This window comes from Sapajus apella, unplaced genomic scaffold, assembly GCF_009761245.1.
Source record: "Sapajus apella isolate SASKATOON/1434 unplaced genomic scaffold, GSC_monkey_1.0 scaffold19, whole genome shotgun sequence".
NCBI classification, from domain to species: domain Eukaryota; kingdom Metazoa; phylum Chordata; class Mammalia; order Primates; family Cebidae; genus Sapajus; species Sapajus apella.
The window spans coordinates 24,895,918-24,968,006 of NW_022436959.1; the positions used below are offsets into that span (position 1 = coordinate 24,895,918).

Genomic DNA, 72,089 nt, shown 5'->3' on the forward strand with positions numbered 1-72,089 from the left:
GGCCTCAGTGGGAATAAAGTACATGATGATTGGTTCATGGGCAGCCATGGGCAGGCCCCCAAAATGTGCCATAAGTTCTCACTCAGGTCTGTGGAACCAGCAGCCTGGCCCCCAGTCTTCAAGTGTTCCCCAGGTTGAAGGTGGTGCTTCATTGGTGCCCACCCCTTTCTGCCCAGAAGGTTGTCTGCCTCCTGCTGCTGTTCATGGCACCCAGGTGGTTCATGTGGAGAGGCACCTGCAGGCCAGTGGCAAGCTGCCATCAGTCCCTGCTCAGCCTCCCCGCTATGCTTGTTGGTGCCAGGTGGCAGGGGCCTGGCATGTCAGCCCTGCCTTGAGTGTATACACACCTGGCTGGGTTACAACAGCACCCAGGCTTGGCCTCAACTTTGCTCTGTGATCAGAGTGGGTGCTGACAGCTGGGAGAAGCCAGACAGTGGGAGTAGGCACTTCTGAGCCTGTGAGAAGAGAGGGAAATCTTACCAGGCCAAGAGTGCAGAGGTGCTTAGGTCTGCAGTTATGGCCTGAGCTGCTGCAACTGTGCCTAGGAGGCAGGCTTCCTGCTTGCTTCTGGCTCCCAAAAGCACAGGGGTACCCAAGTTGCAGCCCCAGCTTACACAGTTGCAATTGTTCCTGGGGAACTTCTCCCCTGCCAACTTGAAAGAGGCAAGGCTCCTGCTTGTCCCCAACTCCCACTGGCTTCATGGAGCATGCAGCTCTGGCCATGCCTCCTGTCTGCATTTTCCCTACAGTCGTGGTAGGTGAGGTGCAGGTGGTGTGGTTGCCCCAGCCAACCCCACACAAATAAACCCAGTGCTCCTGAGGCCAGCCCTGTAAGTCCTGGCTGCACCTTTGGCCAGGTGCTTGTGGGCTCCCAGGACGCAGTGGGGAGTACGATTGGGGCTGTAGGGGAGGCCCTGGGCCTGTAGCAAGTCCTGCCTGGCTGTGCAAGTGTGGGGGTGGTACAGTTGGCTGCCTTGGGACGTGGGACATAGGGGTCCCACTGCCGCTCCTTCAGCAACTCCTGCAACCACTGCCCATTCTTCCCCGCTGCAGCCAGCCTGATGGCAGCTCCATATGGCCCACCACTGCCATCACACACACAGTGGGAGAAACAAAGGGATAAAAAGGGCCTAGCTAGTTTCCTCAAGCCTTTTTCTTTTCTTTTTTTTTTTTTTTTTTTGAGATGGAGTTTCATTCTTGTTACTCAGGCTGGAGTGCAATGGCGCGATCTCGGCTCACCGCAACCTCCAGCTCCTGGGTTCAAGCAATTCTCCTGCCTCAGCCTCCCGAGTAGCTGGGATTACAGGCACGCGCCACCATGCCCAGCTAATTTTTTGTATTTTTAGTAGAGATGGGGTTTCACCATGATGACCAGGATGGTCTCGATCTCTTGACCTTGTGATCTGCCTGCCTCAGCCTCCCAAAGTGCTGGGATTACAGGCGTGAGCCACCGCGCCTGGCTGCCTCAAACCTTTTTCTAAGGGTACTAATCCATTCATCAGAGCTGAGACCACATGACTTAATTCTCAAAGAGAAACAAACATTCAAACCAGAGCAAAGACAAAATTTGAAACACAGGTAATGCATTCTATAACAGTAGGTTCAGCCTCTTGGGTAGGCCAAAGTAGGATTGACCTATATGAATTGACAGTGACTTTCCAGACATGTCTCTTTGCTAATCTGTCTTAAATTCCAATTAAAAATTCAATCACACAACATATAGTTATTGATGATCTACTCTGTGTCACACATTGTTAAAAGAATAGAAAATACAACAGAGAACAAAAACAAAGAAATTGCCCATTTTCCCTAAACCTTTGGCATTATCACCTGGGTAAGGTTTTCCCTATATATGTACTGCTTATTCTATTAGTGACTTAATACTTTTAGAAATTTATATAAGAAAAACATTATATAAATTTATATAACAAATACATTTAAATTCATGTAATAAAGACAGCACTTCAATATGTGTTAAACAGGTAGCATTTGCTCTTAATAGAGAGTAAATATAAACAAATTAATGCAAGGAAATGAAAACTATTTTTGAGATGAATTCTCTATTATGTATGTATATATGTATGTATGTATGTATGAATTGAGACAGAGTTTCACTTTTGTTGCCCTGGCTGCAGTGCAATGATGCCATCTTGGCTCACTGCAACCTCTGCTCCTGGGTCCAAGCAATTCTCTTACCTCAGCCTTCTGAGTAGTTGGGATTACAGGCATGTGCCACCATGTCCGGCTAATTTTGTATTTTTAGTAGAGATGGGGTTTTTCCATGCTGGTCAGGCTGATCTTGAACTCCCAACCTCAGGTGATCTGTCCGCCTTGGCCTCCCAAAGTACTGGGATTGCAGGCGTGAGCCACCATATCCAGCTTCTCCTTCATTATTAATAGATTTCAGTTGATCTTGACTGCAATCATGATAATTGCGTTTACAGAATGCTCTCTCTTCACATAAAGGGTGGGTGTTGGGGGGGGAGAAGAAAGTGTTAGAGAGTTATGAAAGGCTACCATAAACTAGGACCTTTCCCTTCAAGCGAACAAAAGGATACTATGTGATTCATGTTTTTAATGCTGTGCCCCTACAATCAAATTACCATCACTGTATTTTTGAGGATTTATTGTCCTATGAAATCATCTTCTTAAATACAATATGTCCTATATCAGTTACTTGTATTGTGAAAGTCACTGTAGTTTAATTGATATCATTGTAGGATAGAAAGTCTTTCCCCACGAAATTAAGAGGTTGTGTAGAGTACCATAGAGGAGTCCCAATTCACTAAGGCCTTGAACTTCTCATAATCTAATAAAGCAGAAAATGTGGGAAGAGTTCAAAAGTAAGGAGGAAAAGGACTGACTTCACAACTTTGTTTTTGAATCTGCTAGAAAATGCAAGATAAGGTAAATAGAAATTTCCATTTTCAAATTTATAGAATTGTTTACTTCAATCGGTAATTAAAATAGTCCCAAACTAAGCTTAATTTTAGGAATTTACTTAGCTGAGGTGTAACAAATAGATGTATACATGCATGCACATATGCATGTGTGCATGTGTGTTTGTTATGAATTTATTATCTTTCCTGAGAAAATAAGTCCAACTTGAAATGATTATTAGGGTAGAAACAAACCCTATCGTTGATATGCTAGACAGTTTGTGTTTGCCCAAGCAGAAACATGATTTCCGTCCTACTCTGTGTTCTGGACACAGAACTTAGATTAATCTGAACTTAGATTAATTCCATCAACAAGCTTCCTTTCCTCTGGCATCCTGTCCAGTTGGACCAAAAGGTGAGCGTCAGCAGGAGATTAGATGAAGGGAGGAAAATGAGGTCTGAATGTGTTTTTTATTTTCTGGCAACCTTTTTGTGGGATGAGTCTCCTGACTAACGATCTCAGTTCTTGTCAGGAATTCCTCTTAAAATATCCCTTTATATTTCTTTGCCACTTCTTCACTAAGGGTGGTGTTAGTGCTGTAATTAATTAGTCTCAAAAATATAGCACTAACTCTTGTAGTTTTGTCTATAGCGTGTCTACATACTTGTAAATAGCCCTATATTAAACACTCCTAAGTTACCCAATTTGAATATATCATTTTTTTTTCCTTTTTTCTACTAGGTCCCTGGCTAGCTCAAACAATTTTATTTCCTTAAGAACTTCTTTGGTTTGGAATCAAGTATTCAGCATGTAGAATTAATCTTTCCTTCTTTCTATTTTTTTTGAGATGGACTCTCAGTCTGTCGCCCAAGATGGAGTGCAGTGGCATGATCTCAGCTCACTGCAACCTCTGCCTCCTGGGTTCAAATGATTCTCCTACCTTAGCCTCCTGAGTAGCTGGGCCTACAGTCGTGTGCCACCACACCCGGCTAATTTTTGTATTTTTTAGTAGAAACAGGGTTACACCATATTGGACAGGCTGGTCTTGAACTCCTGACCTCATGATCTGCCTGACTCGGCCTCTCAATCGAATTAATCTTTCATAAGAAAACCTAGTTTAAAAAATGTCACTTACTGTACATATTTTATATGTCAGAGAAAACAAATATTCTGCACCAGCATTGAAACACTGGATCCTGGCTGGGCATCATGGCTCATGCCTGTAATCCCAGCACTTTGACAGCTGAAGTAGATGAATTCTGCAAGCTCAGGAGTTCACGACCAATCTGGACAACATGGTGAAACCCTTTCTCTACCAAAATATACAAAAATTAGCCAGGTATGGTGGCACGTGCCTGTAGTATCAGCTACTCAGGAGGTTGAAGGGGAAGGATTGCTTGAGCCCACACGTGGAGGTTGCAGTAAGCCAAGATCACACCACTACGCTCTGGCATGGCCAACACAGAAAGACTCTGTTTTCAAAAACAAAACAAAAAAGAATTAAAAAAAAATAATTTGAAAAAGCTGGGTTCTTATTCTCAACTCCATATCTTACAGCCTTTAGGGAAGAAAGATTACAGAATAAAACAAAAAATTGCAAAAGTGGATAAAATATTCTACCAGTTGAAATACATATTAAAATATAATTTTTCTTGTAAAGGTTATTTTAAAAATTTTAGAATTGGTTCTGGTTGTTCTGAAGTAACTAGAAACAGATTTAAACTTCCAAGTTTACAAGTTTACAGTTTTACAAGCTGGAAAAAAATTTTAAATTTAAAAAGTAACTATTTGCAGGCACTGAGAGGCCACCATACAGAGTATAATTCTTAAGATAAGGGAAAATGCGGTGAATATCCACATTCATTGACTTTCCTGCTGAGGCATTTACTTTATAACAACCCAGGATATAGAGCCCAATCAGATAGTGCAGTCTCAAGGAAAGAAAGCCTAACCAGAGAGTGCAGTCTTACTGGGTAAAATAAATCAAAGATCAGATTTTGGAATTACATAGAAAACATTACTGACAAAGGTTAAAGACCTAATAAGTAAAGATACAGATGATATCCTGGCTTGGAAGAAAATATTTTAACATTTGAGTCTTCCCTAAATTGGTCTATAGATTCAATATCATTAAAAAATTCTGCATTCTATTTAGTGGAAATTGAGAAGATGATTCCAAAATGTGTGTGAAGAGTAAAATGTATGCAAGGAAATTAAGAAGAATCTAATAATGTTGAAGAAGAAGAACAAAGCTGTAAAACTCAACACTAACAGATATTAAGGCCTATTATAAAGAGAGTAATTAAGCCAGTGTAATATTGGTACAAGGAGACTCAGATATACCAATGAAAAGAATAGGCAGTCCAAATATAGACCAATATAATAACATGGGCACCTGATTTAGGATATACACTCCACTGCAATTCAAGAGAGACATAACAATCTTCTCAGTAATGGCGTTGGGTCATTGGATATTTCTTCATAGCAGCTTGAGAATGAAACAATACATATGGTGAACAAAGTCAGAATAGTGTGTGGTGGAGAGTATTGTCTGGGTAAGGACACAAGGGAATCTTCAAGGAAGGGGTCTGGAATGTTCTATACCTTGATCTAAGAAGAGATTACATAAGTAAATCAACACATAAAAAGTTATCAAGCTATATGTTTAAGATTTAAGCCCTTTATGTAAGTTATATTTAAAATTTTTTAAAAGATATATTCTTACTCATGCAAATAAAATAAATGTAGGTTTGATTTTCTCCAACATGATCCATTTTTAGTTGTGTTGCATGGACAAAATAGAAACATATCGAAATTTATATTTCTTTAAAATATAACTGTTAGTGTAATTTTTATAATGTTAACCATTTTTTCATTGATGTTTTTAAAAAACTGAATCAGACTTCTGTCACGTATACAGAAGAACATTTATACTCGAATGTTTTAGTCAGACACTGAGAAGTGATGTTTTGATTGGTGATCTTGATCACACATCTAAAATAGCATAAGCCTTCTGATGAATATTTTCCTCAAATGAAAATGTGTTAATCAGTGGTCCTTTCGTTGTTTAGCCAAGGAGTCCTTAACAGCTAAGAACCATAACTATTCAGTTAAGCATTCATACATAGTTTTCCCTAGGTTTGCAGAATATTGGCTTAGTAACAGTCAATTCTAGATAAGCCATTATTCAATAATCAGATAACAAGCAATAATTAGCAATTGTTGGATAAGAGGAGATGTGGAACTGGGCAATGTTTACATTAGTTCAACAGAAATACAGTCTTTTGTTGAAGGGCCATAGATAATCGTAAGTAGATTTTTGGGTATTTTGTCTTGATAATGGATCAGTTATTTGTGAAAGACTACAGCAAAAACTCCTTAAATTAGGAATCTATGGCTGGGCGCGGTGGCTCAAGCCTGTAATCCCAGCACTTTGGGAGGCCGAGGCGGGTGGATCACGAGGTCAAGAGATCGAGACCATCCTGGTCAACATGATGAAACCCCGTCTCTACTAAAAATACAAAAAATTAGCTGGGCATGGTGGTATGTGCCTGTAATCCCAGCTACTCAGGAGGCTGAGGCAGGAGAATTGCCTGAACCCAGGAGGTGGAGGTTGCAGTGAGCCGAGATTGCGCCATTGCACTCCAGTATGGGTAACATGAGTGAAACTCCGTCTCAAAAAAAAAAAAAATTAGGAATCTAGTGCCATGCTAATGAATTATGAGGCTTCAGCTGAGGCTCTGGGTCTCAACTTTCTTACACATATAAAATGAAGGGTTATTTATAAAATTCTTCCATTCTATTGCCTAAGATAAAGTTCTACAATAACTTTTTAATATATTCTGATATAGGTTTCTACATAATGGCCACTTATCTATGCAGGCTTCTGATTAGAAATTTAATCATTTTTCATTTTATATGTAAATCAGTGCTTTGCTCACAATGGGAAAAAAAAGAAGCAATTTAATATATGTTTCTTCCAGTATGATTTCAAGAAAACTTCTAGTCTGCATATTTCTCCATCTCTCATTCCCGTTTTGCATGATAGCATGAAAATAAAAATATACTCATTAGAATCACCCTTAAGCCAAATCTTATATCCAGGAAACCCATGAGTGCTTCTTACATAATCTGTCTAAATATAAAAAGGAATAAAAAGATAAACCGTTAAATAAAATAGTTTCTACGTTTATACAAATGAATACAGCTTTATAAGAACAAAATTTAAAAAAATATGTGTAAAGGAACAATAACATGAATAGCATAACTTCCAAATTAATTTTATTTTCTGCCATAAACAGTGGGGGGCAAGGGAGTTCAGTCAGAGAAGGGGAGAAATTTCTTGGTGGCTTTGAGGTTTGTATTTACCTCACCCAGTCCAAGCCAGGAATCCTCTGTCCACTTAGTGACCTCAAGACCTATATCCCAAGTTCTTCTGTAAACATCTTGGAAGGAGCCTGAGGCTGGCTGGAAGGCTAGATTCTAATTTATAATTTTCAGAATCTTTGGCCTGCAAGTGAATGTGGTGATGGTGGAAGCTGGTCCCCTGCCTCTGTCTGTCTTCACTCAACCATCCACTCCTCCTGCTTCTTCTGACCACCCCAGCATCATCCTGCATTTGAGGGGCTTCCAGTGCTCTCAGGACACCCTCATAACTGAGAACTATGGACATCTCTGCTAACAGCTATTTTTTGATCAGCTTTAAGGTGTGGACATACCCTACTGGCAGGCCGCAGAAAGAGATACTTCAGGAAAGAGCCCCACAGAGCTGGGACGTGGACTTGGGGCTTTTGGAACAGGTCATCCAGAGTCCCAGGTACCAATGTCATGGTTTACAAGATGGAACACAGGCTTGGAGTGCCCACATGTCCTTGGCCCAGTGGGGAGTATGTGGTGAAGGGCAGTCCTTGCACCTGCTGAGGCAAAAGTTCTTCTTTTCCAGGTCTAAGAGTTCTATTGATCACAGTGCTACTGGAGAAACAAAATTGAGGGTGTCTGACACATAAAATACAATGAACCATGCATGAAAGAATGCTGAGCAGAATACTGAGACGAATATTTAGTGAATGGAAAATATGATCTTTGTACTGGAGGCATGTGACTCTGCTGCTTATTGCCAATCTCGTCTGCTCGTAGGAAAAATGGGAAACATGTGGCTTTAGTATTGATGTCTTCCCACCTCCCTACGTCCCCGTCCTGTCTCAGGAAGTGAAATCTGCTCAAAACTTGGTACAGAATTGTTGCACCCAGAATTACTCCCCTCATGGAGAGACGACTGATTATTTTTTCTCTCCTCTCACCCTTACAAACTCCCTTTGTCCTGAGGAAAATGATGTCATCTAGGTAGAAGGAAAAAAGAAAGGGTGTGAAAAGCAGTCTCTTCAGCCGAATTCTCTCAGGGGAGTTTCCATTTTAAAGGTTGATATTTTCCAACAGAAATGACTCTCTCATTGGTGGAGATTTCAGGTATGACATAAAAGTTTGTTGAAGAGATTGTTTGGGTCATTGTATTCTATGTTTAGCTACCTCAGTTGAAATTGAGGACAGTATAACAATTACAGTGGTACATGTTGGAAAATATAAAAATACGTAGGGATGTGAGGATTTATTTTTAAACTAGGACATTAAAGTGCTATCATAACCCAGAGATAATATTACTGATGGAGGACAGGATGGAAAGGAAGGATGAAAAATGTAAAAATGCATAAAATTTATATGAAGTTATAAATTAAACTGAAAAAACATCATTAAAATTTTTCAGTGTAAAAAAAGTGTATCTAAAAACTTAGATGTCTCTTCCACAGGAAAAAAAATTAGCAAGTGTTTTTTTAAAGCTCTTCATAGACATTTATATCTTAAGTATCTATTCCAGATTCTCATTTTCCCTTTTACGATCGATGAATGACTTTTTAGAGGTACAATTAATGACCCCATTCTCTTTTACTAAAATAAGAGTATAATTATTTCAATGGAAAGCACTACTATATATTATATTTTATTTCTTTCATAACTTTGTTCATATATTAGTCTCATACCTTATAAGATATTATAAGAAATCATCGAGATGAATTTAATGCAGAAATAACAATGGTACATAATTCCCCTACTTATTCATTTATGCTTATATAACACTGGAGGTGCTCAAAGGGTTCCACGAGTATTGAGTCATTTAAGCTTAGTACCCCTGTGAGGTGCACTTGATTATTATCATTCTAGTTTATTATACTTAGACAGATCAAGTTTCCCCCAGAGTCCTGAATGCTCTTACAGAAAGTGTTGGCTTTTTAATATTCTGCATCTGAGAATTATAACTCAGGTTTATAAAATTAACTCATTTTTCTTAGGATTGTCTCTCTTCAGTTATTTGGTTTCACCTACTTCTTGTAATGTAGCAAAAATAGTGCACACCTTTTAGAAAACCTGTAGTTGAAAGGCTATTCCATCTCTTTCCAGGGATACAAAGAAGAGTCAAAATATTTGAGGGATAATACATAATCATTGGGTGACATGAAAATTATTGGTGTATTTGCTAATATTGAAAAATGTACTATGTGCCTGGATTGTGCTAAATTCCAGAGACAAGTGAACAGAGGCTTTGAAAGTCTGCATGCTTTGCAAATGCACAGCTCCCTAAGTGGAAGAGCTAATCCAGAACTCTGGCCTTTTGACTTCTGGCCCAATGCCATAGTCTCCATCCCTGAATTTCCCCAAATTTGATATGCTTGCTACCAGTAGGATATAACTTGATTTTTCTCTGTATATAAATAGACTTTAATAATTATATATTACATGGCATTTAAAAATAACATAATTTCTCCACTAAACTGTGACATTTTATAAATCACTCCCTAGGAGAAAAATTAGGTAGAATTTGGGTTTAGAAAGTAAGTAGAAATGACAGAAATCAAGAAGGTGAGACATTAAACTTTAAAATCTGGAAGACCTACTATGTATCATGTCACAGACTGAAGTGTATGTGGTAGTTTGAGTGTGGTTTGAATAAGAAGAAAGAAAGAGGCTTTTAGTTCCAGCTCTAGTTTCTGTTTATTTTGGAGGAGGTGAAACTGGAAAAAAATGTTTTCTTGCTTTTGCTTCTGGATATATAAAAACTGTTAAGGAAAAAAAAACCCTTTAAAATAAGTCATTTATTCATCATGGGGCTTTTAGATTGATACCGATTAGTTCTGAAACCATAATACATCCACTTACTAGTTGTGTTTCTTTAGGAAAGTTAATTAACCTCGCTGAGCTTCAGATTCTTTATTTACCAATGGTGGTGATATCCCTGCCTTTTAGCTCTCAGGCAAGAATGAACAAACACAATGTCTGTAGAGTTCTTAACTTGTATTAGAAGGCATTCAATAAAAGGAATCTACTCTTGTCACTTTCACCACATTATTATCTCTTCTCTTCGAAATTTTCACTTTTGAAGGTATCATTAGCAATATCAGTCACTATAATTTTTAGGCCCTGACTCAGTGTTTTTCTCTTCTCTATTTCAGTCTTTGATGAGAATGTGAACAGTCCTTGTAGAACATGTGTTCCTCTGTTTCTTGAACTCTTCTCTTCCCCAAAGCTTGTCTTCTACTCTAATTTAGCCAGTCATTCCCATGGTCACATCCTAAACCTTAACATTATCAACACTTGGCATCCTTCCCAACTATAATCTCAATATCTAATCTCCTCATCACAAAATTTTAACATCATCATTTTCACTGACCCTCACCTTCTTGTTCCATCTCCTTCATTACCAGTCTGCTCAAGCTGCCATAACAAAGTGTGGTGGCTTAAACAACAGAAATGTATTTTCTCATGGTTCCAGTGGCTGGGAAGTCCAAGATCAAGGGTGCCAGCCGATTCAGGTTTTGGTAACAGCTGTCTCTTACTGGCTTACAGGCAGCTGCCTTCTTGCTGTGTCCTCATGTGATCTGTCCTCAGCACAAAGATCTTTTCTGGGTGCACTGAGGATTTTTTTTTTTTTTTTTTTTGGTGAAGAGAGATCTCTCTCATCCTCTCTTTATAAGGCCGCTAATCTAATCATGACGGACCCAGTTACATGAACCCATCTAGCCCTAATTACCTCCCTTAGGCCCTACCTCTACACTGGGGGTTAGAGCTTCAACACATGAATTGGGGCAGGATGTATTCACTCCATAACACTTCTCACTTTTAACCCAGCTTAAATTTACTGATTACAACCTCTCGAGTGCACACACTCTACTTATATCTCTCTTCCTTCATCATTTTCACTTTACAAAATCAAATTTATGATGTTTTCTAACTACCCTGGGCTTAAATAAATGAAGCTGAATGTGGCTGGAACAAAACACAAAAATTTGCTGATTAGTTTCACTTTTAGTTAATGATAGTGAATTCCAGTAGATGCTTAATGCTGTTACACACTCAGTACTTTCCTAATTCACTCAACGTTTTCATTTCTCATAGAAATTTACTGCTCCATGTGTAGCCCATGGGCCAACACTATTGGTATTACTGAGGTATTCTGAGAAATAGAGACCTCACATCCCATCCTTCACCTACTGAATACAAATCCGAGTTTTATCAAGATATACTAGGAGATTCTTCTGCATACTGTGTTTAAGTCTGAGAAGTCTTCATCCCCTTAAAAGACTTTCTGCTCAAATCTCAAAACCCCCTTATCACTTTTAGCCAATGGTCTTCCTTCCCATATTTCTTGAAAATTGTAACAATACATAAGTGGGATAGTTTTCCACCATTTCTTGTATGGACTTACTACCATCCCCACTCACAACCTTTGCCTTCCCACTTGGGCCTAAAAATGAGCCCTGAATATTCCCATTTGAAGTAATTGCTCCTCCCAGTTCTATATCACATCCCTCCCACTTGGTCTAGGCTCTGCTGTAGCAATATTTCCTTCTCTTCCTTGATCATACCTACAGTCATGCAACGACGTGTTTATTTTTTCTTTTAAAATACCTTCTAATCCTGTTTCCTCTGTTGCTTTCCTTTTTGTTTATCACCTTTGGAACCAAATTATTTAAATGACTCATGCAGATCCCCTTCTCCAAATCCTTTCTTCCCATGCTCTGTTAAACCTACTTCAAATGTGCTTTGGCTCCTTTCTGTCACCTTTTTTTGTCAACAGTCATGTCAAAACTGCTGTTTTCAAAGCAAGCAATGATCTTTACATTACTAGATCCAGTGGTGTGTTCTCAGTCTTCATTATACTTGATAACATCAACTACATTAGAATAAGTTGATCGCTTTCTCCTCTTTGATGTGCTGCCAATATCATATACATATTGAGCACATGCATATTTAAAACATTATAGATCATACTTCTTTGAAAGAAAATTTAGGATTCTATTAGATTCGGCTGCATGTGACAGAAAAGTCAAACATAACACTCCTTTAAACGTGGCAGAAGTTTCTCTCTCTCTTAAAAAAAAAGTCTAAACTAAGAAATCTAAGACCAGTAAAGAGGCTTCACGGTGTCACAAAACTGGAGAATTCTACCATTTGCTTCATCACTTTCAGTGTTGTTTCCAAGTTACTTCATAGCCTGAAAAGGCTGTTAGAGATTCCATCCTTAAGTCTGGGTTCCAAGCGACAGAAGAGACAGTGGAGATAAGAGCAGGCCCTTTCTCTTTCATCACTGCCAATAGTCTCATATGATGCTTCTGCTTCCGTATTATTGACCTAGATTTAACCATATGTCACATCTAGCCCCAAGATAAGCTGCTGAAGGTAATCTTTAGCTGATTGGCAATGGACCCACCTAAAACACAGGGTTTTAAGAAAGAAAAGTAGAATAGTTTGTGAGACAACTAGAAGTTTTCATCCAAGGAGGTCATGACATTATCTTTTTGAGGAAATGTGCTATTAGAATCACAAAAGAGTCCCAAATAGATAGATGACTAATACATAAAGGAGCCATTCACACGAAGGGCAGCTCATTTATTAGTCATTTAGCTGCTTTGTACTTTGAGATCACATAAATTCAAACACTATGATTACCTTTAGAGTCAGTACAATTCACCTACATTACATTGTTTCTATATAATTCACAAATGACATGTTTGAATGAGCATACTTCATGTAAAGATTGACAAAGCAATATGAACATGATCTCCATAATCTTCAGTTGTCTACCCAATATATATGACTCTTATTCCATAAAAATGATTTGCTACAGTTTAAAAGATTAAACTGTCTTCATATTAAAAATAGATTTCATAATAGGAATGTTGTCTGTATCATATTGCATTGAATAAAAGAAAACTGATTGTGGAACCTAAGCTTTAAATGACTTATTAAATACCTCTATGCAAAACAAACATAGACCTCCTACATGGTAAATAGAGAAGTGAACATCACCAAGACCTAAGCTGACACTGGAGTTAAGTTATGGATTCAGAAGATTGAAATTTTGATTTAAACTCAGATGAGTTTTTACACCTGAAAAGATTGCTTTTTAAAAATGAAAGATCTTATTTTTCTCTTACTGATTTTTCAGTTTTAAAGAATACAACTCTTTGTCACATATGTCCCTAGTATTTTTTTCTCAATTATATTACTACTTGACATTATCTCACTTACAATATAGGTGAAATAACATGCATAAGCGATAGAAACAAACTACATAGCAAAGAGCAAGGATGGGGTGGTAAGTAGAGGCACAGCAGACACACGATAAAGCTGAAACCAGAGATGTAAACATGACCAGGACTATGCTTTATGCTTTCCACTATAACTCAGGCTTGAATAAAGCATTTCAGGCAAAGGTGTTTTCTCTTAAGTCATAGCACAATCTCGTGCTTAGGAACACTAGAGAGCACTTGAGCATCATGCTTAGGGGTCTTTTTTTTAATATATATACTTTAAGTTCTGGGATACATGTGCAGAATGTGTAGGTTTGACACATAGATATACACGTGCCATGGTGGGTTGCTGCACCCATCAGCCTATCATCTACATTAGGTATTTCTCCTAATGCTATCCCACCCCCTAGCTCCCCACCCCCTGATAGGCCCTGGTATATGATGTTCCCCTCCCTGTGTCCATGTGTTCTTGTTGTTCAGCTCCCACTTAGGAGTAAGAATATACAGTGCTTGGTTTTCTGTACCTGTGGTAGTTTGCTAAGAATGATAGTTTCCAGCTTCATCCATGTCCCTGCAAAGGATATGAACTCATCCTTTCTTATGACTGTATAGCACTCCATGGTATATATGTGCCACATTTTCTTTATTCTGTCCTTGATGGGCATTTGTGTTGGTTCCAAGTCTTTGCCATTGTGAATACTGCTGCAATAAACATATGTGTGCAGGTGTTTTTATAGTAGAATGATTTATAATCCTTTGGGTATATACCCAGGAATGGGATTGCTGGGTCAAATGGTATTTCTGGTTCTAGGTCCTTGAGGAATTGCCACACTGTCTTCCACAACGGTTGAACTAATACACATTCCCACCAACAATGTAGAAGTGTTTCTCTTTCTCCACATCCTCTCCAGCATCTGTTGTCTCCTGGCTTTTTAATGATCACCATTCTAACTGGAGTGAGTTGGTATCTCATTGTGGTTTTGACTTGCATTTCTCTAATGACCAGTGATAATGAGCTTTTTTTTTTTTCATGTCTGTTGGCTGCATAAATGCCTTCTTTTGAGAAGTGTCTGTTCATATCCTTTGCCCACTTTTTCATGGGTCGGTTTGTTTTTTCTGTTTTTTTTCTTGTAAATGTGTTTAAGTTCCTTGTAGATTCTGCATACTAGCTGTTTGTCAGATGAATAGATTGCAAAAAATTTTCTCCTATTCTGTAGGAGAAAATTTCTCGTCTTCACTCTGATGATAGTTTCTTTTGTTATGCCGAAGCTCTTTAGTTTAATTAGATCCCATTTGTCAATTTTGGCTTTTATTGCCATTGGGTTTTAGTGTCTTATCATGAAGACTTTGCCCATGCCTATATCCTGAGTGTTATTGCCTAGGTTTTCTTCTTTCTAGGGTTGTTGTGGTTTTAGGTCTTATGTTTAAGTCTTTAATCCATCTTGAGTTAATTTTTGTATAAGGTATAAGGAAGGGGTCCAGTTTCAGTTTTCTGCGTATGGCTAGCCAGTTTTCCCAATACCATTTATTAAATAGGGAATCATTTCCCCATTGCTTGTTTTTGTCAGGTTTGTTAAAGATCAGATGGTTGTAGATGCGTGGCATCATTTCCGAGGCCTCTGTTCTGTTCCATTGGTTTATAGCTCTGTTTGGGTACTAGTACCATGCTGTTTTGATTATTGTAGCATCCTTGTAGTATTGTTTGACGTCAGGTAGCATGATGCCTCCAGCTTTTTTTTTTTCTTGCTTAGGATTGTCTTGGCTATACAGGCTCTTTTTTGGTTCCATATGAAATCTAAAGTACTTTTCTAAATCTGTGAAGAAGGTCAATGGTAGCTTGATGGGGATAACATTGAATCTATAAATTACTTTGTGGAGTATGGCCATTTTCACGATATTGATTCTTCTTAACCATAAGCATGGAACATTTTTCCATTTGTTTGTGTCCATTCTTATTTCCTTGAGCAGTGGTTTGTAGTTCTCTTTGAAGAGTTCCTTCACATCCCTTGTAAGTTGTATCCTAGGTATTTTATTCTCTTTGTAGCAATTTTGAATGGGAGATCACTCATGATTTGACTGGTTGTCTATTATTGGTGTATAGAAATGCTTGTGATTTTTGCAGATTGATTTTGTATCCTGAGACTTTGCTGAAGTTGCTTAACAGCTTAAGGAGATTTTGGGCTGAGATAATGGAGTTTTCTAAATATACAATCATGTCATCTGCAAACAGAGACAATTTTGTTTCCACTCTTCCTAATGAATACCCTTTATTTCTTTCTCTTGCCTAATTGCCCTGGTCAGAACTTCCAATACTATGTTGAATAGGAGTGGTGAGAGAGGAAATCCTTGTCTTGTGCTGGTTTTCAAAGGGAATGCTTCCAGCTTTTGCCCATTCAGTATGATATTGGCTGTGGGTTTTTCATAAATAGCTCTTATTATTTGAAGATAAGTTCCATCAATACCTAGTTAATTGAAAGTTTTTAGCTTGAAGGGGTGTCGAATTTTATCAAAGGCCTCTTCCGCATCTAATGAGATAATCATGTGGTTGTATAATTAATGACCCCATTCTCTTTCACTAATATAAAAGTATAATTATTTCAATGGAAAGCACTACTATATATTATATTTCTTGTGTCTGACCTAGGACAGGACACATTCTAAGGTGGCAAGAGCAGAGGAAACTTGCCAGTTGCAGGCCACGTTGACTGGTGGGAATGCCTCAGATTTTCTCCTTAGTACCATGACACTAGTAATATTTAAATCAGATATATTGTAATTAGTGATGTATGAGATGAACAAGACTGTCCCCTGCACTCGGGTCACAAACGTGGAGTTTTGGGGTATAATGGAAATATCATTTCTCACAAGGAAAACATATGGATAGGTATTGCAAATCAGGCACTGGTCTGTGTGATTATGAATAAAGGTCATAGTACAATAGTACTATGTACATAGTACGTAGTTACTGGAATTATAATATATCCCATTTCAGGTGTTAAGGGAGGTGCTAAGATGTCCCAGGTGCCATAACCTGTCTTGGGGTGGCATGGACTCTACTTGGGGTTTGGGATATCCCATTCCTCTATCACCCCAAATCATAGGGGAACGGGACATGGCTATGGAACTGTCATTGATGCCATGATAGACACAGACATCAGTATGATTGCCCTGCTAATGGCTGTGGGGGTTCCAGTCTAAGATGTTATAATTGCCTAACTGGAGACTACAGGTTTGTCCCTTGTGACAAATCCCCTAGCCAAAGTGAAATCCGTTATTTTCCAGGCTTGGTTCTTTAGCACAGGGAGGAATGTTGGGGAAAGTGGCAGTGGTTGCATTGCCGGGTTTGAAGCCACTGGCAACCAAGAATGTTAAGGCATTTTCTTTGCCTTGATGTAGCTTAACTTGTGTTTGGGCAGGTACACAGTAAGCATTAGAACTTTTATAACATACACACATTGGGAGGATAGTGGAGTGATGTGTAGTGTTACCTGGCACCTTAGTCCAATGTGTGCCATTAATGAAGGATCCCATTGGGGGTAAGTAAATCCCTCCTGGCCAAGCATTTACCTTAGAGGCTGGGAAGAGAGTGTCTGCCCAGGTAGCAGGGTGAAAGAAAGGTCACTCCTTAATTGGAAAAGAATGTTACTGATTACATTCATGTTTGCCTTATGTTATTTACTAATTCTAGGATGCCAATAGAGTGTAGCAGGTACAGGTTGCAGGCAAAATGAGAGCATATAAAGGATCAATACCCTATGTGAGTTGCAATGTACAACAGGAGAGCATAGCTAGGAACAAATTATCTGAAGTGAATGGTGTCTGTGCCTGGAGCAGGATTCACACAGCCTCCCGAGTTGTCTTTTTCAGCATCCAACAAGTAATGTCCAGGGCTTGTGTTGTCTGAGGAAGCTGCATCTTCAGGGACTGCGGGTCCTGCAGGGCCATTTTCTTCATTTCTGATACCTGGTTGGGTCCTAGCCATGCCATGGTATGGTTTGATGCATCATGCTGGAATCCAAAGAGGGCCTGAGGGGGGTGTGAACACAAGCATATCCCCTTCTTCATGTTAGCAAATCATTTGGACCATACCATTTATTACAATTTACATCCTTCCCTAAAATGGCAGGTTCTATGTCTTGAGAGGTTTTAGCAAAGTGCTTTTCAAGGCTTGTGCAAGTAGTGTTGCAGGGTCCTTGCTCATACTCCCCCTTTTTTGTTTCTGAGCATATTTTTAAGGGTGGAGTGGGCACATTCTGTGGCCTGTCCTTGGGGGTTATGGGGAGCCTGTGGAATGTTAAACGTTCCATGTGTAACGAAATTGTTGAAATTGTGAGCAGGCATAAGCTGGACCATTATCAGCTTTAATTTTTGTGGGCTGCCCCATAAATGCAAAAGTTAAAAGAAGATGTTTAATGACATACTGGGTGGACTCTCCACAGTGCATGTGCACTAATTAGATAAGAATTGGTATCAACAGATATATGTACGTATCTTAGTTTTCCAAATTCAGGGATGTGTGTAACATCTGTTTGCCATAACTGATTAGGTTCTAGTCTTCTAGGGTTATCACCTGTAGAAGGAGGGGACATGCCTGTGACCTGGCAATCTGGGCATTGCAGGGTGATTTGTTTAGCTAGTCCTTTGGTAAGTTGAAGTTGTTAAGTTTTTTCAGTTTTGTGGGAAAAATGGATGTGACTGGGTGGTTTGGTCAAGCAGTGATGTCATAACTTGTAGGTCAGCTTGATCATTGCCATAAGCCAGGGGCCAGACAGTGAGCTCTGCGCTTGAATATGTGTGATAAAAATAGGGTGTATACATTGATCCAGCAAATGCTGAAGTTGAAGAAAAAAGGCACACAGGATGGGCTTGAGAGTAGACTTACTGAGAGCTGTCTCAAGGTTCTGCAATAAATAGAGTAAGCAGAGTCCTTAACAATGTTGATAGGCTGAGTGGAAAATGTCTCCAGTGCCAATATTAGGGCTCCAACCTCAGCTCTCTGAGTGCTAGTAAATCCAGATGAAGTGAGGGAATTATGCAGCTTCCACTAGACAGCCACTTATCCATTCTTACCAGAGCCATCAGTAAACAGCGTTAAAGCATTAGCTATGGGGAATTGAACTACTTTTGTAGGCATAATTACAGGAGTACGAGATAAAAATTGAAGCAGTTTGTCAGCAGGGAGGACGTGTTCTAAATGGCTTGCATGATTGAAGTATTCTAGCTGAAGGTCTAGAGGTAGGGGCAATACTGAATTGCTTTTTACTCAAAGGAGTTCTTATGACATCAGAGTTGTAACCTAGCAACTGATTGCATCATCTGCCTCCTGTATACATGACTTTACTAACTAGCTGGATATAGAGAGATAGTGTTTTAGTCCTGGTATGTGAGCAAAAAACCCGTTCTAGGAAGGGCAGTCCTGGGGCCATTTGTCCTATTAATCCTGTTGGGGAATGGTTAGTGGGAAGAATAAACAATGGAACAGAATATCCTTGGTCTATGTGATCCAGTTGCCTCTAAGAGATAGCTAGATCTATTTCCTCAATTTCCTTTTTTGCTGCAGGGTTTAAATACCAAGGTGAATCCAGGGCAGTATTGCCTTTTAAGATAGAAAACAGGTTTTGCAACTTATCAGTAGTTATGCCTAAGGTGGGGAAAAGCCAGTTAATATTGTCCAGTAATTTCTTATAATCATTTAAGGTATATAAGTTGCTAGTATTTAATTTAACCTTTTGAGGTCTTACTGATTGGTAAGTTAATATGTATCCAAGATATTTCCAAGGAGAGTACATTTGTACTTTTCAGCTGCTATCATTGAGCCTCTTAACTGTGTATTCCTTTGGACAGAGGCATGTAAACTTAGAAGTGCTGGCTCCATTGGGGCTGCCAGTAAAATATCATCTGTAAAATGAATGATCTTGCAATTAAGAAATTCTTTTTTACTGGGGAGCAAAGCCTATTTTACATGATACTGACACATGGTAGGACTGTTCAGTATTCCTTGAGGAAGCACTTTCCAATGAAATCTGCGAGCTGGCCTTTCATTACTGATAGCTGGTATTGTAAAAGCAAATTTTTCTCTGTTCTGTTCTGCAAGGGGAATAGTATAAAAGCAATGTTTTAAGTCAATAACGATTATAGGCCAATCTTGAGGAATCACTGCAGGGGAAGGGAACCCTGCTAAAGAGGCCCCATTGGTTGCAAATTAGCATTAATAGCCCATTAGTCATGCGAAAATCTCCATTTGCCAGACTTTTTTTGAGACTGATGGAAAGTCATTATTTCCTGAGACTTTCGCATAACCTTCTGGCCTTCCAGGAAAGTTTGCTTCTTTCTTAGATTTTTTTCCCACCACCCTGACAGATCTCCTACATTCAGGGAAGTCAGCTTTATCTTACTATTTATTAATAAGTCATGAAATGATAAAAGCAGATCTAAGTTAAAACCCAGATTTGACTTTAAAGTTTAAGTAAATAATAGTATAGCCTATTCCAATAAAAGCTTGGGAAATATGTCACATAGTACTTTCTGTCAGAGTTAACAGGATTAATGAAGAGAAATTGTTTTATTACCTCCTCAGAGTACAGGGCTTCCCAGCATTTGTCATCATGGCATTCACAGAAAATATTTATTTGCCCAGCCCATTTGGACAAACCAGTGAGGAAGCTCCCAATATGAGATGACCAGCCATACCAGGACCCACATGGCCACCAACTGGGTGGCACACCTGCAGCCCACTGTAGCACACTGACTCTCTGCTTAGACTCCTCCTGATCTTCCTTACCCTGTATCCTATTCTCCCAGCTCCTCAAAATGCTATAGGTGTACTGCAGCTCTGTTCTCCATTGCAGTACTGAAGTAGATAGTAAAGAATAGAAGAGGGTAATGCGTACAGGAGATAAAGGTGATGAAACAGCGTATTTTTGGCTATTTACACTGTCTTGATTTGAGGCTACAATTTCATCATTGCATCCCCTACAACTAAATACAGTTCCTTGTGTATAGTTGTTGCTTATAGCTGACTGGATTGAAACTTTGGGTACCTATCACCACACTATTTTGAGTTCTTGCAATTCTAAGTGTCATAATTAGATCTTTAAATATATTTGGAAAAATATGATAACAATTTCATAAAGGGAGATTGTGGTACTACTTAGGTAGTACTTTTGCCTGTAATAAGTCCTACGATGAAAAAACCCAGCCTAAGTTAAAACCTAAGTAGTGTAGATTAAGAAAAACGATGTACCATGTTGCCAACATTGTTAATGAGTAAATTTTTAGGTTGAAAGAGCAAGCCAAAGTTAAAACCCCAAGTTGAACTAAGCCTCAGGTTTTAACTGTAAAATGGTTAACAGTAATAACAGTACACACAATAAGGCTGTACATATTATACAAAATTATACCTAAAGAACGCTTGTTATAGTGCCTGATATAGTGAAAGCTCTTAACATTTTATCTATTACTTAGTGTGTCACCTTTATTCCATTAAATACACTAGCTCCTGAAATAACTTTTCAGTTCATTATATCTTAACAGGTATTAAATAAATTCAAAGATTATAGAGTACCACAAAGTTTTTATAAAAATATATCAGAGCCCTATACCTTGTCAGCTAGGAGTGTTTTACAGCTTACCCCCTTAAGATGCTCACTTGCCTATTTGTCCCCAAGTGGGCTGGTTATTCTGACCCTCCTTAACATCTGTTCTGCACTTGGCTCTGTGCCCCCCCCCAAAAAAAATGTCAATGTATGGCTTTGTGTATGAGCTGAACAAATTTTCCCTGATATAAATAGTACAACATGCTTTTCAAATTATCTTTTATTTCCAAGATAACCATACATTTCTCTTTAAAACTTAATTAGTATCAAAATATATATTATTTAAGTGAATTAATGTGATCATTGATACAATCTTCTTCATACATTAAAATGTAAGGCTGACTTACAGTAGTCATATATATTAAACCGGAACTGACTTTTTAATACAACAGTCATGTTTGGGCTCCTCTTTTTGAATCATGTCACTGATGCCACTATTGAAATTGCTAGTGGTAAAGTAACAATGTTTATAGAAATAAAGAACCTTGAAATATTAAAACTTTTAAAAAGATTCTGTAAAATTCCAATGGTATTTTTTTGAAGTTCTTTTCATGAACAAATGTTTGAGTGATAAGTAGTTGAGTGCTGCAGGAATTAATAAATAAGACTCCCTGCTCTCATGTTTACTATGTTCTAGTATAGGTAAGTAGACAATAAACAAATAAATCAGTAGATATATATAATGTTTTACATGGTGACAGGTCTTATGGAAAAGGTAAAAGGTATGAAAAGTATGCAGAATTCCATAGTTCTTGAGTATTGAAAATACTCATTTGTTTTTTTAAACCAGACTCAGGCTTATAAAATAGCCAGCTATTAACAGTATTTTAGGAAGGAAAACAAGATACTCATTGAAGAAGGTTATGTGTTGAAAGTGTGTGTGATAAATGACATAAATATTCAAATAATGCATTTTTAGGAAATTCTTTAACTTGAAAAATACACAAGTTATCCACTAAGGACACAACTAGATAACTTCAGATCCATAAAATTTTATATTTCAGTAAAACACTCTGTGAAACATGTGATTTAACCTTAATCTTAACTTTACATAGGTTGTTACAGATAACGTTGTCTCTTTTTAGATTTATTCTAAACAGCAAAAAAAATGTCAATAGGTTATCAGCAAGACAGAGAACTTGATTTTGCTAGTTTGAAAATGGTGTTTTTTTTTAAATTTAAGAATTAAGTATCTTATATTTCTCAGAAAAAGACATTTATGTGGCCAAGGAACATATGAAAGAAACCTCATCATCACTGGTCATTAGAGAAATGCAAATCAAAACCACAATGATATACCATCTCACGCCAGTTAGAATGGCGATCATTAAAAAGTCGAGAAACGACAGATGCTGGAGAGGATGTGGAGAAATAGGAACATCTTTACACTGTTGGTGGGAGTGTAAGTTAGTTCAACCATTGTGGAAGACATTGTGGTGATTCCTCAAGGATCTAGAATCAGAAATACCATTAAACCTAGCCATCCCATTACTGGGTATATACCCAAAGGCTTATAAAACATTCTGTTATAAAGTCACTTGTATATGTATGTTAATTGCAGCTCTATTCACAATAGCAAAGACTTGGAACCAACACAAATGCCCATGGATAGACTGGTTAAAGAAAATGTGGCACATATACACCATGAAATACTATGCAGCCATAAAAATGGATGAATTCATGTCCTTTGCCTGGACATGGATGAAGCTGGAAACAGTCATTCTCAGCAAACTGAAACAAGACCGGAAAACCAAACACTGCATGTTTTCACTCATAAGCAGGAGTTGAACAATGAGAATACATGGACACAGGGAGGGGAACATCACATACTGGCACCTGTCTGGGGGTGAGGTACTAGGGGAGGGATAGCATTAGGACAAATACTTAATGCAGATGACAGGTTGATGGGTGCAGCAAACCACCATGGCACATGTATACCTATGTGACAAACCTGCACATTCTGCACATGTATCCAAGAACTTAAAGTATTAAAAAAAAGAAGTATCTAGATTTCAGATTAAAATTGTGTATATTTAATCTTTTTTGGGTAACTTAAAAATGCCATTATTGATATAGTCCATTCACGAATCTGAAATTCATGAAATAAAAATAAGAAATCAATAGTTTCCAATATATCTTTTTTAAGGATTCCCTTTGAAGACAAAACATTTAAAATATACGTTAACCTGGAAAATAATTTCTTAAAACCTGGAAATCACATTTGTCTCTTTATTATCATTTTCAAAGCTATTTACAAACTATAAATTTAAGCCTATATTTGCGTAGTTATAAATTATGTTTCACTCATAAACTAAAGCAGTTTTGTTAAATCACACTCAATAAGTTATCATTGAAGAAGTGACTGTACACTCCCCTGTAGGCCAATAATTCAGGTGAGCAGTCAGGGGCTGCAGGTCAGCTCTCAACTAAATCAAAGCAGTTGTTTTGACATATATCAGGGTTCCACGTAAGATACTATTTAAAAATAAATATTTCACAACCTTAAAAAGATTCTGAAAAAGCACTGATCAAGGAAATAGAAATGTACCAGAAGAAAAGCCTCACAAACTTGTTAACGATTCTTCTTCCCTGAGAAACTGGCAAGGGGGAACACATTCAGTTAATACATCTTTTCATTTTTATTTTTCTGTATTATTCCACAGAGATAATTTTGGGCACATTCCATCTACTTCTAATCATACTACCTGATTCAAGATTTTTAAAGTGGTGATTAAAACACAAACTTTAAGCTGACAAAAATTATTTGAATAAAGAAGTTGAGAAAAGTTTAACACAGGTTTTGAGTTCAAAACAAAGTTGAGTTAAAAACTTGTGTTCTAACTTTATGACTGGGTAATTCCTTTAAAAGCAAACATTCAGGAAAAACTTTAAGAAAAAATTCACCAAGTGTTTAAGTAAGTTTAGAGGGAGACAAGTTGAGACAGGTTGGACATGAAGTAGGCACTGGAAAAGATAGGATTGTAGGATAAAAAACATGGACAAATAATTTTCCAAAGAAAAGGAACAGAATGAGCAAAGGGATAAAGGAATGAACTGTTTCCAATGAGAAATATCTCTATTTGGTTGAGACATAGGTAAAGGGCAATAAGAAATGACTGTGAATTGAGATTGTAGCCAGATAATGAAACCAGAGTAAGAACTTGGGCCTTTTTCAGTTTAAAAAAAAAAAAAAAGTTAGGACATACCTCCTTTTACTGTGCTTTGCAGATATTGTAGTTTTGATAAATTGGTTTCTTGCAATCCTGTGCCAAGTCTCTGAATGCCATTTTCTCATTTCATGTCTCTTGCATTTTGGTAATTTTTGCAGTATTTCAAACTTTTCCATTATTCTTAATTCTGTTATAATGATCTTTAATCAGTGATCTTTTATGTTTTTGTATGAATCATACCCATGTAGGGCAGTGAATGTAATTTAAAAAGCTATAGGTTTGGATTGCTCTACCAACCAGCTGTTCCACATCTCCCTCTCCTTAAGACAAAATAACATTGAAGTTAGGCCAATTAATAATCCTACAATGGCCTCTAAGTGTTAAAGTAAAAGGAAGAGTCATATATCTCTCACTTTCAATCAAAAGCTAGAAATAATTATTCTTAGTGATCAAGTGTTTCTCACTAAGGACTGTTTTGGAAAGCCAAGATAGGCTGAAAGCTAGGTCTCTGGGACAAGTTGTGAATGCAAAGGAAAAGTTCTTAAAGGAAATTAAAAGTGCTGTTTCCGTACTATAAGTAATTGAAATGTGTACTATAAGTAATGGAACACACACGAATGATAAGAAAATGAAACAGCCTTATTGCTGATAGGGGAACATATTAGTGGTCTGGATAGAAGATCAGACCAGCCACGACATTGCCTAAGTGAAAGCCTAATCCTGAGCAAGGCCTTAACACAATTCTATGAAGGCTGAGAGAGATGAGGGACCTACAATGTGAAGCAACCAGTGCTGATGGAGAAACTGCAGTAATATCCAGAATATCCAGCTAAAATCCCTGATGAAAGTGGTTACACTAAACAACATGTTTTCAATGTAGATATAACAACCTTCTTTTACAAAAAGGTGCCATCTAGGACTTTCGTAGCTGAAGAGAAGTCAGTGCTTACCTTTAAATCTTTAAAGGACAGGCTGACTCTCTTTAGTGGTGAATGCAGCTGGTAACTTTAAGTTGAAGCCAATGCTCATTTGGCATCCGGAAAATCCTTGGGCCCTTAAAAACTTTACCTACTTTGCCTGTGCCCAAAAAATGGAACAGTCTGGATGACAGTACATCTGTTTACATCATGTTTCACTGAATATTTTAAGCCCACTGTTGAGACCTATTGCTTAGAAAAAAAAATTCCTTTCAAAATATCACCACTCATTGACCATGTACCTGGTCACCCAACAGCTGATGATGTACAAGGAGATTAATGTTGTCTTCATGCCTCTTAACACAACATGCATTCTGCAGCCATCGATCAGGGAGTAAATTTGACTTTTGAATTTTACTGTATAAGAAATACATTTTGTAAGACCATAGCTCTCATAGGTGGTGATTCCTCTAACGAATCTGGGCAAAGTAAATAGAAACCTTCTGGAAAGGATTTGCCATTCTGGATGCCGTTAAGAATATTTGTGATTCAGGGAAGGAGGTCTAAAGATGAACATTAACAGGAGTTTCAAAGAGGCTGATTGCAGCTCTCACGGATAACTTTGAGGGGTTCATAACTTCAGTGAAGGAAGCCACAGCAGATGTGGAAATACCAAGGGAACTAAAACTTAGTAACAGAGTCTGTAGATGTGACTGAATTGTTACAACTTCGTGACAAAACTCGAACAGATGAGGAATTGTTTCTTATGGATGAGCAAAAAAAGTGGTTTCTTGAGATGGAATCAACTCTTGGTGAAGATGCTGAGACCATTGCTGAAATGACAATAAATAATTTAGAAAATTATTTAAACATGGTTGATAAAGCAGAGGCAGGGTTTGAGAGGACTGGCTCCAATTTTGAAAAAAGCCCTACAATTGGTAAAATGTTATCAAACTGCATCACATGCTAGAGAAATCTTTCATGAAAGGACAAGGCAATAGATGTGATACATTTCATTATTGTCTTAAGAAATTGCCATAGCCACCCCAACTTCAGGAACCACTGCATGAATCTGTCAGCAAACAACATCCAGGCAAGATCCTCTACCAGCAAAAGGAGTACAAACTTCTGAACACTTAGATGATCATTAACATTTTTTAAGCAATAATGTGTGTGTGTGTGTGTGTGTGTGTGTGTGTGTGTGCACCCAACCTACATATACATTATGTTTGCAGACCTAATGCTATTGCACACTAATAGACTACAGTATGATGTAAACATAACTTGCATATGTATTGGGAAACCAAAAAAATGTGTGTGACTTGCTTTATTATGTTATCACTTTATTGATATGGTGTGGAACCAACCTGCAATATCTCCAAGGTATGTCTATAATAGCAAGAGAAATTTCATGTATGAGATAAATTCCAGAGATATTACAGAGGTAGAATGAATGAAACTTGAGCACTGATTGGAAGTTAAGTGAATGAAAGAAATAAACCAAAGATAATGCTAAAGTGGAGTTCAGGTAAGGACTATAAGGGTTGAAAAGATTAAAGCTAAAAGATTTTCAATATATACACGATTTGTTTATGTCAAGGAAATTTCAAAAGCGTAGCCACAATACATGAGTGATACAAATTTTATTTTTCATGCTAAAATTTTTTACAAATTTTATTGTGTCATACACAATTACAAGAGTAACTTACAACTCAATTAAAAAAATAGCATTTTGGGGACATTTCTATTTGTTTGCTACTATCATAAGCATGTTTTGTTACATGAACAGCAATAATAATTACAATTACAATTACAGAACTGCTTAATTCATAAATGTAGTAAATGTGTCATGATGGAGGCCATTATATAGTATAAACAGTAAGTGTCCAAACCTATTTTCACATTCTATGTTATTATTTATTATATAATAAGAATCAAAGATTAGAATCTAGGTAATACCATCATTCAAATATCTGACCAAGTGGATCACGTGCGCAAGCATGTCAAATCATTTTCCAAACTCGTTCACAGTTTAGTTCTAAAGATAAATATAAGACAAAACATACAAGGCATGGCTTGTTGATAATTTATGCCTAAAATCATTATATGATAAAAATCTGCATCTTTTGGAACTTGGCATTTGTTTCATCTGACACAGTAATAAAAAAGATGAATAATACTATCAGCACTTGGAATTATCCAACTACAGCTGATATAGTATCTCCCAGACTTCTAGTTTCTAAAATTCTGGGGGAAGTGGGACAATTTGAACTATAACAGTCTACATGGTAGTAATATTACCCTTTGGCCATTGGCCCAATACTAATCCTTTTTTTTTTTTTTTAATATACAAAATATGCTGAAATCATATCTCTTAAACACATTTCAATTAATGTAATTAAACAGAAGGTAACAGCTTCCTTTTAGAAGACTCAGAGTTAGTTATGAAACATTTGCCATATATTTGTTAAATTAATTTATGGAAGATTTTTATAGTCAAATATAGATCATACTATATTTTTCAATTTAGAGTCTGTGATAAACAGACAAACACAATCAAATTAGTTTTAAAAATGGAAATTACCATTTTTATCTCTTTAGTAACTTTAATCACTTGATTTTATCCAATTTAAGGACGAACTTCAAAAATCCACTGTGAAATCTGTATTCTGACTCGGCACAAAAATACACAGATGTTAGTTCTAGTTACAAATTTCAGCTGACAAGTGAAAATTTCACTTTGAAATAAGTAGATCTGAGATACAGAAGTTAAATTTTTGATGTAAACTCACCATAAATATATTGTTGTAATGTAAAAATAATTTTTTAAAAGAAATGTTTAGCAGTCTTTTTACTCCACCATCTCAAATATGTAAAATTTTTCCTAAAAGAAAATAGTCTAAAATAAACATCTCATCTGAAACCTGATTTTATAAAAAAGGGAGAAGAAATAAAACTAATTACTCTTATATGTACTTGAACCAAGTAGTTGCTGCTTCCAGATGTGAGCTAAAAATCATGACCTAATGACATAATGGTAAGCAACCTTTTGCTTACAACCCCAATAACTTGAAATTCAATTCATATTGCTTATCAAAGACCCATATGTATTTGTAAATTTAAAAATTTGCATCTTTTAAAAAGTAACTGTTTTCTTAAATAAAATATTATATAAACTGTTTATTGTAAGAGCTTTAAAAGACAAACAAAGTGGAGTAGGGGAGAGTTGGGCAAATGTCCTGCAAGAAAATATCTAGAATTATATCACAATAATAAGATTAAGAACCATGAAGGATTAGGCGAAAGTTTCAAGTCTCCTAATATGTTACTTTAATTGTGTTTTTGATCGTCATCTCTTACCAATTTGAACACTGCAATGTTCTTTCCAAACTGTAAATCAGACAATCTGAAGTGTGCTATATTTTACTGTCATGATACTTTCAGAGAAAATAATTGCTTCATTGGTCTAAACAAAAAAGGCACAGAAAAGCTGTACACAAATAAATACAGTCATTTAAATGTTTCATAATAAGGATGGTTTAGTAATTTCAAGCAATTTATGTGGTATCTAACATTTTTATACTATTCCTATTTCATATCTCAAATATATTAATCTCTATTATTTATAGATAATTTGCTCTGACAATGGATCAGTCTTTATTGGAATGATGAAGAGGCACTAAATTTTAACAGAAAATTAAGCTACAGATTATATTCCAAAGCCTTTTACAAGTGTTCATTCTCCATTTAAAATACTTTACAAAGCAACTTAATGCTACCAAAATCTTAGCCCAGCAGTATTAGCAGTATTGTCACTAGTATTTGAACTTTTCCTCTAATTTTTAATCATACCAATCTGAGTCAGCAGGGATTTCCAATATGTATTTTAAATGATAGAACACAGATATGGGAGACAGAGAAACTAGGTCTGGCTCCAATTATACTACTTACTAAAAATGTGATCTTCAGCCAGTCCTTCAAATTCTTCATGCCTTTACTTCCTTTTATAAAAAATAAGGAGCCCATCACCCTACTTTGTTTGACTCATGGGACTGTGGAAAATCATGAAAACATAGGAAAGAACTCTAAAAAGGGCCAATGTGCTATCAACATACAGAGGTTGGCTATAGTACTGGATTGTGTTAGAATGACCAGTCTACTAGGGTGTAATTTAAAAGAAAGTTGGTCCAGGAAGTATCAGAAAAATTTCTGTAACACACCTTTGTCATGTCCTCTAAATAAAGTCTGAAAGCAGTTTAGAAAAGTGTACTGATATCTATCCTATTCCCATGGAAGAAATCACACTGGACATTGACCTACGAAAAGCTAAAAGCCTCACTCACTCTTTCTAGATTTTTTATGGCTATACGTCTGCTTCACCTGAATGTGTATTTGTAGTTCTATTAATTTACAACCTGTTTTGTTCCCAACTTACTCTGACAGTTACTTAACTCTCTCTGAAAGTAGTCACATGCCATCTTATATTTCTCTTCTACCTTTTTACTTGTTTCAAATTCTTTGTTTTTTTGACTCAAACTCCACTGAAACTAGATGTAGTTAAAAAAATTTAATTCAAAAGATGAAGAAAAAAGATTCAAACCTAAGTGACTAAAAGCAAATGTTTCTTCTACTTTCCATCCTTTTCAGGAGATACTGTGTACATATTCTAATAGGATCTAAGAAGCTCAGATCATGAGAAAAATCTGTTTAATTTATACAATGTAATTTTCCAAGGTTAAAAGACACAAGCAAGAAAACAAGGAGTGATTTATGTATGAGCATATCTAAAAGATAATTCTGAAGAAAGGAATGGTGATAATGAAGTAAATGGGACATGAGGACAGGGTAGGCACATAATAGAAAGGATATGATAAAATGTCTTTAACATTTTTTTTTTATTTTACCCAGTCACTAATGTGTAAAATTTACTCATTTTAGTAAAAGTGTAGTTAAGTAGATAAATGTGAAAGCAGGCAGAAGACTGTTCACATATAAGAAAGCAGATTTGGAAGCCCTACTATGGATACAGGTGATTTTTGAAGTCACATAATAAAAAAATTTTGAGACAAAATGGAACCTACATCATACATAGACATAGATCATGTCAAAATGAGAAAATGAGAAAGATATAAAAAATACAATCAATGTAGCAGAGAGGTATGCAGTATTAACGAAAATGGTAGTAGTCAGAAAACATAGCAGAAGAAAAATGAAAATAACGATTTTTTTTCTTTTACTAGAAAGGCCATAATGAACTTAAATAATTGACTTGAGTTTAATAGTAAGAATGGTTTGAGTTAGCAATGAATTAAGGAAAGACTAGTTAAAAAAAAAAAAAAAGCACATTTGACTCATTTAAGATTCACGCAGGAAAACTTGGAGAAAATAATATAACAAATAAGGGGAAACCCGAATGTGTTTAAAGGCAGAATTAAACAAATACAGCTACGTTTTATGGTTGAGAGAGTCAGACTGATAAACAGGCTGTTTCACACCTAAGTTAGGCACTTAGGGATGGGGAAAGGGAAACCTGATTTCTGTCACTAGAAAATAGGAAGAAATTAATCTCAACGCACCTACTTTTTTTTTGGTATCATAATCACTCTTACACTTAGTGATATATATTTTAAATGTCCCTAGAACTTGGTAAGTGAAAAGACAAAAAAATAAAAACAAATGAAAAATGATACTGAAAATACAAAATGCTGAAATAAGTCAATAATCTACATTTGAAAACAATTTTAAATAAAATCAAAACCAAAAGTAGAAAACTATAAAAAATAACTACTAGAGACAGCATATTCCAAATGATGTGCAAAGTGATTAAATTTCTAAATAGGCTTTATTTGGATATAGCCAGCTTCATTTAATGACAGAACTTCTTGAGCAACTTCTGTCAAAAGAAATAATTTTCTCATCTGAAAAAGTCATAAAATTGGTAATTGGGTATCTAACAGTTGTAAAACATGTCTACACCATTCTTTAGTATGAAAAGCAACATAAAAAAATGGAGCATCAAAACATTTGATTTCAAATTTATTTTATATGCCAGATCCAACATGTAATTGGAACCTATTCCCATTCTATGGGTTTCTTAATTTTATTTTCCTATTTATTATATTTTTATGAGAAACTTGTTTTAATGAATCTGTACCACTTTATTTGACATTTACTAAAGCTGTACGAAAGCCATGCACAGTTTATTTACAGTATTGTACATTAAATGTTAATGTCTGAAGATCACACAAAGATTTCACAACACTGTAAGTAATACAGAAAGATGTGTAAAAACGTATTATTTAGGGTGTTTCAAAAATTTTAGGTATGGAATTTTGCAAAGATTATTTTGGCTTATAAGTGTTAGGCAATCACTAACTTGAAATACGTCACAAAAACATGCAGATGATTACAGTTTCAACAAATGAAAAGCTATAAATGTTTAGCTAAAAGCTAAAATATTTTGTAGCTGAAATACTACCATATAACAATGGGAATTTATAAAACAGGAAAAAAGGTTATTCTTTAAAAGTTTTCCATGAATAATAGACTTTTGGTAATTTTCTATAAAAACATTCAGAAATTAAGTTTCTCAAATTATGTTCATCACCAAAATTGTGTTTTCAGTAGTGACTTGAGCTATGACTTTTATATAACTATTGTCCTACAGCGGAAGTCTCAGCTTTTCCCTGTAGGGGACAAGCTGCGGAAGGAAATCAACCAGTAACTTCAGATTCAAGTAAAAGATCCTAGTACAAATACATCATTAACACAGAGTGGAGAGTTACAAGAACTGCAGGTCCACATATTTTTAACTGTACTCTTAAAATAGAAGTGTAAACTTTAGGTTTGTTCAATTTAAGATCTCCTATTAGGAAATATCTCTTCATTGAGAGTATAGGAAATATCAATAGATATTTCTTCTTTAAATCCATCTCTTACAGTTTTTACTGTTGTGGCTGAAGTACATTTAAATACTCAGACTGCCCCAACTGATAAGTTGTGTTTCTTCCACAGTCGACATACTGATACCTCTCCTGGGATATCTGTTCAGAGTGGCCAAAGTATGTTGTTGTCACAGTAACTCTAAAAATAATGTAAGTGGGGAGAAACATTTAATAGTTATATTAGAAGTTTTTCCATAGTGAGACTACTTTTACACATGAAAATTCTCTCCCAGAAGAGATCTAATTAATGATAATGTTGTTCACACAGACCTCTTAAGGAATATTTCCCCAATAGACAACAAAAATGATGGCTGAGCCAGCCCTATCGATGTAATTACATGTAATAAGTATAATATTTTAAAGCAATTATCTTCTGTTAAAAATACAAAAGTTCTTTATATGCTTAAAAGTGATCATGGTTCTCTTACTAAAGAAAAAAGGTTAATCAAACATCAGCTAATGGTCAAAATACCAACCTGTAACCAACAGTGTTTTATTGGCTAAGATAACACCCAATTTATACAAACCACTAATATTACCTCTCCTTATTACAGTTAATGACTATTTATCAAGGGAGTAAGGAACTGGATGTCAGGCTCAGTTCGCTCTGTTCTTTTCATTTTTCGGAACTCTTGTGATAACCAGATTCACTATTTAGAAGTCATGTAGTCTTTCACTACTTCTCTGAGCAACTACTTCCTAATTTTTAAAGTGGGTGATAGTTATTGGACCTCATAGCACTCTTGTTAAGACTTAAAACCCAACTGAGGTGGCATTTATAAAGATGTTGTGTATATTATTAAGTCAGTGTCATCAGTCTAAAATTTTAATAAGAAATATCTCTTTCAAAACAAATTCATACTTACTGCATCATGAGTACTATATTATGCACTTTGATGGATATCAGAGTACAGAAATCACTGTTAAAGAAATTAAATTGTGAACAAATACAAGTTAGTACATTATAAATTTAAAATACTCCTTCTTATATTAAAGCTAACAGAGATGCTATCTAAGATTATATAGTAAGCATTTGTTGGTTGAACATTTTGTATACTTCAAACAATGATATATTCATGACTTCCTATTTGAAAAACATGTATGTACTCGTATCACTGTAGCCGCAGAGTTGTTTAAATGCAGGCTATAAATTACTTAAATATTTTGCTTTTCTGAATTTCTATAAACCCTAAAATTCTATATCTAAGCGTAGTCAAAAGATAAAATTAATTATTATAATTAATCATAATTCTTAAATAATTGATTAATGATTTTTTTTACCTAAAAAGAGTAAATAATCATTTAGACCCATTGTAAAAACTGCAGAACTTCAAACCATTAAGCAAACCAATAATCATTGGCATTTTTAGTTCCCCCATACTAAAATATCAACACAAGACAGTTTAAGAATATGCTTTTTATAACATAGTAACTAAAAATAAAGCGACATTGTATATATGACCCTAAAGCTGAAAAATAAATTTTAAATGTGTGTGTGTGTGTATACACACACACACACACACACACACACACACACACACACACACAAATATTATATATGTTGAAAAAGAGAAAACAGAGAGGACCAGAAGCCAGAAAAAATACTGCATAATGTACTCTTTCTGACTGATTGTGGAAATTTAAAAATATGTATATTCTTTATACTTTACACACTTCATTATTTGATAATAAAAAGTTAATACAAATCAGAACTTACTACATATAACTCATTTCCTCTGCTATAATAGTAGGTACTGTGTAATCAATCTGAAAGGTAAAAAAAAAAGGAGAAAAAATCAGTAGAGAAAAGGATCAAAACATCAAATATTTCAGATATATTTCATAACTTCAAAGAATTAGAAATTTTTCCCTTTACAAGCTTGATTCTTAAAGATTTCATCTTATATGTTTATAAGACACATTAATTTTCTTCCTTTTTTTTTTTGAGACAAGGTCTCACTGTGTCACCCAGTTTTGAGTGCAGTGGTGCAATCATGGCCTGCAAGCCTAGATCTACTGGGCTGAAGTGATCCTCCTACCTCAGCCTCACCAGTCGGTGGGACGACAGGTGCACACTACCACATTGAGCACATTTTTGTATTTTTTGTAGAGACAAGATTTCACTGTGTTGCCCAGGCTGGTCTAGAATTCCTAGGCTCAAGTAGTCCACCTGACTCAGCCTCCCAAGGTGCTGGGATTACAGGCATGAGCCACTGTGCCCAGTAGACACATTTCTACATCAAGTTTTTGGGGAAATCCCCCACCTTCTTCAAGTTATATGATATACAAAGTTGAGATTCCTTTAACTCCTCCAAAGTATTTCATGATACTTACTTGTTTCATATCAAGTGGACCAATATTGGTTATGTTGTTTAAGCGTGCCTTTCCAATAACTGTTTTTGAAAATTGAACTTGGGCAGTGATGTTTTCAACCTCGACAGAATAATAGTTATTGTTCGTTATGTTTAGTGTGTTCTACAAAAAAAGGAGATAGAAAATGTACAAGTTAGCTAAAAATAAACATATAAATATGTATTTAAAATTAAAGAAAGTAACTTCAGCTGTGGCTATGCTTCATTATTAAAGAAAAGACAGTATTACCGAAATGTCAAAGAAAATTAAACCAATTATTTAGTTTTATGCATGAATACTATGTATGTAATAGGCCTAGAATAAACACATGACTCAGCATTAAAAAAAAACACACAGAAAAATGTAGTTTCAGAATATGGACAAATGAATGTCAGAAAATGTATTTGTGGCCTTAGTGAATGTTCAATACAAATAATTTTAAGATTTAATCTACATTTTTACAAATATATATATATATATATATACATGTCTCCACAAACTATATTAGTAAGCTGTTTCCAATACAAAGATGATCATTTAAAATGTTCAACAGTACCTAAAATCTTTTTTGTTTAAAAGAAATTGCTATTTAAACTTATATAGTAGTAGAGATTTACATCAGCTCACTATGAAGAAGAAATGGGGTAGATTCAAGTCTTGTTGGCTGGAAAGAAATGTGGTTGCATCACTGATATGCTTAAGTAACAACTAATAGCTAGGATCACTGTCTAGTTTTCTAATTTACAACTACAGCCTCAAATTGCTTTAGAAAATAGTCATTAAAAAATTTAAAAATGTTTAATCAAAAAATGACAGATACAGAAATGATCTGAAACATTCATACCAAAAGGTATCATAAACAAAATCAGTAGATACTAAATTAGAATATTTGTAAGCATCGGTTTATAATCTATAATATGCATAGAGCCCTTACAAATTGAAAAGAAAAAGACAAAACTCTAACAGGAAACCAAAAAAGAACAAAGGATATACATAAAAAAATACAAAGCTAAATGACTGAGAAATATTTTACAATGCTCAAATTCATTTATAGTCAGAAAAAAGGTAATTTAAGTAAAAATGCAATACTGCTTTAAATTTCTAAAACTAATAGAATTTATAGAAAGCAACAAATTCTATTCTTGGCATGGATATGGGCAAAAGGTATATTTTTGTATTGCTAGCAATATGTGAAGTGTTACAGCCATTTTGATGAGTAATTTAGTAATATAGATTAAAATTAAAATTATGCATAGACTTTGATGTAGCAATCCTACTTCTGAGCAACTATTCCACAGAAATAAAAACATTAGAATGCTAATGACAGTGTTATTTGCAATTGGAAGAAAAAATCCTGAAAATAAAATGAATTCTATTCATAAAAAGAATCAATAAATATATTGTCCTTATATGTAATATTATGAAGACATCAAAAAGAATCAATTAAGCCAGATAATTAGGAAAGATTTTTACAAGGTATTAACAAATGTGAAAACCAAGATGCACATAAATACTAAATTATATTTTTTAAAATAATGATTTTATTAAGCTGAATATGTGAGTGTATATGTAAACATTAATATGTTAATATGAATATGGAGAAAGATATACAAAGATACAATACGGGATGAGTTGAAGGAGAGAAAACAGTTTTAGTAAAAAGGATAAAAAGAATATGCTAGAGTCAGCAAATACATGATTCCATTTATGCAGTCCTTTACACTGGTATAGTCACAAATGTAAAGAAATTTCAAAAAAGTTCTCAAACATAGTAACCTTATCTAAATATATAAATATTTCATTTACTTGGTTCTTAATTCCCATGTCAATTTCATTTCTAGACAAGGTAGGAAAGAGGTTGTTAATTTGAGGTCAGTGGATCTTCTAATAAGACCAAGGATTGATTTAGAAGAATCTTGGAAGTCTCTGTATATACAAACTTATGCTGGTAAATGTCTTTTTCTAAGTTTCACTAGAATATTTAAGGGATTGATGATGTAAAACGTGGAGAATAAAAATACTTATGAGAATTAAGACAAAGAAAAAATAAGACAGAATAAATAAAAATGCAGTAATAAAGGTTAGACATTTTGCTGCCCAGAGTAGTGAGAAAACATTTAATTTAAAAGATGAAAACAGATCACAGCCATTACTAACAAAGGCCCTAAACTACCTATGATCTTTAATTGGCAAATGTACTTTCAGGAATTTATCCTAAAGAAATAAACAGAAATGGAAACAAAATTTAAGCACAAGACGTTTTCTGAATATTTGTAACAGCAAAATTAAACATCCATTAAGAAAATGGTGAATAAATTATAATGCGATCATGTAAAAGACTACACAAGACCATTTAACATGGGAAAATGTACTGTGATCTCAGTTGAAATGTGCATTTGTGTACATGCGAATGGGTGTGTGTGTATTAACGTGAGAATGTTTGATTATATTTGTAAATGCATATGAATTGTTCGTAAATCGCTAATAGTCTGAACCAGGTAGACATAAAAATCTTTATACATGATGGGAGTTTTCAAATGTCATATAATGAAAATTAAATATTTTCATAAGTAGAAAGACAAATGTTACTAAAAAGTAGTACTACTAATTACGCTACTCATTTTAAGAAATCAAAACAGTCCCATTTTCAAAATACTAAGAGACAATGTACAGAAAATTTAGCCTCTTATCTGTCTAGTTAAAATTAATGTTCATCCAAATAATAATCTTATTTTTCATTTAATGTTCAGTCTGTCTCAGTTTAATTACGTGGCAGTATTCTAAGATGTCAGGATTTCTGCATAATTATTTAAAACAAAGAGCATAATATTCACATTTAATTATACTTTCTGGTATTTAAAAGAAAATGTCACATGGTTTTTTATTATTTATTAGTACATATTTATGGTATTTGACACTAAAAAAGGCTTTGGAGATAGGCTAAAAAAAGCCTGGCCTATGTTTTAAACACTGCATGAAAAAGAAAATATGTTCCTTGTTCCAAAGGGCTAAGTGAGAAAATACCCAATAATTCCCCAGGGGTGTGAAACAATTTACAATTAGCAATGTGTCATAAATGTTTTATTCATATATATATATTTTATATATATGATACATAATATATTCATATATACATATGAATATATATATATATATAATATATATATATATTCCTGTGTTGTTGTTTTTAAAGAAAAAGCCCTTAAACTGGCAACTTTTGATAGGAAGCAATAAGGATACACGGATCCATGGGAGTTATTTTTTCTCTGTAATTAAGTAGCAATTCCACTTTAACATACCATTCTGTTTCACTTGCTGTCCCAACAAACCTCCCATTCCCAGCCACCACCACAGACATCTCTGCCTCAGCCTTAACTATGCCATGCACCTTTGCAAGAAAAAACAACTGTCCCTCCTCCCGGCAGATCACTGTCACACAGATATATCTCTTGGCTGGCCAGTATATATCATCCCCTTTCCTAATTCAATAGTTAGCAAACCATGCTCTTTTCAAACAAACGTTAACATGTAAAACAGGTAGAAGACCTCTTTGAGGTTTTGTTTGTTTTGTTTTCATGAGTAGCAAAGCTAGACAGACCTTCCAAAAACAATATCCTGAGAAACACACAGGGCATTTTCACATACGCTAATTTACAAAAGAGAAACTAGTCATTTGTATTTCATCTTTAAACCTGATAAAGGAATGGTCTGTTAAAGATGGCAAAAAATGTATTTCACCAAATACAGTGAAATGAAAATGTTACATTTATAAAACCTATCAAATCAACTGTCAACACTTTGCTAGAAGTTATTCCGAATCAAATGTTGAAAACTAAAATGTGGTACCTTTTTTCATTAATTTAATTTCAAATGCTAAATGATTCTGTATATAGAGAATTGCCGGTATTTATTATTGGTATTTTTAGCAGAACCAGAAATGGTAGAGAAAGTCAATACAGCAAAGGCGTAAGGAAAGTACACTGACCAGTGTCACATTTAACAAATACCTTCTCAATAGTGACAAAGGTGCTTCTTAGTAGGACAAAAGAATGAAGTTAAACACAGTTTTCATATAAATTTATACTTACTGTGATATTTAAATATATTGTACGTTTCTGAACATCATAACTAACATAGGCTGATTTTACACCAATGTATTTTACGTCGATGGAGCGAGGGAAAAGGAAAAACACAGCCAATCCGGAAAGGAGCAGACAGACAAACACAGAAGCCATCACATACAGCTTTCTGAAAAGGAAAAGAGAGTATTTAATTACATGTGCATCAAAAATTATATCATGTAACATTAGAGAATATATGTTCAATTTCTGCCATATATCAACAGCAACATGTGTAAGACACTAAACGTTACCAAATTTTCATATCTGAAAGTACTGGGTATAGCTGTGTCTGAATCTATTACGTACTAAGATGTTCTCCTTAAAGGATGAGACTGGATGGGCACGGTGGCTCATACCTGTAATCTCAGCACTTTACGAAGCTGAGGCAGGCGGATCACAAGGTCAGGAGTTCAAGACCAGCCTGACCAACATGGTGAAACTCCATCTCTATTAAAAATACAAAAATTAGCTGGGTGTGTGGTGGTGTGCGCCTTTAATCCCAGCTATTCAGAAGGCTGAGGCAGGAGCAATGCTTGAACCCAGGAGGTGGAGGTTGCAGTGACCCAACTGCACTCCAGCTTGGGTGACAGAAAAAGGCTCCGTGGGGAAAAAAAAAAAAAAAAAAAAAATCACATTTTTGGAGACTGAGATTTTGGGCTTAAAATCAATAGAGTATTTACTTTAGTGACTGCCAGAGCAGTTTTGACATTAGAATCAAGCTCAGGAGCTTCATACAAATACACATTGCAAAACTCCCTCTGAATTCACTGAAGTAGAATTTTCACATGTGAGTTTTGCCATTACATGATTCCCTAAAGCGACTGTTTATCAGAACCATCTTAAAAATAATAATGATGGGGGAGAGAGAACATTAAGAAAAATACCTAATGTATGCTGGGCTTAGTACCTAGGGGATGGATTGATAGGTACAGCAAACCACCATGGCACACGTTTACCTATGTAACAAACTTGCACATCCTGGATATTTTTAAAATATAAAAAAATAATGACATAATCACATACCTCATCAATGATTCTTACTGTGATTAGTCTTTTTTTGAATATCCTCACCTCAAAGTACTTATGTACTCAGGTTTAAAAATACTGAGTTTACATTGATCAACTCTGCTTTGAAGGTGTGAGATTTTTTTTAATCAAGAAAAGAGATATTATGCAGGTTTAAGACAAGGAAAAAGAAAACTAAACCTTACATGCCTTTGCCATTCTTCTAACTCTCCTGAAATGTATTTCTTCTGTTTCTTGCTCTTTCTCATCTTTGTAGATAAAACTTTCCTCTGTTCAAGGTTAACCTCAAAACCAAAGTTTCAAATAACTATTTCCTCTTCTCTCTAACATACAAGCCCTCTATTGGATGCCCACAATATCCTGTTTTGTTTCTGAGTCTTGCATGCCAATTACTTCCTATTTTCTTTACATACTCGTCATACAAAAATTTTCCATTTTATTGTTTCTTCCATTCTCTCTTCACCACCAAGTCCTTTCTAAATGCTTTCATGGATTTAATCTTTGTATGCATTACAACAGCTATGAACGTGCCTCCTGCAGATATTATATAAATATTTCTGAGTATTTTAAATTGCCCTATGTAAAAAGAAAGCAAACTGGTTTATTAACAAAACAAGCAAACACAAATTTGCTAAGTCACTGCTACTGTGATATTGTGCTGACCTAGAGCCAGAACCTGAGCAACGCCATTTTATAAGATAAAGCTGTGTTTGGCTTCTGTAAATAAAGCTGCTAGTTTGCTCTGAAAAATGCCCACTATGTAAAGCTGCTTAAACTTTGCTTATCAGTAACTGCTCTCTGTGGCCCTAATGTGACAGGCAAGTAGTCCTAATCCACGGCTCCTGCGACTTGTAATAAGTAACTAAGGTCTGTGATTTCTACCTTACCCAGATAATGTGTAAACAAATGTTTATCTTGACTTCTGTAAACCAATTAAGTAACAAACGGAATGACAAAAGTTCCCTGGCCCTTGGAATATCCGGAGCCCTTGTCTCCGCCCAGGAGGTGATTTACAGAATCCACTAGCCCTCGGAATGTCTGAAGCCTTTTCATCCCCATCGCCGCTCTTCACCCCCAATCCCAAGGTGGTTTTTCAGGTATAAAAAGTCTTGGCACCTTCCTTTCGATGCCACAGGTTGGAGAGACATGAGTCCTCTGTGGTCGCCGGCATAATAAATGACCCTGCAATCTGGCATACTTTTGTCTTGGTGCTAACTTTCTATGCTCGGTCCAGTATAACACTACTAAGTCCATACTGTTGTCCCGAGCAAACAAAGCAGTTCCCACTCACTTATTTTGGACTCTCTCAAACTGAGTAGGGTAGTGTTCCCCACTGGATTACCTAACAGGAAATTTAAACATATCTTTAGTACCTATAATATGCCATAAAAAGGCATTAAATATGTTTTAGTACCTACAATATGCCAAAATGTTAGTACCTACAATATACCATAAAAAGGTATAAGAGTTTAAAATCATCATAATAAAAATCTGAACTTTGTTGGATTTTTCTAGACTTTCGTGTTTTATTTTTAATTACTTATTGGCGTGTGAACTCATCATAATCTATTTAGTGCTTTTGGCCTATAAATCAGTCCTAGTTGTGAATAAATGAATCATGTTCTAAATTACTCTACCAAGTTTGTAGCCATAACAAGTACTGTTGAACCTGGTGGGACAATAAAACATTCCATGTAGTATTTCATTCTGAATTGAAAAACTGGCTGGTTGACTGGCCATATACATTCATTATAAAGTTCATGAATAATGATAATCCTGGGAGTTATAAGGTGATGATGGTTATGAAAGTTGTGTGGTATATCTGCAATTAAGTTAGAATTCCATTTTTGCCATTTCCTACCCTCAGTATTTAACACAGTTTCTTCTTCCTCTTTAAAATGCATGTTTGAGGATTAAATGACACAGCTAACGTATACAGACAAAAGCAATTGATAACTATAATTTTCTGATAATCTCACCACAACTCACAATTTTTAAAGAAATAAAGATCCAAAGTTCTCAAAATATTATAATTTTATTACAAATTGAGAAACAACTGTTTCTGGCCTCTGTGGACTATTCCCTCTGTTTCTATTGAGTGGTCTTTCCTCAGCCTCGTATATGTTCCTCACATATATGTTGATCAGGAAGCAGCTGCAGACTTAAGGGCACCCTCTGCAGCTCTCTACCATCTGGTACTCAGCCCTGCAAACTCTAGTCATCTTGGCTTTCTAGACTCCCAGCTCCATCTCCTCAATTCAGGGAGACCACCGAGCTCTGCCTGGGTTGGCTCCTTAACTTGTACTGCAGCCTGGAACCTTCTCAGACAGTAAGCAAGTACAATCATAAAGCTTGCTGGTGCAATCATAGGGCTTATCTGCTTTGTTTTTGTATTCTCAGGAATCACTGCACTATGCTGGCTGATGTCCACTGTCTGAAAATATTGTTTACTATATATGTCCAGTTTTTTAGTGATTTCAAGTGGGAGTATTTCAGGCATTATTCTATTTTGGTTGAAAGTGGAAATTCCAGTTTCTTTGATTTTGTATCTCTTTGCACTTAGTGCTAAAAATCTTGTTCCCTAAAGACATTTACATAATTTCTTATTTACTTTACATATAAAATTTGCAAACTACACCAAAGGTACTCCTAACACTGCACCTATTAAGTACAGTTTAAAATTTGTTGTGATTCTCTTTGCCATCTGGAACACAACTTACATTTACAGTCATAACGTTTTCAAGTCACTTAAAATAATTATTTCAGTTTCATCAGTGTCACAAGCTTGATCTACAGTTAGAATACTGTTTTTTTTTTGTCTCAATTTTTGGCAGTTACTTTAACTTTTCACTTTTTATGTGATGTAAAAAATATGTACACAGATATAAACACACGTATACACACCTTACTTGCTTATCCACTCCCTCTTCCAAATTTCTTCCCCAGGTCGGAAGGGAATCAATTGTATTAGTTTTTGGTTTTGTCCCATTGTTTGTCTGTTTGTGTGTATATGTGTGTAGGTGTGCAGGTGTGGTGTTTTCAAATAAAAACATATTCTCAATATCATACTGCAGTAATACATGGTTCTTAATCCATTGTACTATTAAGTACCTGTAGTATCTTATTCCATCAGTCGTCTATTATTGGTATTTACATTGTTTCCAGTTGTTGGCTTCTGCAAACATTGGCACAATAAATAATTTGTGCAAATACCATTTACCATATTTGACAACTATTTTTAGAATAAATGTTTTCAAAGTAGGATTCCTGAACCAAAAAGTAAATGCAGATGTAATCTGGCAAATAATGCCAAATTCCTATTCACTAATAGGGAATGAATATACTTGTTTTCAGTCAGTACTGCCAACAAAGTATGTTGTTAACATTTTGGATTTTTGTCAGTCTAACAGAATTGGCATCTATGTGTAGTGTTAATTTGCATTTATATTACAAGCAAGATTGAACATCTTTTCAGATATTTAAAGGCCATTTGCATTTCTTTTTTGTGAACTAGCTGTTCGTAGCTTCTGTTTTGCTGTGGAGGTTGGCCTTTTCCTTCTCAAATTCTGAGGTTCTTTATAGAGTATTGTCCCTTTGTCTGTGATATGATTTGCAAACATTACCTCCCAGTTTGCTATTCGTATTTTGAATTTCGTTAAGGCTTTATCTTCATCCTGTAAGTGTATCTTGTCAAATGTACCTTTTCTGCACTCAAAATCATAGGTGAAAAAGTTCTCTCACTTTTAGGTTATAAAGGGATATCCTAATTTCCTTCATACTCATATCTGTCTATACATTTTGTAATAAAGGGTCAGATTGACTGTTTATAAAATCCTTGGTTCATTTTATTTTCCTGATTATTAAATACATCACTCCACTGCTTCTTTGTTTAAGGCACTGTGGTCAAGAAGTAGTAGCATGTCAATCTGATTTTCTAAGCTTTTTAAATTAATTGATCCTTTTGCCTGGGTATTTAGGAGTTTTGTTGTTGTTAACCTTAAAGTTGAAGAATTTCACTAAAATGAGTTGATGTTTTTCAGGATTGTGGTGTGTTTCAATATGTAGGTCTCTGTGTTTTTAATGTTTTGCATTTATTTCTTCAGTTCGGTTCCTATAGTTTGCTTCTTCACACACTCCAATTACATACATACTCAGTTTTCTTTGACTCTTAACACGTTTTCTCACAAATCCTTTACATTAATTTGTTGTGTATGTTTTCATTCTTCCTGTTTGTGCTCTATTTCTCTTACTGCATTTCCAATGTATTTGTATTTGTGTTCTTCCAGTTTTGTGGAAATGTTTTTTTTCCTAATTCTTTCCAGAGGTCTATAAATTGATTTCACATACTCTCATTGTGTAGTTATCTCATTTCTGAGCTTCTCAATTTCTGCCTTATGCTGTCCTGTTACAGCTTCTACAGTATTAAAGTGTTCATCTGCTCTTCTCATAAGCCTTTATTGTCAGCATTTTGTTCCGCTTACTTTCTTCAGCTTCTTAAAAATTATATTTGTGTAATGCTTTATTGCAATCCTTTCCAGTTACTCATGTTTAAATGAGAAGAGCTTTTGTATTTTTAAGAAAATGTTCCATTTTCGGTGATGGAATATGCCAGTGTTGCTTTGCTAGTTTTACTGTTGAAGGGCTCCATCCTCTGTTGATAAACAAAGTATCTGAAAACATGGCCTCCATGTATATTTATCTCCACAGTTTTGAGATGATCTCCCTAATATCTGAGTCTGTTCTCTCCTTTATTCCTAACTCTTGTCCTGTATAAATTGGATTCTACTCAACAACATTTTTCCTGAGGATGTGTATCTGTATCCTTTTGCAAGATTTTTTGTTTTGCTATTTCCTAAGGTCTAAAGATACAGGATGGTCCAGTTTCTTCTTCTCAAAGATGGTTAATAGGTCTCTGTGGTCTTTTTGTACTTTGTCCAAGCTAGAGCATGCAGAATCTTGTCATTTTAACAGATAATTCTTGGAAATATTTGCTGAGGGTCCTCTTCTTTTGGGACATAGTATTTGCTTTGTGTATCCAGGCTCATAGGATGCTTAGGAGCTCTCTTTTTGCTTTCCTTCACAACCTCCACACAGCTGCTAAGCCAGTTTGGGTTCCTGGTATCATCCTGTTTAAAAACCAGTTTTATTCTGGGGTCGTGGAAGACACCTTATCATCCAATTTTTAATGAAAATTGCATATGTGTGTGTGTGTGTGTGTGTGTGTGTGTGTTTCCTACTGCTATTCTAGATCTATTTCAATAGATTTGAGAAGATAAAGATACCACACTGCTTTCAAGACCTGACCCCAACCAGAAATTCCTTTTTTGCTTGTCTGTTTAAGGATACGAAGCATATTATGGCATAATTTAACAGCGTGACAGCATTTTTCCTTTTAACAGTTTTAATAGTTTCAAATTATTTATATGTAATTTGAAAAAATACAAAAATAAAACATAGAACACTGACATAATCTTAGAATCACTTACGTTCTTCTTGGCCTTAATCTCTGATCACTATATGGAATCAATGCCACCAGTTGGTTTTCTTGCCCTAAATGTGAAAGAAGTAGGTTTAGAAATTACTATGATTAATTAAAAATATAATAGCTCCCATCATAATCTGGTTTGGAAAGACCAGAATATCATCTGGCACTCATCTCTTTAGTAGACTGCTCTCTAAGTCTTCAGAAATTACCCAGCAGAAGTTCTAGAGAAGACAGTGTGTTTTTCATATCTACTATAAAAAAAAAGTATAACAAATGAGGGCTGTATTACTTTTTCTTCCACTGAAAAAAGTCTAACAAGTCCCAGCTTTCAGAAGAGCTGAATTTACCAGGCCCTCCTTCAGCTTCACTGTTGTCCATTAAGATTCTGATTTGGTTGTCCGGATGATAGAAGAAGAAACATACTGCTAATCTCCCATTCCTGGAACCTCTATCATTGCAGAGGTTCTTACACTGTCCCACTTGAAAACCAAAACCAGCTTTTGAAGTAGGAGTCTCAAGTTTTAAGAGCCCCCTACATAATGAGCCTTCCAGGGCCCTTTCAGGTCTCACCCCAAACCACATTAAAGTCACTTCAAAATCCATTTCTTTCTTTCTTGGGTTGAGCAATATGCATAAGCCTTAATGGATAAATGGACCTTTAAATGCCAATTTTATAATCTTAATAGAAGTTGACTTATCATATTAACTATTAAGGTACCAGATAGTCAAATTCTCTTCCAAAGCTTTCTAAAATGCTTCTTCCCCCCGACACTTCTATACTCTTCCTCTCATCTGTGCTCCCCCAACACACATATATATAATTATACAATTACATATAATATGGATATCTGTATCTTTGTGTGTTTATATATCTCACCTTATTTAGTGATATTCATTTGGCTAAAACTACAACCCTGGTTAAAACCAGCCCTCTGCTCCTATGCATGTATCCACACAGCTAAACATGGACAGGTAGAAACACACAACAATACTCACTGGTTTCATTTTTGATGGCTCATCTCAAATAGCACTTAATGATGTCAACAATCATACTACATTTCCCACGTTCATACTCTCAATCTGCCTCTCTAAGACCACAATTTTATAACTACAACTCTCTCTTCAAATCTTTAATATCTTACACTATCCTAATTCGTAGTTCATTATGTGATAAACAGAAGAGGATTTCCACAATCTTCTATTAACAAGCCTGTCCACTTTTCTGCTTCTGTGTCCATACTTTATCTTCTCTCTTATTACCAAGAATAAACTACCCATACTTATAACTTAACTTTTATAGAAAAAAGAGCAGCTCTTTGCTTAGATTTGTGCACTAGATCTGCCCTTTTATCTATTCAAGGACATTGCTTCAGTAAATCTCTTATCTCCAGAATTACCAATGTTTTCTCTAAAGATAATTCTCATCAGCATGCAAACATCTATTATTCACTCCATCTTATTAAAAAAATCCCTCTCCTGACCTCAGAGCCCCTTCCAACCACCACCATCTTTTCTCTTCTATGGAGTCAAATTTCTCAGAAAATCTGTTTTCTCTATATATAACATCTCCTATGCACTCTTGAGCCTACTCTATACATGCTACACATGCCTTTACCAAAACTGCTCTTTAAAACTCTCCTGTAGCCTCAGTATCAGCAAACCCAATGGCCAGCTCTCAATCTTCACATTACATGATCTATCAGTAGCAACCAACGTTGGTCACTCTTTCCTCCTTGGTATATCTTTTTCACTTACCTTCCATGATACCAGACACAGTGATTTCCTCCTCTCATTCTAGCTGTTCTTTCTCAGGATCCTTTGTTAATTCTTTTACTGACCTTGATATACTACAGCGTCTCAGGATTCAGTGCTAGGGTCTCATCTTGCTCTCTGCACCAACTAGCTTGGTACTGTCATTCAGGTGAGCTTTAAGTGTCATCTATAAATTGATAACTTGAGGCTGGGCCTTGCCCTTGAATTCCTAACCCTTATGATAACTAACAGCCTACTGAACATACCCATTTCCATGTCAAACAGGCATCTCCAAATACATACGTCTAAACTGGAGCTCCTGAACTCTCCTGTGACATATACACTCAAATCCTTGTTTTCCATTTTAATAAACTGCTGCTACATTCTCTCAGTTGCTCAGACGAAAAACAAAAAACTTTGGAATCATCCTTGATTTCCTATTTTCTATACTCTGTATCCAGGTGGCCAAAAAAGTTTACTGGTTATAACTCAAAAATGTAACCAGACTGCTAAAACAGTACTCCTCCATCTCCGAGCCTGGTGCATTAATCCCTTCGACTACAGTAATTATTTTATTCTCAAACAGCTCCTATCCTGTGAAGATAAAGCCATCATACTCAAAGGTCAATGCAAATGTAAACTTCAGTTCCAACCAACAGCATTTTTGAAAATCTGTTATACTTCATACTTGCGTTTTGTCCTCTTTCCCTAGGTGTCTTCAAGGTCACATATCAAATTTCACCAAGAAGATAATGAGAACAGCATAAGGTATCTTAACTTTTTCTGCTTATTGCCACTGTGCCTAAAATAACTTGTAAGCAGCACATAGCGATTATTTCCTTCTGCCTTCCCCTGTGATATATCACAAACAATTTTTTTTTCAATTTGGCTCATTTTTACATATCATCCCTCTTCATAGAATTTCTTTTAGAAATGACTGATTAGGGCATAGCCACCTTATTCTTCCTCTTAGAGAATCAATTAAAAATATTAGGTTAGCCAGGCGTGGTGGCTCACAGCTATAGTTCTAACACTTTAGGAGGCCAAGGCTGGATGATCCCTTGAGTGCAACAATTTGACAGCATCCTGGTAAACATGGGGAACTCCAGCTCCATCCTTATTATTAAAAATAAAGTTTTAAAAATAACATGACAGAATAAGCTTCCTTACACATTAATTCTGGCTGGGCATGGTGGCTTACTGGTATAATCCCAGCACTCTGGGAGGCTGAGATGAGAGAACTGCTTGAGGCCAGGAGTTCAAGACCAGCTTGGCCAACAAAAGTGAAACCTCATCTCTTAAAAAACTAAAATTAGGCCAAATTACTTAAATTGTTTCTAACATCTGATACAGCAAAGTAGCAAAGTAACTATGATATCATCCCTATAAATGCCAAATAGGATTAAAAGTTTTCATTTACCAGACAGTGAATATCTGCTATAATAGTAGGTGGGAAAGAAAAAATACTGGAGGTAGTGAGGTTGTTTTCCTTAATAATTTAGGAATTAATCAATTAATATTTAATTAATAATTAAATATTAATTTAATTTAATTAATTAACCTTGATTAATTTTTTTTGTTTGTTTCTTTTGCATCTTTTTGCCTGAAGATAACTGATGTTTCAACTTTAATTCTAAGTCTTCTAAAACAGGTGGTTACTTACACCCATAGTTTTTATAATATTTGAGCAAATATCTGAAATCATTTTTTAAAGGGAAAACAATGCGATAACACATACCCCTAGGAATTCTTCCAGTTCCCTGACAAGTAGGGCAGGTGACACTATCTCTTCCTGTAAATTCCACATATGGAAACTGAGAGACATCTCCATTTCTTCCGTCTTCATTATGGACTTCACTATTAACCAATCCATTCCTCATATTTTCAGATGTGACTCCATCAAAAGCATCTTCTTTGCTTGAATGCAAAGGCAAATGAGAAAGAGACTTTCCCATGTCTACAGAAAAATAAAAATCTTATAGTAAACTTCAGGGAAAAGAATACATTCAAGAACACTATGAGATATTTATGCTAATTAATTTAGAACAGTCAAGCAAAAGTCAAACTCTGTAAAATATCTGAAGGGATTTACTCTGAGCCAAATATGAGCGACCAAGGCCTCAGCCACAGTCTCAAGAGGTCCTAGAAAAATGTCCTCAAGGTAGTTGGGTTACAGCTTGATTTATACATTTTAGAGAGACAGAAATTACAGGCAGAGGCATGAATCAATACATATAAGGTATACATTGGTTCAGCACAGAAAGGCAGGACATTTTCAAGTGGGTGTGGGAGGCTAGGGGGTGTCCAGGTCATAGGTGCATAGGTGGATTTAAAGATTTCCTAATGGAAGTTGTTTGAAAAGGGTTAAACTCTACCTGAGGGGCTGAAGTCAGCAGAAAGAAATGTTTGAAATTAAGACAAAGGGAGGAGGTTGTGGAAGCCATGGTTCTTTTTATGCAGATGATGCCTCCAGGTAGCAGGCTTCAGAGAGACAGATTGTAAATATCTCTTATAACAACCTAAAGTATTCCAGGCTCTTCCTTAAATCTCTGCTGGATTAGAAAAAGATCTGGAAAGGAAAGGGAATTCTGTACAGAATGTGGATCTTCCCCACAAGAGACAGCTTTGCAAGCCCATTTCAAAGAAATATGTTTTTGGGGTAAGATATTTTGATTTCTTTCAAGATCTGCTATCTGTCAAGTGATGCTACATTAGAGTCAGGTTGAGATTTGATGTCTTATTGCTACAAAGAGACTGTTTTGTTAGTCTTAAGATCTCTTGTTTTGATTAATGCTGGTCAGTTGTGTTTGAATTCCAAAGGGAGAAAGGTATAATGAGGCATGTTTAATCCCCTTCCCCTGCCTTTTCATCATGGCCCAAACTACTTTTTTAGGTTTACTTTGGAATGCCCTTAACAGAGAAGGGGGGGTCCATTCAGTCAGTTGGGGGGCTCAGAATTTTATTTTTGGTTTACAGAACAAACTTTAAGAGAATGTTCAAAGTGTCTTTTGGATTAAGATTGTATCTAATCAAAATAATGTCTGAAACAAGAAATCCATTTACCAGAGTCCAGAAGTGTTTTTTTTTTTTTTAACAAAATAATATGAAATGATATCCTATCATGCTTATGATGAGAATGGGCTTTCAAAATATTAACATTTGACAAAAGTCTACCTCTGCAGGTTCTCTGAAAAGAAACATGCAGGTTTCATTTTTCTTAGAGTAAAATAAAAATACATTCTACCTTTTAAATAGTCGGCACTAAAGGCAAAAATTGCTTTGCACAGACAATAATAACTAGGTATTAGATGTATATCACCAGGTAACTTCAAAGTTGTATGTTTCAGCCTCTGAAAATTCACGCACCTTGGTGATAAATACAATCAACACTCCTTTCATCCTTAGATTTCTTGCTTTAAACATTTAAACTTGCAACAACAATAAAAAGCCCTAAAAATTCAAAATCATGCAGGTTTTTTTTCATTCAACAGTTGACAGTTAAAGTTATAAAGCCAACATTCCAAAATGTTACATATAATTTACCAATACAAAGCAGCGAAATTTAGAACACTAACTTTAAAATTTCAGGATAAAAGTATCAAAATAAGATGGGGAAAATAAAGTACAAATGTAAAATCTAAGTGCAAATAAATAATTAGCACTAGTGCCTACACAAAAATAACTTCTGCAGGTAGATAATGCAGTAACATTACACTTAAGGTCATACAATTTTAAAGCTCAAAAGAACTTAATAGTCATATAATACACCCTGCTATTTTTCTGCTTATATTCTGAGAAAAAGTTAATAAACTAAAAAAGCAAAACTTAAAAATAACATAATTGTACTCTTTCTAAATTTGATATATCTTTTCTCGGTTCCTAAAAAGTTTACAAACATTATACAGATAGTACTTCTTTCAGAAATTCTCACTTAACAGATATTTCAAATAAGTCAATTCATCCTATAGTATGAAGAAAATTTTACTTTCTAAACTTGGCATGCCTAATAGGAGGTTGCTTGGTGGGTACAATGTGTGTTGCTCAAGTGATGGATGCACTGAGGGCCCTGACTTCACCAGGACGTCGTGTATCAATGTAGCAAATTGCACTTGTACCCCATGAAAATATCCAAAATAAATACAAAGTTTAAAAAAAAATTCCATGCCATCTACTTGTTGCACTCAAATAAACCGAATAAAAACATCTATATAAATAGTACACACACAGAACTGTAAAATGAGATTTTCACTATTTCAAAAAAATCTATGTATGTATAAAAAACACGGCTCATTTAAATGCAAAACCACAAATGATTTGCGACTTAATCACTGTCTGAATTTGGCTCAGTGACACAATACTCCAGGCAAATCAACACCTGCCAGCCACAGGTAGGTCAGAGAATTATTAACATCATTGTCCACACACACTGTGACCTTGGGGTCTATGCGGAACACCAGATGTACTGGGATCATCGGGCCTTACCAGCAAGCCTTTAAGGACACCCTTTCAGCCTCAGAGACACGCTGTCTGGGATCTCCGTCAATACAGCCAGGCTTTAAGAAATACCTTACTGGAGGGCATTGGGAGAAAAAATACAGAAAGACAAACTCAGGTGGCTCTCCGTTTGGGCCTGTTTTCTGTCCTAATCTAACAGCTGACCTGATTGATTCTGCTTTAGGTAGATGTTTGGACAAATGCCAGACTTTGTCAGAAACCAGGAATCCCTTGCTTTCTCTGCTAGATTTTCCTTAGCAAACTAACAAGTTTAACCACTTTTATTTATTCTTGGAGACTCAGTGGTTTAAAAAATGGGTGCTAGACCCTTTTTCTCCATCTCTCTATTATAGCGATTCCTTACTTTACTGAAAGCCAACATGGATATCAGATTCAGTTTGGAGAGAAAAAAATAGATCACAGCACTCCATCCAATTTAAATGGCTCCTGATCTTCTGTGTAGACACTGGTTTTAGTTCTGAAAGGGCTTGAGAATGGGGGAAACCAGCGCCTTTAAAAAAGCTCCATAACCAGCAACTAGTACAAAGCCTACTCTGTAAAGCTGAAAAATAAGATCCCAGCAACACAGCAAGAAAATTCTTCAACAGCAAAACCAAGGGGGCCACCTGGCGCTCAAAGTGTGAGGGCCTAGAGGCAACCCACAGGCTGGGCTCGGGCCGCAGCCCAGAGCTCCTTGGCTGGGCCTCATAAGAGGCGACACAACACCTAGGTCACAAGCCCAGAGCACCGCCTGTTCCTGCGGCGGGCCCGGCATTCCGGCGGCCTCCCCTCCCTGCCAGGCCAGGCTCAAGCTATGGCGCCGCCGCTCAGCCCCGCTTCGGAAGGGGACCTGGGGACTGCACGTCCGGGGTCGCTCACCGGCAAGCGGGGCGCTGCGCAGTCCCGGGCTGCTTCCGCGCGGACAGAGCCGAGGACAGGGTCGCGGAGTCCAGTCCCGGGAGCCGGGGTGGGGGTGGAGCAACCGGCCTGGAGCACGGCCTCCGAGCTGGGACGGGGGAGGGGCAGGACGACTACGGCATCAGCAGAGGCAATGCGCTGCTGCTGCAACCTGCGCTGGCGCCTGCGCGTAGCACTCACGGAGGGACGGGAGTGTCCCTGGCCTGAGTGGGGCGCATGCGCCCTTCATCCTCCTGCTTGAGTCCGGAGGCTCAGGGCTTGTGATTGTGCGCTCTCTAAGGTTTCATTAGCTTTGTGTCCCTCCAGACTTCAAAGTGTGTCCACTCTAGCCACGAATTACCTAGGAATAGTCCCTTCTCCTTTTTCCCATATTAGACCATTTCCTTTTGGAAAGAGGAAAAATACGTACCATCTTCTTCAGCTCTCTCCTGAGCAGTCTCGTCGCTCCTGCAATGCTATTCGTTGCTGACGCTCTAGGAATGGGATAAATTGGTCAGTACGCTCGCCTCTTGACAGCAGCAAAGCTACGTCTGTTTTAATTTAGAAACTCTTGCCAGCTAGAAGGAAACAGCAAACTGCAAGGCCGTATTTTTGTTTTTGTTTGGATTTTTGCCTTGCCCACGCTGCCCCTCCCCACCCTTTAACTCTGGTGCTGGTTACAGGTGTGTGAGGCCCCGCCTAGGATCCTGGTACTTCAGCTCTTCACTGTGGGTTGGGGCTGCCCTTCCCCACCTCTAGGTTATTTTACTTAGAAGACAAGAACAACGACAAAGAGTCATGTTGAGGGTTCAGTGAGATGCCAATTATAGTATTAAGGGCAGACTAGTCTCATTGCGGAGAGTTTAATGTTTAATGAATAGCAGACATTGTTACAGTCACAAATAGGAGCAAGGAAGTGAGAGTGATTTATTTCTCTCTTCTAACAGGATCATTGTGTTTCAGCCATTTGGGATATGAAACTATGTAAAAGTGGGAAATACATGTCAGAACAACATACAATTTAAAGATTAAAATGAGTACTGTAGATCCACATGTGAGATAATGAGCTTTCTTGTACAGTGTTTTCAGAGACTTAAAAATCCTAAGTTTTCTGGTAGACAGTTAATATGTATCAAAACTATTAAAATGTTCATATCGTTTGGTCCAGCAATTCCACTCTTTCAGAAGTATCCTAAACCTGATGAGAACTCTAAAAAGATTTGGGAATAGGGGTGTCTATTTAAATCAACTGAATGTCCAATAAGAGACATTGATAAAATCATTATTTTTCAACCCCTTTTATTTAGTCCATATTTTCCAAAGGGGAGGGTCACGGTTTCTTCCATTAACATTGTTTGAAATTTCAAAATTAATAGGTTGGTTAAAACAAATCGGAATCATGGGCGAAAATTTTTCTCAAAATTATTGACAGTCCACCTGTGGGGTTATGATGTTCCTCTTAGAATTACTGAGTTACTGAAATTATAGAATAGCCATTTATTGAGTTTTTATAAAGCCAGTAGAAATCATGTTATAAAGATGTCATGCGAGGAGTGATAATATAAAATTAAGTAAAATCAGGATGGAAAATATAGGATACAAGGTATTATAATAGGATGCAAAGTATATTCACATATAGAACATTTATATAAATATATATTACATATCTGCCTTGAAATTGTAAGAAATATACGAAATATAGTTGCCTGTATTTTGAAAGTATATATGTTTTTTCTTTATTTTTGTTAAATTAGCAAATGGCTCTATCATGTAAGATGTATTACTTTTAAGTGAAAAAGTTACTTTTATATTTCTTTAATTCTTAAGGGAGTACTTAGTATTCTCTCAATTAACCTTATCATTTAACTTAAAACATATGGCACAGTTTCTTATCAAAATTCCTGGAATTCACATAGGAATAAGTCTTCCTGGGTGAATATTGCTGTAAGAAGCAGTGTAGTGGCTGGGTTAGGAACACAGCCTTAGAAGCCATATGGCCTGAAAATGAGCCCAGCCTGGCAGAGGTAAACAAAATCTCTGTGAGTGAGCAAAATACTTAGCCTTCTTTATACTCAATTTGTATTATCTGCAAAATGAATATAGTAATAATGTCTATCTCAAAAGGTTGTAGATGGGAGCTGATACCTGTAGGGCACTCAGTAAATATTAGATACTATTACGAAAAATTGATCATCCATATAACAGGGAAGTACTTGAAAGACAAATATTGAATGTTTGGTACATTTGTTCCTATGCCCTTATTTTTCATCATCAAAACACATTTTGAAAGGAACATTTTCTGAAAAGCTTCCAGTTATTTAATTAACAATGATTTCCTGAGTTCTGAGCTCAGTACTGGTCTAGGTGCTATTAGATATAAAGGCCAATGATTTTAACAGTCTGGGTTAAGTTTGAATAGAAGAATATTCTTCCCTAATGATTTCTGGTTATATTTGATACTGATGCTGAAGCTAAGGGATTTCTCTAAGTTGTACTAAATCTTGAAAACAGCCTTATCTCTCATTTCAAGTCTGCCTTTTATCTCCTTTAATGGTAAATCACCCAAATCCTAATATCGGTCAGCCATAACTAAAAATTTTACAAAAAATACTTTTCTAGAAATTGCCTATTAAAAATTATAAGCAGATAAGTAACATAATTATTTTAAAGCACATACTTTATCAAATGTTAATATATAAGTCTCTCACAGCTCACCACCTTCCACTGTTAGGCTGGTCAGATTACAGTAGAAACTTGGTTAGATTACATTAGAAACCTGGAATTGAAAAGATTGACGTTTTTCTGGCTGATTTTCAGAGATGGTGCCCCAGATACATAGCAAAACTACCATTAGCAAAACCGCCATTTGCCCCTGTGCCATCTGACCTACATTCACTGGCAGTAAACTCTTGACTATGACACAACTTTGTCATTCCCTTTATTTTAAAAGCAGAGGTCTGTATTAAATTCTGCAAATAACTTATCTTTCTGAAGCTCTTGCTTATGTCTCTGTACTTTTTTTTTTTAGGCAGGATTTTCTATACTTTCTGAATCTTATTTGTCTTGCTTCACACCTATATGGAGCTAATCTCTTCCCATGTGTTAAAATTTTCTTTCCCAAATACTCAAATCGTCTTTTATAGGGTTTTGGTCATAATCATAATTTCTAATGAGAATAATTTTAGGAGTTCGATAAAACTTGGTGAATGAATGAATTTATTGTGGTAGGCATTGTGTAAAGTAGTTTACATCATCTCATTTAATTTTTATAGAAATGCTATGGATTAGGGTCTGTTATTATCCCATATCTTATTCAAACAGTGGAAATAGAGGATCCAAAGTATTATATGACTGGCACATGGTCACAGAGCCAGCAACTAGAACTCGGATATTTTGATTGCAAAGCCATAGCTGTTAACCACTGTGGCATGAATATCTGCATTAAATTTGGAAGAGTGAATTTCGTCCACAGCTTTTACTAAACAAATATATGTGATGACATTGAGTAGTTAACTGATTAGGAGGAAAAAAAGAGGGTATTTTCACTCTTTTTCTAAGTGCTCTTCACTGCTGGTGAAATGAGGAGAATTGGATCCAGAAGTCCTTGAGGAGGTGTTCTTAAATGAATATAAAATAAGGAAAACACAGAGTCTAATCTGGATTTATAAGTTATAAAAGACTTTCTTTACAACAAACACAAGCTAGAGAAGATGTTTAAAAAAACTTATCAAAGAAATGAGGATACAAAGTTGTTAACTTAAATCCAAAAGATAAGGAGGGCTTCCTAAGAGAGAATAAAATTATAATTGTTTTCATCTCCTACAAAACAGTGGGAGAAAGAGAAATGCACCATAAACAGGGGCAAAGGGAGATCCACCAAATGTTTTATGTCTGTGTGTGGGGCAGGATAATAAATTACAATCTCATGCAGTTCCAGTGGTAGAATGAGTATATACTCACTCTCCATTTCTCTCCCAAAGACCTTTATTAAGTGCTCAAATGTTGTATATGAAAGGCATGAGGTAGGGCAGGATTGCTGAGAGAAATTTCTTTGAAAATTCTAGGCCTTTATCCAGTGTACTGCAGCAGCTCTGTGAAGGCTGGTGGCAGGGTGGCAGGCTGCCCAGAATTCTCCTGAGGCACAGAAAAACAGGCAAGACTGGAGAGTAAAGAGAACAACCTGTAGAGATACTGGAGGCTAGGTGTTTCAGCTAAGAAAGTATCGAATAGTTTGGTGGTATGAGCTTGTAGGTGCACATTAATCTTGAGAGTGTGCCAGTGCCAAGAACTCAAGCACACTTGAAAGCAAAAGTAAACTGAGCCGAATTGAAACTTCAATAAAACCCAGACTCAGCATATTGAAAGATTTGATTCAGCCTTTTAAACAATAATACTGATAGAAAAAAATGGCAAAATGTTTTTTGAGGTATGTATCATTTACTGTTTTCTTTTATACAATATCTAGCATAGAATAAAAATTATGAGACATGAAGGGGCAAGAAAGTGTAAGCCATGGACGAGAGAAAATGCTTAATAGGAGAAAATATAGAAATGTCCCAGATTTGGAATTATCTGGTGGTGACTATAAAATCACTATGATAAATATGATGCAGATTCTGTATAAAAAGTGGAAAACGTGGATGAACAGACAGGGAATTTTAGCAAAAAGATGGAATCTATTTTTAAAAATCAAGTTGAAATAGTAGAAATAAGAAGCAGAAAGTTAAATTTTTAGGATTTTCAGCGAATTGGACGTAACAGACGAAAAAAATTGGACGTAACAGAGGAAAAAAAACCCGTAAACTTCAGATAGGTCAGTAGAAATTATATGAACTGAATATAAAGAGCAAAATCAAGGAAAAATGGAAGGGAATATCTGATATCTTTAGGACAATTATCAAGTCATTTAGCATATATGTACTTAAATCCAAGGAGCAGAAAGAAAGGGGATAGAAGAAATATTGAAAAGATAAAAACTGAGACATCTCCAAAACTGAATATATAAAGCCATACATTCCAGAAACTCAGTAAATCCTAAAAACAAACAAAAAAAGCAAATTTAAAGAACACTAAACCTAGGGAAACAGAAAAATAAAAATCTTAAAATTAGTTATAAGAAAGATATACATTACATACTGGGGAACAATGATAAAATCACTACTAATTTCTATATCAAAAGCGATGGAGGCCATAGAAAATGAAATAGTATATTTGAAGTGTTCTAAGAACATAGAATATATCAATTTTAGTCCATTGTCTAGCAAAAAAATTTGAAAGCAAAAGAAAGCTATTTTCACGCAGAAGCTGAGCAAATTTATTCCAGAACACCTCCCCAGAATGTCTAGAAGCTCTTTACGCTAATGAGAAATGACACCAGATGGAAGCCCTGATATATAAATAAACATACAGAAATATTTTGTATTGTCTTTATTTTATATGTATCCCATATATTATATCTCTACATATTCATCTATAGCAACATATATATTTATAAGATTATTGACTAAAGTGAATATAATAACCATATGTTTTGGGTTTACAACATATGTAGAAGTAAAATACATGCCAATGAAGCCATATTGTATAGGAGAGAATGTAAATAGAGTTATAGTGTTACAGTGTTCTTACGTCTTTAAGTAGTAATTTGTTATTTGAAGGCAAACTTCTTTTTCTCCCCTCAGATGGGATTTCACACTGTCATCCAGGCTGGAGCTCAGTGGCGCAATCATGGCTCACTACCTGGGCTACCTGGGCTCAGGTGATCTTCCCATCTCAGCCTCTCAAGTACCTGGGACTAATGCATATGTCACTGTGCCCAGTTAAATTTTGTATTTTTTGTAGAAACAGGATTTCATCATTTTGCCCAGGCTGATTGAAGGCAAACTTTTTAAATAATGCATAAAATAAAAGGATGGGGGAAGTATACCATGAAAACAATAAGCACAGGAAAGATATGATCCTACTAATGTCGGAAAAGTAAGACCTTAAGACAAATAGTACTACCAGGGGTATGAAGTATAGTCATTATGATAAAAGCCTTCATTCTTTAAGAATATGTAACAATTATAAAACACAAAGAAATACTTACAGATTTAAATGGGGGGAAATAGTGAAGTCTGTAATAAGTAATTGATAGAATAAAAATAGGGGAAATATGGAATATTTCATGAACACTATGTACTAACTTGACATAATTCAGTCAGTAGAACACGATATCCATCAACTAAAAAGTGTAATTTCTTTCAACTGCACAAAGAACACGCAGCAAAATGAACTAATCAAATGGCAGCACTTAAAAAAAAGGAGTCTCAATAAATTTCAAAATATCGGAATCATAGAGTATATCATCTATGGCCAAAAATAAAAATCAGTGGCAGAAAATTATCTAGAAAATACCAAAATATATAGAAACTAAGTATTTCGCATCTAAATAAATAATTGATGAGTTGCAGAAATCAAAAGTAAAATAAAAAATATTTTGAACTCTAGGATAATAAGGACAGTCTATCAAAATTTGTTGGATACACCCAAATTACCAGCAAAATGGAAATATATAACATTAAATACCTAGAATAAAAAAATGAAGGTTTACAATGAACTAATTAAGTGTCTACATTAAGAAACAAAAGAGAAGGCAAAATAAAATCCAACTTGAAGAAATGAAATAATAGATGTAAAAGCAGAAATTAATGAAATAAAAGAGAAAATAAGTAAAAAATCAGTTCTTTGAAAAGATTAATAAACTCCTATCAAAGAAAAAGAGGAGAAAATACAAATTACTAGTAGCATTTTAAAAAGGAGACATCATTACAAATCTTACAAACATTAAAGACATAATAAGGGGTTATTACGAATTACTTTACAACAGTGTTTCCCAAGTGAAGGCAATTTTTCCCACTGGGGAAATTTGGCAATATCTAGAAATGATTGGCTTGTCACAACCTGAGAAGAAATTTTGTGCATAACTTGCAGACATAGGCCAAGGATGCTGCTACACCTCCTGTAATACATACTCTCCTATCATAACAAAGACCTACCTGGCCCCAAATGGCAGTAATGTTGAGGTGGAGAAGCTCTGTTTATGTTAATAAATTTATTAGCTTAGGTAAAATGAAGGAATAGCTTGAAAAATACAGCTTACCCATGACAAAGGAATAGAAAAATCTGCACAACCCCATTTCTATTAAGGGATTAATAGACTTTCTAATTAATCAACTTTCTTTGTGAGAAAGTTACAATCACAAATTTAATCCCCTATTATATTATATTTAATCCTTAATAGGGGATTAAATTTGTGATTGTAACTTTCTCACAAAGAAAACTCAAATCTCAGATGGCTTTACCAGTGAATTATGTCAAATATTAAGTGAAGAAATATAATAAAACCAATCGAAATAAATGAATAACTACTTTTAGAAACATAGGCAGGAACATTTCCCAACTTATTCTATGAAACAGCATAACCGTGAAATCATAACCTGAAAAATATTGTCAGAAAAGAGAGGTGCATATATGTTAATAAAATGTTAGCAAATTCAGTGCATACACATAACTCACAGAAACTGGCAGTAACAAGGGCCTGTCAAAGGGACACAGGAAGCAATGGAAAGAATTCCCAATGGCCAAAGCTGGTATACTTTAAGTAATAAGGTTAATATAAGTAAAGTGGTATTGGATGATAAATTATAAAATACACATCCATGAGTTCTTACAGATATGAATAAATGAGGAAATAAGCGGAGGGAAATAGACAAATATCCTATGTAGAATAATTCCATATGTAAATATGTGAAATATGTGTGTACACACACACACACACACACACACACATATATATATATATATATATATATATATATATATATATATATAGACAAGATCTCACTCTGCCACCCAGTCTATAGAGCTTCTTGGGTAGCTAGGACCACAGGTATGTGTCACTACATCTGGCTAATTTTTTTTTAAATAATTTTTTTGTGGAGTTGAGGTCTCACTGTGTTACACAGGCCAGTCTCAAACTACTGGTCTCAAGTGATCCTCCCACCTCATCCTCCCAAATTGCTGGGCAGATATAAGCCACAGCACATTGCTCCCAATAATTTATGTAAATAAAACACCCTCAAGGAGGCAGACCATAACTCCCTACTTCCTAAGGGTGGGCTGCCTATGGTGATTTCCTTCCAAAGAGCACACTGTAGAAGCGGGGAAAACAGTAAATGCAGTTGAGAAGTTAACCCATGCTACTCAGCCAGATAAGATTGACAACAAGGGTAAGTCATGTTTATATTATGTACCCTAGATGTAGTATGATAAGAATGGCACTTTTCTTCCTGAGTCTTCCTCACTTAATCTATAACCCCAGTGTATTGGTGAGGGTTCTCCAGAGAAATAGACCAATAGAGTGTGTGTGTGTGAGTGTGAGTTGGGGGGAGGTTTGTCTTAAGAAATTGGCTCACATGATTATGGAGGGTTGGTAAGTCCAAAATCTGAAGAGAGAGAATGGTAGGCTGGAGACTCAGAAAAGAGTAGCATTTCCAGTACAAAGGCAGTCAGGATAGAAACTCAGAGCCAATGTTGCAGTTCAAGTCCAAAGGCCATCTGCTAGCAGAATTCCCTCTTGCTGTGGGGTGGTCAGATTTCTGTTCTATTCAGGTCTTCTACTGATTGCATGAAGCCCATGCACGTTATTAGAGGGCAATCTGCTTTACTCAAAGTCCACTGATTTAAATGTAAACTTCATCCAAGCAAAACCACACAGAAACATCCAGAATAATGGCTGATTATATGTTTGGGCACCATGACTCACCCAAGTGGACATAAAAAATTAACCATCACACCCAGTCTACTCATGAGAAAAACATTAGACAAATCCCAAGTGAGGGACATTTTATAAAATACCTAACTAGTACTCTTCAGAACTGTGAGGGTCATCAAAAAGAGTGGAAGTCTGAGAAACTGTCACAGTTTCATGCCTAAGGAGAAATGACAACTACATGTAATGATATTTCTTGGATGGAATCCTGAAACAGGAAGAGTATATTAAGTAAAGACTAAGGGAATCAGAATAAGTATGATCAATGTATTGGTATTGGCTCATTAATTGTAACAAATGTACCATAATAATGTAGCTATCTATTATGGGGAAACTGTGGATGGGGTACATGGAAGTGTCATTGATGAACATGTGGAATAATTAAAAATTCTCATGTATTGCTAGTGGGATGTAAAAATCAGTTATTTAGAGAACTGGTAGTTTCATTTTTTTTTTCTTTTCTTGAAATGGAGTTTCACTGTTATCACCCAGGCTGGAGTGCAGTGACACAATCTCAGCTCACTGCAATGTCCGTCTTCTGGGTTCCAGCAATTCTTCTGCCTCAGCCACCTGAGTAACTGAGATTACAGACACCTGCCACCAAACCAGCTAATTTTGTTGTATTTTTTTAATAGAGGCCTGGTTTTGCCATGTTGGCCAGGCTGGTCTTGAACTCCTGACCTCAGGTTATCTGCCCATCTTGGCCTCCCAAAGTGCTGGGATTATAGGCCTGAGACATCATGCACAGCCAAGAACTGGCAGTTTCTTATAAACACATGCATTCTAGACCCAGAGATCTGCAAGGACATCAAACATGTCCACAAAAAGGCTTATATTATACATGAATATTCATAGCAGCCTTATACTTAGCTATAACTTGGAGGAAAAAAGACACCAAATATCCATCAGTGGGATAAACAAAGTGGCATACATTTGTGCATTCATAATTCATATAATGGAATGCTCTTCAGGAATAAGAAGGAACTACTTGTAGAAGCAACATGGACAAATCTTAAGAACATTATTTTTTGTAAACAAATCTGGATGCTAAAAGAATTCATATTATGTGATTCTATTTATATGAATCCCAGAAAAATACTTGGTTATAGAAAGCAGAAAGTGGTTGCCTCAGGTAGAGGTAGAAATTGACAGGAACATGAGCATAAGGGAAAATGTCTGGGATTTTATAAGTATTCTTCAGTTTGTATTTGGGTGATGGTTACAGGGTTGTGGGTAGTTGCTCAAACTCATTGAACTGATCACTTAAAATACATAGTTTGTTACATGTAAATTACACTTCAATAATGATTAAAAATTCATTCTAGAAGAAAATATTAGAATCATTTTATCTTACATTGTCTTTCAGCATGGAGGCTCTGTTTTGTCTTGGCTTTTCATTTATAAGGCTCAAAACTCTTTTCTTTCTTTTCCTCAAACAATAATGTTATAAATCCAATTCATTAGTTCAGGGCCCTATTTGATGTTGGTATCCTATAATTCCCACTAATATTCAGGCTTGGGCTCTACGTTTCAATTGTGTACAAGACTTGCCTTTGTGTGGCCTTTGTGGCCCAGCTTTTTGCTTCTTTTCTGATCTCCGCTGCCCAAACTGTTTTCATGGATTTTCTGCCAATTGCCTCTTCTGACCTTGTGTACCTGGGTGAATCTTAAAGTCCTGCCTTGTGTCTTTGTATCTTTATCATTCTTTACAGTATCTTCACAATATCATTTCATAAAATAGAGGAGTGATATGTTAGCTTTGAAATAAATGTTAATATTACTGTAATTTGAAATAAATCACTTTTATGAAAAATAAAGGGGGTGAATAATTAATGGGACTCTGACTCAACATTTGGATAGATATATTATCTCCTGTATACCTGGGCTGATTTGATCAAATGTAATTCTGAGAACACTTTTAAATCTAATACATGTAGTAAATATCATGAAAATGTTGTTTCCATCTTAAATTCTCTTTCATGTTTACTATTAGTGGTTGTCTGATTTATTTTAAGAACTGATTGGACAAAGAGACTCAGAAGACAGAAAGTGGGAATATGTGATATCCAAAGTTTTGAAACAGACAGTAGACACAGACTGACGCCTAGAAGCCAAGAGACAAAGTTGCCGTAGCTTTAAAGAGCTGGTATCAGATGGTAAAAGCAGTGTGACGTTTGTACTCAAATGAGGAATTTGAGAATGCTGTTGGGTACTAAAAAAAAGAAATGAGAATTGCATCCTGCAGACTTGGTGGATTAATTCCACACAAGTGTGCCCTTTTGTTTGGCTGGTCACATTTGTTGCAGGTTTTACATCTTCACTGTCTGACCCTGGGCATATGGGCCAGAGTTTTGTCAGGATGGCTATTTAAGTGGGTACTGATGTCTTCTGCAAGGGAATCCAACTGCAAACACTTCACCAGGACTCTGCAATTCTTGTTCTTCTTCAGACTTTGCTGGTTTGCTCTTCCTGCCATTGTGGTTCATTCCTGCTCTACTATTTATGTGGAATGTGCTCATCACAGAAATTGCTGTCTTGTGTGTTCTTACTGACTAATCATTTTTCTGCAGCTAATGTTAACATATAGTATATCATCAGTGTATTTCTTTTATTATTATTAAGAGTTAATGATCTACATGGAAGTACATTTTTCCTCATTTCCTTAAAGATTTACTTGAACTTTTTCCTTAATATAGTCATTCCTTTACATTTGCAAACCTATTTTCATTGAAATTTGTTGAAAAGCTCATAGAATACTTGGCAGTAGTACTTTGAGTCACAAATACAAAAGTAAGCAACATTAGAGGGCATTTGAACAGATTTTGGTACCAGCTAGGTAAACAGATCAAAAGACACAATCTGCTGCTTGAATCTACTAACTGGTGACTAATGGGAAATTACAGAGCTTCACTTCTAACCTTGACATTCCTACAAGGCTTTAGTTTCACAAGAGATCAGGCATGCATATTTAACAAGCAGAGCACCCAAACAAAATAAGGCTTGTTAACAATAATAATTAATTTGTGGAAAGTTCCTGCTTATTTTGTTTTCCTACCCCTGGCCCCAGAATTTGGCTAGAATAACAACATAGGGGGTCATTGTTGCAAGTATGCCTGGGAAGATTCTTTTATTAAGTATCTATAAAGAATTAAGTTTATGTTTAGAACCACTGAAGTCACTAGGGAATGAAAACTGTGTAAATTTTACTATGTAATCAAGTGGACATAATTACATGTAACAGTGGATTTCTAGGTTCCCTTTTTACTAAGAAATGGCAATAAAATTTGTCTTGGTATATTTAGGGATGTTGCCTTCTTTTTGACTAATTCTGGGCTTGTTTTTTGTGATTTCCAAATTCATTAGCTATTCTGTTGTGTCTCTGAATGTTTGTGACCTGTATTGGTTTTAAAATTTTTTGTAATTCTTAGTCTACATGTTTTTTTGTAATTCTTCAAAGTTTGTTTTAAGCATTCTCTTTATTAGTTATATATATCTAAAAAGGTTGATGTCTTTATTATATTCCTTATAAAATATTTAGCACCAGTTTTATAGTTCCAGGTGTAGCTTATATTTTTAAGATTGAATGTACTGCACCTATCATTTTTATCTATTTTGGATTCTCTAGTATTCTCTGGGTAGCTGCCATGTGGTCTACTCAAATTAAGGCAGTAAGAAGAGTACAGAGTTCTACTTTTGGGAAAAATGAATCTAAGTTGAAAAGAGAATAAATACATTCACCATCTTACTTTTTGTGTAGCACCACAAAATTGCCCAGGAGTATTAATTATAAACTAATTTATGCTGATATTAAACTAATAATTCTTAACATAGTATTAAGGATTATTGAACCAAATCATTGTTAATCACAGTATCTGAAAGCAGGTTGTTTAAAATAGTAAATAACATCCAAAAAGTACTGAAGTATTTGTTTTTAAGTATTAAGGCCTAGGTGCCAACAGATGAAATTATATGTAATAATTGTTACAGTAATTGTTTTCATATTATTTTGCAGTAAAGAAATTTGTTTTTCCTCTTGGCACAAATCATTCCAAATTTCCACTGATGTGTTTTCCACATTGGAACTTCAAACAGAAACTAGACAAGAAATTACAATACTTCCAACTATTTCCCCAAGATTTTCTTACCCAATAGTAAATATAAATCTTGTATTGAAAAAAATGATTCAGGAAAGAATTTTTGATCCCTGTGGTGGTTGTAGATCTTTGAAATTGTTTAGCCCAGGCATCTCTCAGGTGTGGCAAATGGGCAGACCACGTGTTCTTTCAAAGAGAAAATGTAGCCCCGTAGGAATGCTTCTCTGTCTGATTTCCAAAGTAAAACATTTGAACTGAAAGTTTCTTCTTGTATTTTAGGTGGATGTTTTTTTATTACAATGTTCCATCTACCTTTTAAACATTTTTCACAAGTTGAACTCACAAGGTACTAAGCACCAAAAGCAAAGAAGGCTGGTGGGAGAACAGCATGAGCCGGGGGAGTTCCAGATTGCAGCAAGCTATAATCACACCATTGCACTCACTGGCCAACAGTGTAAGACGCTGTTTCAAAAAAAAAAAAAAAAGTAAAGGCAAAGGACCTAAAATTCATGTTTTTCAGGAAGTTGGAAAGACCTGAAATTCATGTTTATCAGGAAGTTTGAAAAGTAAGTTTATCCCAGATCACAATGCCTAAAATATCATAGGTGAACAGTAAATAGTTGTTGAATAAATAAATGAATCTTAAAGAGACTAAAAATAATTTACTGTCATTTGAACCATGTATATTTTGTCTAGCCAAATGGTGCTAAAGCCTGAAATAGGGAAAATTAATTAACTCTACTCATCCTGTAGTCATTATTTGGTCTTTCATTATTACTAATTATCTCTATTTGTGTTTGTTCATTTGTCAACTCCCTCCCCACCAACATTAATTCTTTGTTCTTTTACACACACACACACACACACACATGCACACACACATACACTTATTACATGAAATTCTTATAAGCATTTGAACTTCTCTGTAAAGCTCATGAATCATACTCTAGAAACAAAGGAAGTAAGGCTTACTTAAATAGTATCTTGCAAATCAAAGCCACTCATGAGAGCACTCATTAAAATGGACCACAGGGTTCCACAATAGTGATGGGTCGTGCCTCTACTCTAGAGGCAGAAAAAAAGGACCACTATTTTCTCCTGATTTGGAACACTTAGCAACTCGTAAACATTTTTCCTTTTCCATTTCTTCCACTTCCTAGTGCAAAAGAGAAATTTTTCTACAGTATACTGTTTCAGGAATGCTTATTTTAAGATAAAAAGTTCACGTGATTGTGATTTAACTTCTTTGGTTTTCTACTGCTCTTCTCATGCATGTACTTCCACCTCACCAGTCTCTTCTCTCTAAAACCACTTAGCTTCTTGTTTTGCTATAGCTCACTGACTATAAATCAGCATGCTTATATAGATTTAAGTAAAGTGTTCTCTTAAAACATTTTAATTTAGAGTATCAAATTAAAAATTTATGTTAGCAAAAACCCACCACCGTCACAATAAAGTAGAAATGTCTGAAAATGGCCTCCTTTCAATTACTCACCTTAGACATTTGCAAATGTAGGTATCAGTAGTAATGATGGCATAGCAAAATAGTATTTGATTAATCACATTAACATCAACATAAAATTTTGTGTCAGTGGTAAATGAAAATTAGATAGTCAATGCCAAATAATTTTATTAGGAAAGTGCAAAGTAGTATAATCATGAAATATTAATAATATGACACATGTTTAACTTTGAGGAGAGAAATGACATACCTGAATAATGGCCAAGCATCAGTCTTTTAATATGATATTGCATGCTCAAAACAGATATATTCTCCATTTGCCACACAATGTAGCTATTGTAATGTGAACAGTGTGGCAATCATTGATGATAGCTATGTAATATTCTGCAAAGAAACTTCCCTTAACAGGATCGTAATTCTACAGAGCAGCACTATCTATATTGTTTTACTGTTCTATCTGAGCTTTCCCCATGGATTCACTCTACCTATCAAATTTGGCTTCCTAAGACTCTCCAAAAGGGAAGAGAGTGTTTTGTTTCACTATAGCTGTTCTATTATACACATACGATGCTTTTATTATATCAGGTTAGATGTATTGCAATTTAATGACTGCTGGTTTTTTTTTTTTTTTTCCTTTTTGAGACTGCGGGACAACTAAGAATAATTGAAGAGGTAGGTTTAATTCCTGGAATCAGCACTGGTAAATTTGCTAAAAAGACTCACCAAAATTATTTTATCAATTATACAATTGTACATGATATAATGGAGACCATAGCAGTCTTCAGATTTAGAAGATGTAATTTAATTAACAAGCCATATGGTTAAGTGTCATTTTCAAATGAAGTATACTATCAATCCAGTGAAAGGAACACATGTATTCATAGCTCTTGATATAAGGATCATTTACCCTAATTTCAGTGTGCTCACTCCTGTCTCACACTGACATACATATGCACATTACACATGCAAATCCAAGACACAGTCTTAAGATTTAAGGGAATATTTTTGAGATACGCAAAAGATATGCAAAACTAGCTGATGTGTAAAGGAACCAAAATCTCAGTATGCTGCTCTTATCAAATAGTTAATTCATCATCTATACTCTAAATACTTTCCTGCATTATTCAAAAACCTAAAATATTAAATTTTAAAGTCAGAATATATACACACATATATATATATACACACAAACACACATATATACACACATATATACGTGTGTGTGTGTATGTATATGTGTATGTGTGTGTGTATATATATATATATATATATATATATATATATATGTATGTATTTTTCAGTCAGAGTCTTGCTTTGTCCCCAGGCTGGAATGCAGTGGCATGATCTTGACTCACTGGAACCTCCGCCTCCTGGGTTCACGTGATTCTCCTGCCACAGCTTCCCAGGTAGCTGGGACCATAGGCGCCCACTACCACACCCAGCTAATTTTTGTATTTTTAGTAGAGATGGGGTTTTATCATATTGGCCAGGATAGTCTTGAACTCCAAAGTCAGAATATTTTTACATTCTAGATATTATTCATATTGTAATATGGTTATTAAAGAGTCTATTTATTAAAAAATGTTGAATGGCCAGTAAATTATAAAACTTGGATTAAAGGACCATGTTTATAGGAAATGTCACACAGAAAAAGAATTGCTTTCTACGTTGTCACAGAACACATTAGCTTATGGGTGTTATTACTGTAAGATTACCTCAGAATATTCTGAAGTTTCTTACAATGACATGTTTCCACATTCAATAATATGTTTACACACGGGTACATACCTTGGTTATTACTATTATAAATTAGGTGATTTTTAAAATAATTTTTGCCTGTTAGATGCAGAAGAATTTACAGACAAAAACAAAAAAAGAAAAATGGTTATTTTCATGCGTATGCCTTCTCATATAGAGAAGAAAGAGCATGACTGGAAAGCACAAGGCTGAAAATTCAAGCAAGAGTCTGAATCCAAATTTGGGGATGTATGTATATTTGTTGAGTGTGTGTATGCAAGTAATCATCCTTCCCCTTTATGAGGTTGATACCACACTTTAAGGATTGTATGACTATTAGGGGGATGTTATAATATATTTTTAGTCTCTAACGTAAGTTTTATATTATTTTACTTACACTAAGTGGCTAACATAGAAATATATTATGGTGTATTACTTTCGATTTAAATAAGATAAAATACAAAGGTGATATCTGACACTATCAATGAAAGACACCATTGACCAAAGGATGGTGAATGATCTGTGAGCTTCTCCTCATCAGTCTGGAATGACTCCAGGAGGCCAATTTGTTTTAATGTCTTTGAATTGACCTCATTTTAGCATATTTGATTTAATATAAATATTTTAGCATATTTTTTACCACGAATATTTTAGCATATTTTGTGGACTATGAATATTCATGTTGAATTAAGTAGTATTTGTTACCTAATCCTTTATTTTTTATCTTTTATTCATTTATAATTCTCACTTTAGACCTAATTTTTATCATGTTAATGAAATTTATCTTATAAATAATAACACTATGACTTACTAATGACCACAAAAATTGGATCAGTATACTGAAGCAATAAGTCATAGAAATCTGGTCAAGAATGTCAAAGCATTCCTAGAGAAAAGGATAGTTTATACATTGTTTCTTTCTGAAAAGATAAATAAGAATTCAGAGGCATAGGTTATAAATTTGATCTCTGTATAATGGTCAGTGGAGTTCTCTCTCTGTCCCTCTCTTTCTCTCTCTCTCTCTCTCTCTGTGTCTCTCTCTCTCTCTCTCTCTCTCTCTCTCTCTGTGTGTGTGTGTGTGTGTGTGTGTGTGTGTGTGTGTTTACCCATGTTTGGGTAATCTCCCTTTGGACGTTTTTTTATGAAAAAAGTCTTATGACCAGAAATATTTAGTAACCAACAGTTTGAAGTATTCTAAGAGTATTTTTCATCCTTGTTGTTAAAGTTAAAAAAATTAAATTTAAAAATAAGGAAGTAGCTAATTACATTAGTATTCATGGATCTACTATTGAAATCTTGCCAAACGGACTCTAAAGAAATATAGAAAATACTTATAATGTAAAGAGAAAATGGAGGATACAGAAGCACGAATGTATTGAATAGACCAAGAATAAAATGTTCCAAAATATGAGGGTGGTATGTTGATTTGTCTTCTCTATTTTTTCTTTGTATGAGTTGGAACATTGTCTCTATAATGAAGTCAACATAGCCAGCTCTCTAGGAATATAAAAGTTAAGGCTTGTAAACTACTATAATGCAATAACACTGATAATGTCTTATAAATTGATGATTACAGAATTTGGAAATTTCACAGTAAATGTTAGGTGGTTCTAAATAATGAATTACATTGTAGGCTATAACTTTAGTAATATGATACTATTTATCTTGTACATTATTATAACTTTGAAATCTAATGCACTTCCTTATCTTCTAAGCCATATTGCCTGAAATACAAGAATTATTACTTTAGATAGAAGTTGTGATATATTTAATGTTCTAGATGCTGGATGGTAATATTGAAATACGAGAGTCATTGATGACCTCAGTATGTCTTTCAGAGAAAGAAATTTAAGATGGAGTTTTAATAAAGTATTTCTCCACATTGTTTTTGATTGTCTCGTGGTATCAACAGTGGCAACTAAAATGTGATAGTATTGGACTAAGAAAGAAGGCACTGAATCATTCCCTCAGCCATAATTACCAGGTTATTCTGCCCTATAGAGATATACTTCAAATTTAGTTTCAAATAAAAAAAAAAGTTGTCAGTGGTGTTTAAATTTTAAAAATGTCTTTAACCTATGTCTTAGTCGATTTGTGTTGCTGTAAAGAATACCTGAGGCTGAGTAATTTATAAAGAAAAAAGGTTTATTTGTCTCACTACTCTGCTGGCTGAAAGACTGGGCATCTGAGGAAAGCTTCAGGCTGCTTCCACTCATGGCAGAAGACTAAGGGCAGACAGAATGTACAGAAATTCTCTCTTTGCATGGTGAGAGAGGAAGCAAGAGAGAAGGGAGCGAAGTGCCAAGTTATTTTTAACAACTAGTTCTCACTGCAGTTCACTTACATCTCTGCCTCTTGCCTCAGGACGGGCATTAATCTATTCATGAAGGATCCACCTCTGTGACTTCAAAGCCTCCCATTAAGACCCATCTCCAACACTGGACATCAGATTTCAACATGAGATTTGAGGGAACAAACATGCAAACTATAGCATTGTCTCTAAAACTAATGTCCTCCACACATTACAAAATAGAATAATTCCTTTTCAATCCCTCAAATGGTAACTTGTTCCAGCAAAAGTGCAAAATCCAAAGTTTCATCTGAGACAAATCTCTTCCAGCTATGTTCCTGTAACATCAAAAAAGAAGCTACTTACTTCCAAGATACCATGGTTGTACAGGCACTGGGTACAAGATTCCTATTCCAAAAAGCATAAATCAGCCAAGAGAAAAGGGTAACGGGCCTCACAAAAGTCCAAAAGCTAGGATGGATGAGACTAAATTTTAAAGCTCCAAAATAATCCTTGACTTAATGTCCTGAATTCTGTGGACTAGTTCAAAGGCTGGGTTTCAAGGCCTCAGGTAGCACTAGCCCAATGGCTTTGCCAGCTATACTCCATGTGGCTGCTCTCAGGGGTTAGAAGGAAACATCAATGGCTTTTTCAGGCTGAATGTGTGATATGACTTGGTTATGTCCCCACCCAAATCTCATCTTGAATTCCCACATGTTGTGGGGGGAACCCAGGGAGAGGTAACTGAATCATGGGGAAACATCTTTCCTGTGCTGTTCTTGTGATAGTGAATAAGTCTCATGAGATCTGATGGTTTTACACAGGGAAGTTTCCCTGCACAAGCTCTCTTCGTTTTTCTTCCACCGTGTGAGACGTGCCTTTCACTTTCCACCATGATTGTGAGGCCTCCCCAGCCACATGGATCTGTAAGTCCATTAAACCTTTTTCTTTTTTAAGTTGCCCAGTCTCAGATAGGTCTTTATCAGCAGCATGAAAATGGACTAATACAGTAAAATGGTACCAATAGAGTGGGTTACTGCTAAAAAGATACCTGAAAATGTGGAAGTGACTTTGGAAATGGGTAACAGGCAGAGGATGGGACAGAGTGGAGGGCTCAGAAGAACACAGGAAAATGTGAGAAAGTTTGGAACTCCCTAAAGACTTGTTGAATGGCTTTGACCAAAGTCCTGATAATGATATGGACAATCAAATCCAGGCTGAGGTGGTCTCAGATGGAGAAGATGAACTTATTGGGAACTGGAGCAAAGGTGACTCATAACAAGTTTTAGCAAAGAGACTGGTGGCATGTTTCCCCTGTCCTGGAGATTTGTGGAACCCTGAACTTGAAAGAGATGATTTAGTGTATCTGGCAGAAATTTCTAAGCTGCAACGCATTCAAAAGGTAACTTAAGTGCTGTTAAAGCCATTCAATTTTAAAAGGAAAACAGAACATAAAAGTTTAGAAAATTTGCAGTCTG

At 35.6% G+C, this 72,089-nt stretch overlaps 1 protein-coding gene across 2 annotated transcripts; it reads right to left on the minus strand.

The window, feature by feature from the left end:
- Positions 1-26,769: 26,769 nt before the first annotated feature.
- On the minus strand, positions 26,770-52,416 carry TMEM106B (transmembrane protein 106B). 2 transcript variants are annotated; one of them, XM_032287079.1, is made up of 8 exons: positions 52,199-52,416; positions 48,564-48,782; positions 45,075-45,138; positions 38,530-38,689; positions 34,424-34,564; positions 33,807-33,856; positions 32,956-33,009; positions 26,770-32,228 (listed from the first exon to the last, which is right to left on the minus strand). In XM_032287079.1, the coding sequence occupies exons 2-8, from the start codon at positions 48,778-48,780 to the stop codon at positions 32,090-32,092; spliced, it is 825 nt and encodes a 274-aa protein (XP_032142970.1). In that variant the 5' UTR covers positions 48,781-48,782; positions 52,199-52,416; the 3' UTR covers positions 26,770-32,089. The 2 variants fall into 2 exon arrangements, with proteins under 2 accessions (XP_032142970.1, XP_032142971.1); XM_032287080.1 differs by lacking the exon at positions 52,199-52,416 and adding an exon at positions 51,308-51,327.
- Positions 52,417-72,089: the final 19,673 nt, after the last annotated feature.

Bases quoted from the DNA above. Each gene is read 5' to 3' on its own strand.
- TMEM106B (XM_032287079.1), bottom strand. From the start codon at position 48,780: ATGGGAAAGTCTCTTTCTCATTTGCCTTTGCATTCAAGCAAAGAAGAT. The intron at 45,139-48,563 runs GTATGTGTTATC...TTTCACATTTAG, and splicing joins AACTGGAAGAATTCCTAGGG to GGCAAGAAAACCAACTGGTG. The intron at 34,565-38,529 runs GTAAGTATAAAT...CTTTTTTTGTAG, and splicing joins CAATATATTTAAATATCACA to AACACACTAAACATAACGAA.